Raw genomic sequence first — 70,005 nt, forward strand, 5'->3', positions numbered from 1 at the left:
ATCATTCAATCAAATAAGTTTATATATAGTTTTATTAGTGATGATATATTCTGCTTCTATTGTTAATTTTACAGTTGATATTTAATATTATAAGTATCATAATATTGAAAATTCATTAATCATAATGATGTAGTCAGATGTTGATTTATATTGAGAGTTTGCATCTGCTCAATCTGCATTATAATAAGTAACTGACTGTAGATTTCTATCATCTTTTTCATTTTTGTAAACTATTCTCAGAGCTTTTGTCTTCTTTACATAGTGAAGAATATGCTTCAGAGTCACTTAGCAGTTCTTATTCAGGTGTGAGTTGAATTTTGACAGATAATTTACAGTAAATGCCAAATCTGACCTTGTACTTAAAACAAAATATTGAAGTGATTCAAGTCTCTAATGATATTTTGTAGCTGTAAACTCATCTTTTAATTTAGTGTCTCTCTCTGAGATGAATTCAAGTTGTATATTTGCTATCATAGATATATCAGTGAGGTTAACCTTATTTATCTCAAAATTTTTAAAAATCTTTTCAATATAACAGGTTTATGAGACTACTAAGTCATTATTTGACCTATGTTTGATCTTTATCTCAAGATAAGACTTGTCTTCTTCAATATCTTTTGTGTCAAATTTCTTCTATATCTTACTCAACACTCAATTTAATTCTGTCTCTTTGCGGTTTCTAACTCTGTAATTATCAATATGCAGTGTTAGATAGATCTTGAAGATAGAATAAAATAGAAATTATAAGAGGTTGAACCCTTAGATTTGCTCTGGCTGGCTGACTCAGCCTAGCTATTGTTTGCATATGCGCATGTGATCATGCTACGCGAGCTTGCTTAAGCTTAAGTTCTCATCTCATTCTTTTCTTCCCTTTCTCAAGCAATTTATCCTTGTTATATAGGAGGACTAGCCTCTAGTTCTTAGAGCTTAATCCTTTACATTATGAATTACTTCACTTCTTTCATTGATAGGCTACTGAGAGTCTTAATCCTGTATCATGAAGCTCAGCAAACATGTTGACATATGATAGACTATTGAGAGCCTTAAATTCTGCATCATAAAGTTCAGTGATAGCACTGATATATGAATAGACTGAGTTAGCAATTGTGCTAACAAATGAACAAGCAACATTGAAAATGTCTAGCTGAATGAGATAAAGTAATAAACTTGTACAACAAATACACAAATGAATCAACATGAAGCAATGAGCAGGGATGCTTTCAGCAGTGTTGAACAACAATGGATGGCCTTTCTTCAACAGCAAGAACAGGTCCAGTGTGAGAACAGGAATTTAATAGCAGCTCAGCAAGCTGAAATAGCTAATCTACAACAAGCTTTGAACATTCTGACATTAACCCTCTCTCAATCAAATCTGCAACCACTCATTGCAGTCAGAAGATCAAAGATCAAGCTACTGGACTGCAAGAAGTATGATGATTCTAATCTGAAGTACTATCCTCAGTAAGAGCTAAAGCTTCAATCAAAACTTAAGGTCAATGGAAAAGCTTTAGATAATAATGAGGAATGTGCTTAGTATGTGTACTCAAGACTGGAAGAAATAGCAGCAGCTTGAGTTTACCTCTGAGTTGAGAATAATAAGAACAAGATCAACTTCACAGTAGAGAGCTTACTGGAGCAGACACACATGCTCTTTAGTGATTCTGCATGACAGGAAAAGGCTATGCAAAAGCTCAACAATCTATGACAGAGTAGAAGAGCTCTATTTGACTTTCTGCCTAAAATTAATCAGCTACTGCTGGAAGCTGATGGTCACAGATGAGATGATCACATTAAAAAGAGATATTTGAAATCTGCTCTAAGCATGGAGCTGAGGAAAGGCATAGTGAGTGTAAGAGAACTATCTCTCTATGAGAATTACTGCAAGGAGCTTAGATTAGTTGATCATAAACTCTCTGAGCTTAAGACTTTAAGACAGTAGTCTAAACATCACAAGGACAGATCTTCTTCAGATCATATGATGTCTAATTCATACTCTCTACTTCATCATATTGTTCTTGACTGATGAAATCAGTTTCAAGCTTCTACTGATGATCTGATGAATCTCTCTCCTGGTACTGTGACCCCAAGCACCTGCTACATCAAATTGATAAATCAGACAGAGGTTAATTGATGAAGAGAGCAAGGCCTGTGCCTGAGATGCAGAGCTGGAGATTATATGATTAAGAGCTGTCCATTCAAACCTCTCAGACACTCTGCCACCCCCATGATAGCTAAGGTGATCTCTGAGCCAGTACTGAATGATGACAATGTGAATATGAGCAAGGATTCAGGAAAAAGAGTAGCTCCAATCAAAAGACACTGGAAGGAGCAAAATAAGGAGCTTATGAGAAAGCAATGGAGAAGATTTAAATTTAAGATGATATTCAAACCCTTCACTGTTGATGCTTTAGTAGATAATGCCTTTTCAACTAGAGCAATAATAGACAGTGAATGTAATGTCTATGATCTTATTTCTCAATTCTATGTTAACAAGCATAAGCTCCTGTGCATTGAAATTTCCTCTGTTAAAATGACTGGCTTTGAAGACTCCATGAGACTCTTCATAAGCATAGTAACTGGTATTTGAATTGATATAGACAGTCATATAATTGAACAGGCCTTTCTCTACATGGTGAATGAATTACATGGTCATGATATGTATCTAAGTGACCCCTGACTGGCCCAGCAAAAGGTGACTGTGATCCCTCATCAAAGAATTGTGAGATTTGAAGAGAGTGGCATAGAGGTAGAGTCTAGTTCAAATGCAAAAGCTGATGTGATTCCCATCTCTGCCATAAGCTTCTCTAGGCTTGTGAGCACTTGAGAGAAGTGAAACATCAAGATCTTTACTGTCAGTTTGACTGACATTCAAAAAACTTTAGAAGTAAAATCAAAGATTGACTTTAAAGAAAAGCTGCCTGAATATTATCATGAGTTTTTGAACATATTTGATAAGGAAGCTGCTAATGCTCTACCCTCACTTTGTGGCCCAGGTAGAGATCATGAGATTGAACTGATTAAAAAGACTGATAGTAGCATGGAACAACCCCCTTGAGGCTCATTATATAATATATCTCAAGAGGAACTACTGGCTTTGTGAAAGACTCTTACAGATTATCTAGATAAGAGTTTTATTAAAGTGAGCAACTCCTCTACAGCTGCCTCTGTACTATTTGTGAAGAAGCCTGAGAGTGAGCTAAGATTCTGTATGGACTATCAAGCTCTTAACAAAATCACTCAAAAGAATTGATATTCTCTATCATTAATCAGTGAGACTCTACAGTGAATTAAACAGACTAAATGATTCACTAAGCTGGACATTATTGCAGCTTTTCACAAGATTTGAATCATGAAAGGTGATGAGTGGATGACAGCCTTTAGAACCAGATACAGGCTATTTGAGTGGCTGGTTACACCCTTTGGTTTGGCCAATGCTCTAAGCACATTTCAAAAATATATCAACTGGGCATTATGTGGATATCTGAATGACTTCTGCTTAGTCTATTTAGATGACATCTTGATATTTTCCTCAAGAAGCTTACAGGAGCATTGTGAGCATGTACAAAAGATGCTTATATGTCTACAGAAAGCAGGCTTGCAGGCAGATATCAGAAAGAGTGAGTTTGAGATGAACAGCACAAAATATCTTGAATTCATCATTGAAGCAGGCAAGGATATATGAATAGATCCAGAGAAGATTAAAGCTGTTTTGAAATGAGTGACATCTACTACTCTTAAGAATGTATAAGGATTTTTAAGCTTTGTCAATTTCTATAGATGATTTATCAAAGATTTCTCAAAGACTATAATCTCACTGACAATTCTTACACACAAGAATGTTTCTTTTTTATGGATGAGCAAGGCTGAGGAAGCTTTTAAGTGTCTAAAATCAATATTTATCTCTGCTTTAATCCTGCTTCAATTTGACCCTGACTGTGAGACTATATTGGAAACAAACTCCTCAGATTATGTCTCAGGAGGAGTGCTACTACAATATGATAAGCAGAGCATTTTACACTCATGTGTCTTCTTCTCTTACAAGCATTCACCTGCAGAATGCAACTATAAGATTCATGATAAGAAGTTATTAGCAATAATTGAGTGTTTAAAGAAATGAAATGCTGAGCTATGAAGTGTAAAAGAATTCAAGATCCTCACAGATCATAAGAATCTAGAATACTTCATGACTACACATAGACTAAATAAAAAATAGCTACATTAGATGGATATTCTCTATCTATTCAACTTCAGAATTGATTACTGGCTAGAGAAGTTGAATACTGGACCAGATACCCTATCACAAAGAGAGCAGAACATGTCACAGAGTGCTGATGATAAGAGAATCAAGCAGAGACAAGTTCAACTACTTAAGTTTAATGTACTGGCACCTGGAATGGAATCAAGAGTAACTGCTATCAGCATGAAACCTGAGATGTCTCTTCAAGCTCAGTGAAATAAGGCTCACAAAAATGACAAGATTCTGCAGTGTCTGAAGCAGACTCTTTGTGAGAGAAGATTCAGATTTTCTTCTGAACTTAGCATTAAGATCTCTGTTTCTAAGTGCTTTTTAAATGAGAATGAGGAACTTCTCTTTTGAGATCATAAGTGAGTACTAGACTTCAAATCTCTTTGAACCAGATTAGTACATGAGGCTCATAACTCACCTCTTACTAATTATCCTGGGTAAGAGCAAATAGCAGAAGTTCTAAAATGTGAGTTCTACTAGTCAGGCTATGCTGCTGATGTGAGAAGAATGATCAAAAACTGCCATCTTTGCAGATCAAATACTGCATGAAGAGATTGATATTAGAAACTGCTTAAGCCTCTTTCTATTCCTGAATACATGTGGCAAGAGCTTTCTATAGACTTTATTATGAACTTATCAAGCTCTAAAGAATACACAAATATCATGATTATAACAGACAGACTGACCAAGAGAGTTATATTAAAAGCAGTTAAGAAAACTAATGCAGAGACTGTAGCTAGAGTGTTCCTTCATGACATCATCTCTTGACATGGCATCTCTAAGGCAGTAGTGTCAGATTGAGAATCAGCTTTCATAAGCATGTTTTAAACTCAGATGTGTGAGAAATTAGATATTAAAAGATGACTCTTCACAGTCTATTATTCAGAGACTGACAGAGCTACAGAGTGAATGAATCAGACCCTGAAAACCTACCTACACAAGTACATTAGCTTTCAACAGGATGACTGGCATGAATAGCTCCTTCTAGCAGAGTTGACCATCAATAATAGAGATGCTGCCTCAACAGGTGTGAGCTCATTCTTTTTAACATATCTTTTTCATGTCTCCTTCATTGATATAGCTGATGCATCCTCTGTTGAAACACCACATAATCTCATTGAGTTTGCAGATGATTATATGAGAAAGATCTATGAAGTGTTGAAGTGAGCTCAAGTAAAAATGACAGATGCTCAGTAATCTCAAGAGAACTATGTGAATAGATGAAGAGACTCAGCTTCAAGCTTTCAATCTGAAGATAAGATCTGGTTGAGCTTAGAGAACATGAGAACTAATCACCTGTACAAGAAGCTGAATGCAAAATACAATCAATATACTGTACTAGAAAAGATAGAATCTCATGCTTATCAACTGAATGTCTCATCTGACATTCACAATATCTTTAATATAAAGCTTCTACATGCAGCAGCAACAGATTCCTTGCCTAGTCAGAGACAAACTGACTGACAACTACTCACTATAGAGATTCCAGAAGGATCTGAGTTTGAGATTGAGAAAATTTGAGGTAAATGAACCTATTAGAGGAAAAAGCAATATCTTGTTAAATGAGTAGATTAGGCTGAGCCTATATAGAATAACACAAGTCTCTTACAAGAAGTGAAGGCTTTGAACACTTAAAAAGCCTCTCAGCAGGCAAAATTAGATGTAAAGAGAGCTTTAAATAGTCATAAAGGCCTGCAATAAAGAGGGAGAAGAGGAGTATTATAAGGGGCTGAACTCCTAGATTCACTCTGGCTGGCTGACTCAACCTAGTCATCATTTGCATGTGCACATGTGATCATGCTATGAGAGCTTGCTTAAGCTTGTATTTTCATCTCATTCTTTTCTTTCCTTTTCTAAGTAATTCATCCTTGTTATATAGTAGGACTAGCCTTTAGTTCTTAGAGCATAACCCTTTATACTTCTAATATAGCTGCTTGAGAGCAAGTACTCTTTTAAATCAGAGAGTAATATTACAGTGCAGCTGCTTGTATATAAATTAAGATTGATCTACTTTGCTATACTATAAAAATTGATTTACTCTAATCTCAATCATATTTAGTTACTCATGTTGATTTAATTTGATTCTTAATTATATTTGCTTTAAAAGTTGATTTGATCTGATTTTCAACTACTTCTATATATTCAGTGAGTTGTTTATTTTTCATTTTAATTCTCAGTTTAGTATTCTTATCGCAGCTGCTTAGTTAGATAAATGAATTAAAGTTATTATCTTATTATTATCTTGACTTTAGTTGAGCTATAGCAGCTATTTTCTTAAGAAATATAGTGATTATCAGTGAAAGATACATTTATTTAATATAATTCTACTCTTTTTTCATATAGAATTTTAGAGATATGTAGTCAAGCTATGTGATTTCTTCTATAATGCATTCATTATAAAACTAAATATTGTGAAAAGCAATATTTCAAAGATTATTATATCAGTAAATGTAATTATATAATAAAAAAGTACTAATTATAGAAAAGATTCATATAATAATATATCAACAGCATTTAAAAAGAAAAGCTGAAAATGCAAGAAATACTCTAACATCTGATGTGATATTTACTGAAGCTTTACACACTTCAATATAGACTGCAAGACTTAGAAAGACAAGTTCTCTGAGGATAAATTCTTAATTTTAAAGTTTTCATTAAAACTTTTTTTCAAATTAAATTCTAAAGAGGTAAAAAATAAATAAAAAGTGTCATTTATATTATAATAACAACTTTTAACACACTTAAAAATCAGTAATCACTAAGTCTATTTTTTTATCTTTCTATTCAAATCTGAACACTCACAGAAGATATACTGATTTTCACTCTTATTAATTTTGAAGCTCAGATAAGTTTTATTAATTAATTTTAAGTCAAATCATATAAATTACAATTAATAGAGTATATATTATACAGAATAAAGAGATTTAATAATTATTAAATATATTTATTTGAAATTATTATAATAATCAGAGTAATCAGAATAATCAGATTGAAAAGTATATAATAAAAATAAATATGAAGAATTAAAAATTAATTACTAAATAACATATAAAAATTTTTTATAAATTTGAGAAAAAATTAATTACTAAGTTAAATAATTTTAAATTAATATACTAAAATCTTGATAAAATTAAAATATCTTTAAAGAATCTAATCAATTGTGAGCTTTAATATTATAGAGAATATGATAAAATTTAGTAATATAAACTGCTGAGAATTTGATCAAAATCTAATAAAAAAAGATTCAGATAAGACAAAATTGAATTTAAAAATTATTGATTTTAATTGTAAAGTTTCTAAATAATATTCTCAATTTCTAATGAAGAACAATAAGAGAAACTTTTATAATAAAAATAAAAATAATTATAAGAATAAAAATTAACAAAGATTTTATACACTTAGTATTATCACAATCATTAAAAAGCTTACAAAGACATAGATATAAACATAAATATGAATATAGACATAGACATAGATTTGAGCATTCAGCATGATCATAATTTGAGAAGTTCATATAAACATAGATATAAACATATAAATTTGCTACTCAATTTTTAAAGTTTTTTTAAAAAAAAAATTTAGTATTATATCATGACTCAATTAGAGTCAGAATGATGACAAAACAACAGCTTCAATTCATTTATCTAACTAGGCAGCTGTGATGAGAATACTAAACTAGGGATTAAAATGTGAAATAAATAAGCAGCTGAATATATAGAAGGGGTTGGATTGGAACGAATCAACCTTCAGAGCAGAGATGGTTGGGGATCGGGTCGGATCAACCTTTAGAGCGGGGCGGGGCGGATCAACCTTAATCCATATACAAGCAGGTGCGCCGTAACAACTGAGTGAACTTTTTATTGAGACGGAAGGTCTAGCTTGTATGAGTGGTCAATTCTTTCCAAAGTACGTTGGTCTGCTGATTGTCAAACTTGGTGGAAACATCGGCTCAATGAAATTATCTAGATGTATGCGTGGAATACTAAACCAATACACCTTCTGCACATGCTACATAGGAAATAAAGGCGTTCTCATTAGAATATAACATGTCCTAAAAATCCCTTATAAAATTTGAAACAAGAAAACAGGGAATTATTTTCTCTTCTGAGATAGCCCTCCTTTCAACCAGCATGAGATAGAAATATCAAGTAATCTGCCGAAATGCACCAAGAACCTAACACGCTGCCACCCAATGCGCCGGGTATAAAACTGCAGCTTAAAACTGGAAACTAAAAGAACAGAGAGTGACCTGCAGTAAACTCATTTAATAAAGGAGAAACCCTGCATCCTTTAATATACTCGCCAATCAATAGATCGATGACTATAGGGACATCACCCTTGTAGCTCAGGCCTGCTTAGGTCTACCTCTCTTTTTACCAGGCGGTACCTTCGCGGCTACTTCTGGGGGTTCAGAAGGCTCGACACTCTCAACAGGAATCTCCTTCTCCAAAGGCACACACCCCTGAGTAAAGAAAATGGCCGCAGATTTGTCATAATCGTTGGAAAAACTGTAATTATTTCCTGTAATCTCCAAAGAACAACTGTTATTATCACGTTCCTTATCGTAACAAAACATCCTCAACAAGGGCAGCGAGTAAACGGAGGGACTGAGAAAGGGGGAAACAAATAGTTAGAACTAACCTCGAGGAACTTGAAAAACGCATCCCTTTCCGGCGCTGAATTGAAGGCCTGACACGTCAACCCGTATTCGGCCATGATAGACGAAAAAAACCATGTGCATTTTCTTAGAGTTTTTTTGTCTCTTGACGGCGCCGGGAGGCATATCAACAAACCCAGACCCAAGGAAGAAGTTGTTGAGAATTTTGGCAAAGCGGAATGTCGAATCCTTTACTTCGTGCGTCTCAATTGCGGAAGGGGCAAAAGCAATATCTGCTTCAATAATCAGCGAAAACAGCTTCCAATTAATACCAATTGCTCAAAAGTGGAAACATACCTATCATCTCTTCTTCCTGTGTAGCACTTTGGGTTACTGGGTCCCACTTCTTAACTGGGCCGTAGAATACGCCCTGCTCTGTTTCCCACGGCTCAGCATTGTCAATATCATCGTCATCATCAGATGGGTCGTCCCTAGATCTCTTCGATTTGGATTTGGATTTGGATCCCTTCCTAGTCGATTTTTTACCCTTCTTATCCATCCTGGTGTCCATTTCTTCCGTTCTAATAATTTCTTTGATGGTTGACAAGGGAAAGCGTTGGCCCACTTCCGCAGTCCCATCTCCGTATACACATCGTTCGTTGCGCCAATACGCCAGAGGTCGGACAGATATCCGACCAGAGCGGGTATGCTGTGCAGACTGATCTGAAGGTGTTTCTCTTTTGAGAATGTATAGACTTCGGTTCTTCAAGGTCCCGCTTCGCTTGGTGATGTTCCTCACCACTGAATTTAGTTCTTCCTCCTGTTCAACCGACATCTGTAGATTTGATCGTCCGTTTGACCCAATCGTGTTCGCTCTCTTCGGCGCTCTAGAACTTTCTGCCTCCTCAGCAGAATCATGGTATACTTCCGGAGCTGTTACTTTCGGTTTTCTTCCTCGCCGCTTTGGTGCAGGTTTATCTGCAGAATCGGGGGCCGTATTTGATTCCACAGTACGTTGCCTATGTGTCTGTCCAGAAGGGTTAGCTTTGACTGGGTGGTCGGAAACATTCTTGCGCTTCCTCTCTCGACCTGTGGCTTTCGTAGCTATCGAGGACGAATTGACATTTTCTTCAAGGTCTTCATCCGAAGCGTTATTCACATTGTCATCGCTATCATCCGAACTTTGGTCCTCTGGTAAACCTCCGTCTGCTTTTTCGTAGCTTTCGTGGTAATCCCCATGAGACTCGACAAAATGCGTCTCCTCCATCTCTTCCTCATCTTCCTCCATGAGGTGATTACCATTATCAGAAAAGTCAGCAGGCTCGTCAACTTCCACGGAAGTTCCCAGGGGCGACTTGGTTAATGCTTGGGTGTGCGAAAAATCAAGCGTTCTTTTGGCAGTTGTCCGTGCAGAGAGAGGACTGGAGGACTGTGCCTGCTGTGGAACGGAGGACGAACGAATCCCGGGGGTTCTGCGCGGGGAACCAGACATTAAAGTCTTCATCGGGGATCGCGAGCGAGGCAAAACGAAGGGATTTCGGTGACTACGTCGACCTGAAAGCACGTCCGCTGGTTCTGGGATGGTACCTAGAATCGTAATGAACTTAAGCAATCATGCTTTCTCACATCCAGCATTATTGGCCGAAGCGACGGTGGTAGAAAAATCGTGTGAAGTATAAATTGAACAGAACCTACTATCGCCGGTTTCCATGTCATCCGAATTCAACGTATCATTTGCAAAGCCATTGCCATTAATTCTAACGGACGATTTCTCCGGCGAGGAGAACATCCCGTCAATCTCTTCCATGCCATGTTCATCTAGCTTTCCTTCTCTTAGGGTGATACCAGTGCGTCTAGATAAATAATATCGAATTAGTTACCATACCAAATATGTGAAATTGCGAATAACTTCAAATTTGAGAAACCACATTTATCTCTCAGATATAAAGAAATTACCTTCCAGCCTTCCCCACATTGGAATAGTCGAAATCGCGAGTCTTTGTAGGTCCTCTAGGAGCCATCGTAAGAGAGGTATAGTTTGTTGATTATTCGGGTTCACGATCAGCCCGACATGCCACATTGACGGGGGGTTCGTGGTTATTCCAAACAAGCCGTATTCACCGTATTCGACAGCGACAGCCAAAGGATGCCGTCCGCGTTGGCTATGAGAATATCTTTCCCTGAGCAGTTGACGTCTCGATGCCAGTGCTTGCAAATACCGCAATGTATCAACGCGAGCGGAACCGCGCTAAACCCAGTCTGTGCCGACGCGTCTTAGCTAAGCAACGTCACGTCTTCCTGCCAAATTGAATTGGCTAAACATCAAGATTAAAAAACCACAACAATTTGAACAATTCACACCCCAAACCACAGTTCAACCATATATATGCATACCTAGGTATATCTAGGTTACCCTCGGTTCCCAGTCTCAAACTACGCACCAAAGTAAACATCGACTATTAACTGCTCTCTCAATGCATAAACAAGAATCCTCGGATAGCAACGTACGGTTCATACCGCCATCAATTCACCCTGCTACTCTCCTTTCCGGAGACTCATATGCCCATTACTCTCCATGTCCACCAGCTATAACTCCATCAACGCTCTCGAAAGCCGTAGATGGCTCCATTGAGCGTACACCATGTGTTCTGGGTGTTGACGAAGCCGGCAGGGGTCCTGTTCTGGGTCCAATGATTTACAGCGCATTCTACCTCCCACTCTCACTCCATCACTCCCTCCTAGCCAAAGAACACCACTTTGATGACAGCAAAGTTCTCACCCCCGCTGTCCGCACAAACCTCATGCGCCTTCTATGCACCCCAGACCATTCTCTAAACACTTCTTGCGGCTGGGGGGTCAAGGTGCTGTCTGCTCGAGACATAAGTACAGGCATGCTTCGATCAGGAACGGGAAATTACAACTTAAATGCTCAAGCTATGGACGCAACTATTGAACTTATTATTTGTATCGTAGAGAAGATGGGGGTTAATGTGAAAGAGGTATACATTGATACAATTGGGAATCCAGAAACATACCAGAAGAAGTTAAAGCGGATATTCCCCGCGCTCAAAATTACCGTGACCAAAAAGGCAGACTCGCTTTATCCGTCTGTCAGCGCTGCAAGTGTATGCGCCAAAGTTACCAGGGATGTGGCTCTGGAACTTTGTTATGAAGCTTTAGTGAAGCAGCGCGGTGCGATGGAGCAAGAAGGCGCAGCAGATGGCTGGGGTAGCGGCTATCCGTCAGATTCCAAATGTGTTGGATGGTTGAAAAACGACATGGACTCGCTTTTTGGATGGGGAAATGAATGCAGATTTAGCTGGGGGACTGCAAGGGAACTTCTTGAATCGAAAAGAGGTATCAAAGTGGACTGGCCGGTTGATGAAGACAACGAAGCTCAACTATTAACGAACTTCTTCTCGTTTTCCGGGAGTGGAGCTGGATTTAATGATAAAACTGAAGAGTTACGAGATTGGTATGGTCAAAGACTTCAGGAGGTATTCTGAAATTTAAAAGACGTATATAATAGACTATTATGATCGCTGCAAATAACTATATAATGGTGATAATGAAATTGAAAGCTTCAAGGCGATCCAGCGATGCCTGCCCGTTGTTAAGCCTCATGCATCTAGCCGGCTTTTTACAATACTTCCCTATGATATACGGTTATCCCAGTCCCTCGAAACACATGTAAAATAGAAAGGTGGAAATAATATATACAATAACATAACGCTGGGAGGTTAAGAAAACAAACAGTCACAAATGAAAAAGTTTCTCTGATCAGAGAGTGGCAGTTGAGAAATAGTAGTTGTCCCAGAGGTACTCGTAATCTTCAACGATACCGCCAATTAATCCAAGTAATGGCTTGCCTTCAAGTTTTCGAATGAATCGTTGCAACCAAACCCTACACAAAAATGTTAGTTTCAATATGCCATTGGATGAAACCAACTGGATGAAAGTGCCAAACATACTTTGTAATATTCTCGTAAAATGCGCCCCTCATTGCCCACCAACCCATTGCCCAACCTCGTTTCCGCAACTCCTCTCTCTCCAAAGCGGTCAGCCCCCGCAACCCACCCGCGACTCTTTCCCGGAAGTCCTTGTTGGCCAGTTGTCTGCATCCGTATTCCATGCCAAAGCCAATAAGCCATGGCGTCCAGCTCTTCTTCTTACCTCTCCACTTCTGCAATGCCAGTGCGTAAATGAGTGGTCGAAGGATGTACAACACCTCCGCAAGCTGACCCTGCCCGGTAACCCGATGCAGGAGGCTTTTGGGAGGCTTGATGTCGTCTGCGGTAAGGACTCTGGATATTAGGTAATTCGATATGTTGCTGACATCCGGCAAAGATGGTAGTGTCAGGCCAGTTCTAGGCATCGTCCAACTTAGGTCGGCGACAGATCCTGCTTCACTAGGAGGCGCCTCTGTGTCATCCCAAGGGCTTCTTTCCCTCTCTTCTTCAGGACTCCTTGGATCGACTTCCCTTTCGGGCAGAGGAGGGCTAACCAGGGGTCTAGAATTGGTTAATCTAAGCAACATTAACCGGCATATTGTTTTGATGCCTTCGATGAACACAACTACACGCCAGCGGAATTTCTCTCCTCGTCGTCGCGCTATCATTTCCCAGAGTAACTCCGTGTATTGGACCATCTGTAAAGTTAAGGCTACCCGCCGGTAGAGTGCGGAGCGCACAGACCAATATTTGGTATATCGCGAATGGGGTGTAGGGTTAGGACGAGGGATGGCGGCAGGAAGCCGAGAAATGACACGTGAGACAAGGGAATCATGATAAAGAGAAAGAAGTTGAACTCCAGAATGGACTGCGTAAGCCTATCGTTAAATGCGCTCATAGATCGTGTGAACGTGCTCCGTAGATTGTTCGGATATTGGCAGACTTACGCGACTCGGAAGCTAATTCAGACTCTCGAAATCGTCCTGGTGAGAAGAAAACTGGTTAGCTGACGTTGGCAAAGAGTCTATTTGTATGCGCTGCGCAAGAGAAGTGATAAAGCATCCCTACCAGGAATAATATACGTCAGAGACCTCAATCCAGACTCGATCTGGCTGACGGTATTTGAGTTCTTAGTTACAAACTCCTCATACACCTCCAGCAGTTTCGCGGGTTTGGATGACGCTGATGACAACCGATTCCTAGTCTTCTTTGAAGACTCCATCTCGATATGATGAGGGGATCCCAAGGTAGACATTGTCATGTCTACCAAATAAAAGGTACACCTATATTAACAGCGGTTGTTGCGGGTTGTTGGAATGATGTAACATGGAGCGTTGGAGATTCAAACGACATCATATTCACGTGATCTGAAGTTAATTGCTTGGCTGTGCCGAGGCAATTCGGAACCTCGTGATGGTGAACGACGCCGAAGTCTATGTCAATGGTATCTCAATGCGGAATATAAACAGAAAAATGTCTCGATGGGACAACTCAACAAACATTTGGACGCTTTTTGTGATTCTATAGTTTTACCTTCTAGTAGAGTAAGCAACTGATTTCTTGAATATTTTCTGATGAAAGTTTTAGCTTCTCCACGCTGCAGATTAGACAAAAACTGGTATTTTTGCCGATGACACGGGCGTTATATGCAATTTCAAAATCCCGTCGATGAGAGCGAAGTACTGTACATAATTGGCTTTAAAATACTCCCTAATAGTATCCCATCAGCTCTAACTGGAAAGTGTATCTATAAATATATATCGAGGTCAGCTTTCGCAGGGAAATAAAATAGAAGAAACACTACCCAGCATTGAACAGAGCATTTATCTATCAATCGATAAGCAATCTCTAAGAAGATCCATCTATCTATACATCCTCCAGATCACTCATCAGCAAACCTCCACAATCCCCCAGGCCTCATGGCCTCCCTATATCGCTCTGCCAACTTCTCCTGCTCTGCTTTCCTCGCCTCCTGCCAATCGCGCTCCAATTCTTGAGTACTTGGCATATCCGTCCGCCAGAACCCAGGAGGCGAACGCGCTCGCTCATGGACATATCTATGCTTGCCAAACTGGTTGGCAAGATGCCTCGTTCGCGCATCAAGGAGTAGCTCCTGCAGCTCCTTATTGGTCATAGATTCTAAGACAACTTTTTTATCTCCCAAGTATTCATCAAGCACGTTTCTGTCCTCCCGGTCTAAATACTCCAATGACAAGTCTTCTTTTTCGTCCGCGGTTTGTTCACCGAACCTTTTCAGCTTCGCCATGGCGCGAAATCCTTTCCCACAGCATTCTGGGCGAATACAGCCTGGAAGGCATTTTCTCAGGTCTTTCCTGCGAACTACTTCGTCAAACGCATAATCGAGTCCCTGGTTTCTTTCCGGATTGAGTCTGAAGTGCTCAAATCCCAGTCGATGGAGGGGACGTGCTCGAAAGGGCTCGCTCTCGGGGGATATTTCATCGTCATCTCGGGGTTGAGGAAGTGCAGAGAGACGTAAATTTCGCCGAGGTGGCGGTGGGGGGCGTTGTCGACTTGATGAATTTCTCTTCTCCACAGTTTGCGGGCGAGAGCATCTAGGTGTAACTGAGCTAGATGACACCTTACTAGGAGTTCCAGGAGGCAATTTTTCCATTGTTTCAGGAATGCGAAACGGGGAGTTCAGAACAGGTCGAAACCATGACTGGTCCCCCAGAAAGGGATCTTCCAGGCAACTGGTAGTAGGGCAAACGGCGTTCTTAATTCTTGCATTTTCCCGCAGCTGGTCGGTAGCGGGCCTAGTTTTCGTTTTCGAATGGCTCATTTTTTCACCATCCTCTGTCACTAGATGTACTGCGTCTGCACCCTTGGGATTGTACCTGCTTCGTTTGGTTTCCTGGTCTTTAGTGTATCCATGTGATTGTCGAAGAGAGGAGATATTGCAATTCACAGGCTGAAGAGCCAAACGCCGTTTGGTCCCAATTATTTGGAGTCCATCCAGATCAATTTGCTCTACTTTGACCGCCTCTCGCTCCTCCAAAACAGCAAACTTAGTTCTTGGAGGCTTAAGTGGTGGAGGATTAATATGGTTCGTTGATCCAATGTCAATGTCATTTGTCTCGCAGGTGCTTGGATCCAGACAGTCATCATCATCATCATCAGTCGTCCCCTGCATGGTTTGAAGCGGGCTTCTTGGGGTAGGTTCACTCTTTGCGGCAACAGATCTGGTGAAACTCCCCATCTCGAGGGGTTTTGTGCCGGCACTGGGCGCTGGTTGTTCACAGTTTCGCCGAGCGCTCACCCTCACTGGCCTTTCTGAGACGAAGATGGGACTACCAGATGGAGAAGAACTAAGGAACATACATGGTTCATCAGCGTAACGTGGATCCTGAGTTTGAGTCGGAGTTATATCTGAGGAGGTAGGTCCAGAGGAATGCTGGTTTGTCAACTCTTCAGGAATTCCTCTTGCTCGAGAGTTTGAGCTAAGCAAAGGCAGTGAGCCAGGCTCTAGTGCTCCATCAGAGATTCCAATGGCTTCCCTCTCAATTCCCGTAGCCATTTCATGCGGACGAGGTTCAGGTATTTGATCCGCACGTCCAATTGTAGCTAAACCGGTCGTAGATGCCTCTTCCACCTGCCCATGATGCCGTTGGTTTTGTGGGACACGAGATGTAATTTCATCGACTCTCTGAAAAACAACTCTCTTTCCGCGAACATGAACGTCAAATGAATCACGTTCAAAGCAGGTATTCCGAAAAGAAACTTTGTCTTTACAGTTTTTCAGTTTTCTCTTGACAGTAAAAAAGGACTTGATCAGGCTGGCATTTTCTTGGAATAGCTGCTCATATCGCTTTGCAAGGCTCGCGTAATACTCGTACGAAATAGTGACAGGCTTTTCAGTTTTCCCTACTGATTCATGGAGGACCATATTCGGAGCATATTGTTGTCTGTTGTCAAGGAGTCTCTTTTCCAGACCGTCAACTGCGTCGTTGGACTCCAGATTTTCGAGATATCGTTCTAGGTCCGCATTCTCCGTTTCCAGAGCTATTATACGTGAGTCCCGGTGCTTGAGTTTTTCTTCAAGCTCTGCATTTCCTTGCTTCCACTGTCGACATTGGTTGACCAGTTGACCGACCTGTTCAGCCAAGGTGCAAAAATCGTGTTCCTCCATCAGGACTTTCTAAGACGACCTCACGATAAAAGAAATAGAAACACCAAGAATCATAGCTCCCACAAAGTCGGGAAATGTTGAAAAGTGCTTACCCCTGGGTAAATAATTAAACTAATATAATTAGTCTACTGCAAAAAGTGCATATTTTATATAGAAGCCAAGAACATCAATGGACGTTGATGTCTACAAGCCCAACACACGCCAAAACGCGTGGTCGCTGACTAGTGAGCGGTAACGTGACTCTCCACTGCCGCACTATATCCCACAGCGCAGTGCACAATTGCTGCAAAGCAATAATAATACGTGTTTCTCAAGGGACAGTTCTAATTTGATACCGAGATAACAAACCTGGCATAAAGTTTGCGATGGCCAAATTTAAACGGATTATTACGCCACTATAAGCTACTGCAGTAACCATCCATAAATGCAACGAACTTTTTTTGATCGATTGAGTTCCGGCTACGCTGGGGTCCAAGGGACATCAAAACTAAGCATCCAATTTTCTTTTTCCTGAGCTGTCTTCAATCGGACCCCTAAACGGAAGCGATAATCGTCCATCCATCGTGGGCATATAGCATCCCTGGTATCAATGTAACCTTATTAACTATTTAGAACACTACGCAAGTGGATACATAAGTGAGGGACGAAGCGTCAAACAAAGGAGGACAAAATCATTACTCCAAAGCGAACAAAAATGGAATAGGAGACAACCCATTGCCAATTCCCGGGGATATGTTATCATCAAACGGGAAAAATTGAACAGTCATCAGCAGAGGAGCTTTTGCAGGATTAGATAGCTACATTGGGGAGGAAAAGTTTCAAGAAATGCGGAAGAGCACCGTGGATAAATTAGACGCATGAAAAGATCGATGGAGGAGGTGCCGGTGAAGCGTTATTACATTATGGGATCAATGTCAGTGTTGACCGCAGCAGCGATGATGGCCTGAAGCTGACCTCATGGGTTTTCAAACATCGAGTTCGAACCATTCTTTCAAAACATCTCCGGCTGTTCTTTTAACGAAGCAAGTAAATCAAAGGCGGAACTTATTCTCTGTCCGGAAAACACAACCCAGCTGTCATGTTATCCTGCCGGCCTTTGTGGTACAGTCAGTCTACTTATTCTGTCCGGCAACTATAATTAGAGGAGTTCTATGGAGGTAATGGTCTCTTTTCGCATCGTGGAAGGGTTCCCATACAATGACAAGGGGCCAATTTTGTCACATCGAACCTACCCCGATCCGTCTTCAACATAATCAGATATTGATTCACTCAGCTGATTTAACAATGCGGTATCCACAGGCATTTTGGGGGGGGGGGGGGGGGTTCGGTATTTTCATGAAGCTATTCCCGCCTACATGAAAGAGGCGTCATGGGAGATTTAGAATAGTCTATATGATAACGTAGAGCAATGGCTCACAATAGAGTCCATTCAGTGCCAAAATTAGGCAGTGCCAAATAACTACAGAATCAGTTGCATCAAAGACGGGATCGCAATTCCAATTGTTAAATAAAGAGCACTGGATCATGCTCACAAAACCCGAAGTATGTCCCAATCATCTACCATCGTGACCAGTCGCGAGGAATCCCGCGAAGTTGCTTTGTCATTGATAAATACAGGAAGGTCCTGGGTAACGTGCAGATCACACTGCGACTGTCATGGCGCAAACGGGTATCTCTGTGCCATGGAGCCCAAAGGGCACTTTGTGTGTCGGAATATGAACTTTCACGATCCGGAAGCAGCAAGATCAAGGCTGGAGGAGCTGTACAGAAACCGTCAATTGGATGAACCGACATCATGCCTCTTGGACATTGAATGTGATGGCCACCGTTTCATCTGTGACAAAGATGGGCATTTCTGATGGGTTAGCTGTGAACTCCCTCGCACTGGAAACAGCAATGGCTGCCGATCTGAGAATGCAGCGTTAAGTTGGGAGTTTGGGAGGGTGAAGTCACGTTATCACGTGGCGATAAGCCATATCAGCAAGCCACCCCAGTGACGAATCCATCAGCAAAGGGAGCAACCGATTCTCCTCTTCCCATATATCTCAGTAATGCCCTATATCCATATACATGGCCATACGTGTTTTGTGTCGGTTTAACTACTATTTGGATTGGATCTCCTGCCTTAGAGATGTCCAAACGTGGCCCTGACGGTTTCCTAGCTGATGCGCCGCTGGCGAAACGGATGCGCCCAGATGATGCCAGCAAGCAAGATCTCCTTTCGAGATTGAGCGACGAGCTCATACTTCATATCTTGAGCTTTCTCCCCACTCAGTCACTGAGTCTTTGCCAGAGGTATTAATATTACCATTCCGCCACATACGCCATCAACCTGGCTTAACCCCGTATCAATACCTCAGTAAAATCTCACATAAAAATACAATCTAGATTATCGCGTCGATTCTATGGACTCGCGGGCGATTCAGAGCTATGGAAGGAAAAATACTATGCGCGCTGGGTGTGGCCTCGCGCCCGTCGAATTCGTCATCTCAAGGACTCTGGCCTCTCCACCAGACCCGCCGGCTATACCCCTAGGCCATCGAGGTGGATTGGCCATGAAAACTCGTCCAAAGATCTGGAGCATGCAGATTGGAAGAAACAATATCGCCTGCGACATAACTGGTCCAGGGGATCCTGTCGAGTCACGGAAGTTGAGGTCGCACAACCTTTCGTCCCGCCAGTGTTAGTTAAGCTATGTAAGGCGCTGGTATTTACGGCGGACGCGAGTAACGGGCTTCGCGCATGGACTACCAGGCATACGAAATCGTGCCTGGCTCAACAGCCACTCTTTGATACAAGAGGAGAAGAGCGATCTGGTTCCACGCCCACCTCGATTGCGGTTGCGCCGCGGGATGATGCGGAAGGCGACTTCGAAGTCACTGTTGGATTTGAAAATGGGAGCTACAGCGTCTATTTTCTGAGCTGCAATAGCACTCGGTTTGATTTTCAATTCTCACACCCTGCATCGTCGAATGGGGCCATTACCGCTCTCGCATCGTCATCCTCGTACCTCCTTACACTCTCCCAGAATCAAACCCTATCTCTCTATCGTTTCTGTTCCAAAACCCATCCAGAAGGGCAGGAGGTGCAAGCCACGAAGTCATACAAACTAATCGCGTCCCTCAAAGCCAACAACGTCTTTGCGCCACTGTCCCTCTCTATCCGGTCATTACCAACTGAAATCGTCGCATCCATAGCATTCAGTTTCTCTCGCATCGGTTGCGGGTGGTCAGTTGGGCTCCAGGAGCTTCGGCTAAATCAAGATGGCGAGAGTCTAGGCTCTCAACTTGCGACTACGGTAGATCCGCAATTTTGCGCCAACCCCTTAAGCCCGTTGATGGCAAGGATAAATGGCAAATCGCAATCGCAAAGAGTTGGCAATAATAACAAAAACGGATCCGTCATCTCTGCGTCGCCGTCACTCTCATACACCCAGGCACCAACATCACTGTCATACTGCCACCCCTATCTACTCACGTCCCATGCCGACAACACGTTAACAATGTACCTGGTTGTGTCCACCTCCAACTCTCTCACGATTAAAGCCGGCCGCAGGCTTTGGGGCCACACATCCTCCGTGTCCGGTGTACAGGTCAGTGACCGCGGCAAGGCCGTGTCTGTGAGTTCCTGTGGCGGCGAAATACGCATATGGGAGTTGGAAGATATGATCTCATCCCATGCGCATTCTTCAACTAGAATGCTGCAGCGGGATGACAGTGTTCAGATCAGCCCTGAAAACGAACTCGAGGATGAAAGCGATTCTTGGAGACGACAGCGGCGCCTACAGCCCCATCAGAAGCAGCAGCGGCAGTCAATGAATCTAGAGTTAGTTTCGGAGGCTATTGAGAGACGCGGGGATGGACTGGGGTTGGCTCTGGAAGATATGTCGACGGAATTGAAATGGGCGCGCATGCGAGGGTGGGTGGGGTTTGACGATGAGCAGGTTGTTGTCCTCCATGAGAGGGAGGCGGGGACGCAATTGCTTGGTTGTTACGATTTCACGTAGGCGTGGGAGTGTATAGATATATAACTAATATATATATTAGAATTGAGATAAATTTCTACATGTTCATCTCCAATGACGTCTTATTTTTCTAAATATAGAGATTGGTTGTTGGAATTGCCAAGACATCCCTGGTGATAGGTAACTACATGTATCTTAACTCCTTGCTGTAAGCATCACGATTAGACAAGATGTGGAGCTGAACTGAAATACGTAGACTTTGACAAGAGCATTAAAAATATACATGCTCCATCCGATATCCATTTACACCTCCCTTCGCTCAAAATATGTAACTGAACACAAGAATGGGAAGCAATACGAACCAGACTCACACAACCAGCAACATCCCACAACTCAGCATTAAAATCGCAATATTAGAATGCTAAAATGAAATCCAAATCTCACAAATGTTATCCTGTATGCATGCATGGTTCCCGAAAGGCGGGGAAGAAAAGGGACAAAACCAACTTTCAAGACAATACTACCCAATTTCGCCATCCCTTTCGTCCTTCCGGAGCACCTTCGGCTTCCCTTGCCCTGTCCCGCCATTGTGCAACAGCCCATCTCCCAGTTGTTCTAGGGCCCTTAGCTGGTGCTACTAGATGGGTCGTGCAGGTTGCAGGTAACGGATGGGATTCCCATGCGTTTAAAATAACTAGGGATAGCTTCTGGGACCTTGGAGGCAGATTGAGGATACGACAGGGACCTTGGGAGGAAGATTGCCAGCGTGGGGCTGGGTATATAAGTGTGACATAATACCCCTCGATATATTTCACTCTTTCGATATGCTTTCTTTTTTGTTTTATTTTATTTTTTTTATATTTATTTATTTTTTTTTTTTTTTCCGTTTTGCATTTTGGCGAATATCCTGCTATTTCTGAAGGGGAAATAGTCCATAATTTGACCCTCAGAAAACTCCATCTGCGATCCACAGGAAACCTCAATGGACAGCCTAATTCTGAAACCGACAGGGCAACTGACAGAAGATGAGATATATACATTGGCAATGCCGATTCTGTTCTTTTGCTTGGAATATAACCCTGATATATAAGGGGGGAAGTTCAACAAGTATGATGTTACCTTGAAACAAATACATATCCGGCAAGGCAAGCAAAGAGTCGAGAAAACATGCACGGATGGACTTGAGCCCACCACGCACAAATCAAGGCGGCAGCACCATCAAACCGGAGCACCATCGTTCATTCTATTCCATCTGTCCATCTTTCGCACTTGAGATGTTATTTAATAAGACACCTCAGTTGATCCTCAACGTTGTCGGACGCAGACCTTCAATGTCAGCCCTGAACTAACTGATTAACAGACTAACCCAAACAAAAATGCGGCTGGGTGGATGCTATTGTTTTTTTTTTTTTTTTTTTTTTTTGCCGCCCAGAACAGGTGACTTTGGCTGCGCTCATCAAACATCGAAAAATCTTCGGGCACGATTTTTCTTTTTATTTCCCTTTTTCTCTCCACCGACGTCAGCTTCTACAAATTCACACGGTCTCTTCTTCTCTTCTCTATACTCGCACTCTTTCTCTCTCCGCACCATCCATCCGCTCTGCGATTGTTGTCGTACGTATTCCGACCCTGCCTTGCTCTGTTCCTTTAATTAGCTGTGGTGGCATCACATTGGCCACTCGCTTCGAGCCACCACCGCCTTACAAAGCTTCCCCGCATCGCACTGTGCTGCAATTTTTGACATTTTCACTTTTCTCGCATTTCCAGATCTTATTAATTTTCAGTTTTCGGTTTTTTTTTTTTTTTTTTTTTTTTTTTTGATTTTTACCTCCTTTCGAAAAGTCTCTCTGCTGACTTAGCCGCTATTTTTACTTTTTCTTTCTCAGGAACACAACGAAAACGACGTATTTAAAACCCTCTTGCTCTCTTCGAACCGATTGGATTTAAATACGATCTACAAAAGATCATCACTCTGGTCCCTTCAATCATCAATTCCTCCCTTTCAGTCCTTATCCCCCAAAAAGAAGTATCCTTTTTTTTTTTCCCAGCCGCCAAGATGGATTACCAGTCAGGTGGCCGTGGATGCTTCAACTGTAAGTTTTGTTAGCCGGACAGGCTTTTTCATATGCTCGCACTGTATCTCTCTCTTTCCCCACCCGCCCCTTTGTATCCCCTCCTCTCCATTTTTACTTTGCTTTTGTTCTGGAGATATCCTTTAACGGTGCTGCGGGCGTTGGTTGAATTGCTGTTTCCTCCGTACTGTTTCTCCGGATCGGAATTTTTATAATTTGTCGCGCAAAACCGCGAATAACTGTCCACATTCTCGACCCTTGTGAATTGTTTAAATCTCGAAATAACCCCTTTGTGCTCTACGATTGCTTAACAGTCCATTTTCCATAAACCATTCTCAGTCCCGCTTTTAAAACAAACCACATGGATTCAGATTTGCTAACAAGATTTCCGTTCCAGGTGGCGATGCCTCTCATCAGGTTAATATGTTTTGCGCCCTGTGGATTCGTGGATGGCATTGATTTGTGTTTTTTATCCCCTCATTAGGCTCGCGACTGCCCCAAGAAAGGAACTCCTACCTGGTAAGTCGTGCTCATTAATTACCTTCTCCTATCCCATCTCATTTGCATATCTAACTTCCGTTTAGTTACAACTGTGGTGGTAAGTTGCCTAAATCCCCGGCTCCAGAAATCTTGATATTCTAATGCCGTTATTCTTGCGTTTTTCAGGACAGGGACACGTCAGTAAGTAAAACTTAAAACCACAATCGTCCAACCGACGATCTCTTGAACTTTCCATCTAACCTCAATCCCCCAATTCTAGGCCGTGAATGTACTGCTGCACCCAAAGAGAAGACCTGTTACCGATGCGGTCAGGGCGGACACATCTCCCGTGACTGCACTTCTGCCGGTTCCGGAGACAGCTACACCCCCAGCGGAGGTTACTCAGGTGGAGGAGGAGCTAGTAGCCAGGAATGCTATAAGTGTGGTCAGGTTGGACACATCGCCCGTAACTGCTCCCAGGGATACAGCTCCGGTGGATATGGCAGTGGTGCTGGTGGCTACGGAGGTGGCTATGGTGGCAACCGTCAACAAACTTGCTACTCTTGTGGTGGTTTCGGCCACATGGCTCGCGACTGCACTCAGGGGCAAAAGTGCTACAACTGTATGTTTGATGTCCCTCAATTTTCTCCTCCCCTCTCCCCTCACTACCTATATATCTCTCTTTCCCCCTTCCATTTAAGCATTATATCTAATCCTTTTGATTTGTTTTCGTTCGTGTTTAAAGGCGGCGAAGTTGGTCACGTCTCCCGAGACTGCCCCACCGAAGTCAAGGGCGAGCGTGTTTGCTACAAATGCAAGCAGCCCGGCCACGTCCAGGCAGCCTGCCCCAACTAAGCATCTGAAAAAAAGTTGGGTGGGAGCGTCGTGAGAAAAGAACGAGGAGTTTTTAGTGTGTGTTTTTCTTTCCTTCCAGCCAGCACGGGGCATTGAAAGAAATTCACGCTCAGTTTGGTTGGCGGAATAATGGCTTGGTCATGACTCTAAACTCAGAACATTTTATTTCCCCTTTTTCTTTTTGTCAAATCATGAGATATGCCTCCCTTTCCCTTTTGTTTATGCTACCTATTACTTCTACTTGCTACTACAACTTCACACAAACGAAACTTTTTTCTTCTACACGTATACAAAACGCACACAAACACAGAAAACCACCCTTCATGGCCTGGATTGGGCACACCAAAATGAATTCAAGGAAAGTATTGGTAGGGAAACAAGATGGAAATGGTGGTAAGAGGGATGACAGTGCAGAAAGTTAATATGTGGGATGAACATATCAAGATTGAGAGAAGGCGAGGAAATGCAAAGCAAACACATACATGGATGCATGCATACACACAGGCACGCAGACTAAGAAAAGGGGCCCAAAATTGGCATTTCTATTATATTTTTATGCCATTTTTTTTCTTTTTTCTTTTTTCTTTTTTTTTCCCCTGAAAAAATTCTTTTGTTTCTTTAAGGGTTGCATCTTGGCTTTTTTTTTTTTTTTTTTTTTAAAAAAAAATTCATTGGACTTTTATTGCCGTGTATTATTAAACCTCATCTTTATCCTGATTGATTAACCATCTGTGTTTCTTCTATCTTTTACCCCTTTCAATTTAATAACTAATATGTGTTTTCTTTAATCCTCACAGAGGAAACCTTTTTACCGATATAACTACAGGTACAAGGCCTTATCTATTATTAACTCTCTACATTGGAGAGTGCTTTTTTTTTTTTTTTTATTTTCCCTCTCATTTAGAAGTTCTTACTCTCTTTTATCTGCTTCAACGGATTTCGGACGAAGATCACCAGAAATGATTTACATATGTCATACAGTTATACGAAAGGGAAATCATTTAGCTCTTTTATCAAGACCATTCTGAGTGGCCTTTGCTCTCCCTCATAGTATTTCATCTCACTTCCCTTATACCGCGCTCGTGTCAATCGTCCACTCTCATAGCATCTGAGAGAGAAGTACTTAGCTTCCTTTTGAGTCAGTGATCTACTTTTCTCTCCTTAGTGTTTCCTGTCGCTCTTCTTGACTCTGATTCTGTTTATCTCTTCCAAAGGTGAGGAGAAGAAAGGGAATGAAAACCGTTATCAATTATCTCATATCTTGATTGCCAGCGGAGATATGTACTGCACTGTTCATGAAGCAATCAAGACGGCATCGTCGCCGAATGTCTCTGAAGTTCACAGTTACTATACATACACGAGTTCACGTCAAGTTGGGATTGATGTGTGAGATAAATTCAGCATATATATCCCTAAATATGATAGAGGGCAGCGGGCTAGAATATATTAAAGGGACAGAAGAGTATCGTTCATTTAGTTCAGCCAAAATATAAGAACATCTTGGGTCAAGCCTTGCTTCAAAAATTCCAACAATAGCAGAGGCAGGAGAAGAGACAGCTTGGCTTTAGTTGCAATGTTCAAACATCGAAATTCGGGGTCATCTTCACAACTACATACACTTATACAAACTCCGCACGTTCATCCCCCCCCAAACCATCCCTATTCCCATTTACCCTACCCAGATGTCTATTAGCTACTTTCATCGTCTCCCCCAAATCCATATCCCCAACAACCCCTCACCTTACCTCTCCAACTTCTTCACCCCCTTCCCCACCCCCTTCGAACGTCCCAGCACTAAGCCCCTGAAACACCTACCTCCTCCCCATAGGCGCCTGATAAATCTCCATCCTGCACGCCTCTTCATACGTTGGGATCCCCTGTTTGCGCTGTATAGCTTCTTCCTCCTTATTACGATATTTCCCGCCTGCAAACTCGTTTATGGCGGCTTGTAGCTCTGCATCGCTGAGTTCTTCGCCGGCTGCAGTGTAGGAGCCTGTTGAATAGGCGTCGTGTCGGCTTCAGGAGGGGAACCCATCGAGGAAGTAGGTGGTTATAGAGGAGTGGGGCATAATGAATGGTTCTGCTAAGGGTAATGTTAGTTCTGCCCACAGTTGTAGGGCGATGGCCAACTCGAGTATTCTGATCAGGACTTGCTAAGGATGCTGTTTGAAGTATTTGTTCGATATGCTGTCGATGAAGTGTTGTGCCGGTTGATGGCTGATGCGGCTGACATTCCTCTCAATGCCATGAATCCTCGGGGTCCCTGCGACATAGACAGGTTTTGACGCTGTGGTTCGACTCGATTCTCACAGTTCCGGGAGTTTCTGGTTCTCTGATTCAGTTTTGTTAGCTAAAGGTGTCCGGGACAGAATTGGGAGGTGTAAAATAAATGTATGGAAATTTGCACGTACGTTGCTCATGGATCCACATTCCCAGGGACCTCGACGGCTCACAGTGTCCGCTGAGCGTCGCGGATAATTAGAGTGGAGGCAGTCTTATTGGCATATGACCAGCCTATACACGTTCTTCCTCGTCAGGTTTCGCATGTTTTCGGCCTCTGTCTTGTAGAGTACGTTCATGATTGGTTGTTTGGAAGATAATAGATCGAGTCCCTTCTCCATTCCCACTGCTGCTCTCTCCGGTGCTCTCATCGCTTGTCTCCTCATTGCTTTCACCACAACTCTCACCACTGCCGTCTCGGTTGCCCTCTCTACTTCTTCCCACTAACTCAAACCTCAATCCTGATCCAAAAAGCCGATCCAGCCTCGCCATTTCTTCTAGCTACGCCTGTCTCCATCGATTCCTGGCCTGCATCTCCTCCGCAACGCTTCTCTCGATGATCAGCCGAATCAGCTAATCCTCCTCATTGTGCCTGGTACATTGCGCCGCCGCAGCTGCAGCGGCAGACTCACGAAGGATTCTTTCTTCAGCCCGCAGGTGGGGATACCATGGCATTTTGCAGGCTTTGCTGGTGTTTTTCGTGTAACCGGAGGCTCTCTTGTAATGCTCGGGTGAGCATATCGTTATTGTCTTCCATGGTTTTGTGATTGCTGACTGTTCAAGGAGAGACTGCGCAAATGAGGGATCAGTTTTCAGGTCCTTTTCCTTTTCGTGTGCTGGAGGAGTTAGTATATGGGTTTTCGATGTACGGCAGATTTTGTTTTGAAGATGTCGGAGCAAAGCTCTTCGAGGGAGTTAGTACTGACTGGAGCTCTCCTTATAAAAGCTCCCTTGCTTCTTGGATTGCCATAGTGAATGATGAAGTGAAGATTAAAGCCTTTAAACCTGACGATTGCGCAAGTTGTACATTCAACTTTCAATACTGTTGTGAAAACCGTGGTGCGTTTAAATGTCTGTAATAACAAAATGATGTAAAGTGACCAAAAACAGAAACGAAATGGCATCAGATTTAATCCAGATCATTACAGTGCCAAAAGAGAAAAAAAGTAGTAGGCGAAATATATAAGCTTATTACAAGAGGAAAGGGGTATATATCGCAATTAAACTTCCACGAAGTCAACTTCTTTTTCATAGAATATTTATGAACTGCAACTACACATTGTCGCTCGCTGGTACCGTGGGACATCTCCGCAGAATCGCTCTTCCTCATCCTTATTCAAGTCCCACCCATCCTGGAACGGATTAAGGGCCATATGTATGATGCGGTCGAGAATTTTTCGATCACCCTTGTTCTCGACACGCTGAATCACCTCATCAAGAACCCAGGAACGTGGGAGGAACTATATATCGATATTAGTAACTTCTATCAAATCGCACAACACTGCATGCGTCCATCTTAGATGGTGAAAATGATGAATAATACTCACCTTTGGGTTAGCAGCCTTCATGGCCTTCTGCCTCTTTTCATCCGTTACAGCAGCCCAATCTTCAGCGATACGTTCCCTCCACGAAGAAAGCCATTTAGAAATACGCTCCCTGGCCGACTCTTCAGTATTCCCTAAACCGCCAACACCTTCTTTATGGAAAAAGATACTGGCGATAGCCTTTCTCTGCTCATCAGTTTCGATATCAGCAAGAGAAATACCAGACAAATGTCTGAAAAAGTGGTTGAAATCAAGCTCGAGAGCCTCGAGGGTATCAAGCAGTTCCGAAAATAACTCCTCAAAATCGGATTCTTTGCGAGTTTTCAACCCCAAACGTGCTGACATGAGTCGTTTGTATTCGTTCATGAATACGGTTTTATATTCTTCGCAAATGTTGCCTATGAGCTTCTCTGCTCTTTGCACAAGGGTCTTGCCAAATTCCTCCGTAACTCCCTTCGTAACGAAAACCTCGTCATCCACCTGGTCTCCAGCACCCATTAGCTCACCCAGGGACTCCCCAAGTCGCACCAGGTTCCACCAAATCACACTGGGTTGGTTCTTATATGAATATCGAAGGAGATGGTCGTCATGATTCGGGGTATACTGGGGGTCAAAGTTATCCATAAAAGCGAATGGTCCGTAGTCGAGAGAGAGCCCGATAATAGAGGTATTGTCCGTGTTTAAGACACCATTCATAAAACCATAGGCCTGCCATGCGGCAACGGTCTTTGCATTACGTCGTACTATTTCTCGATAGAGGCGAGTAAAGCGGTTCTCCTCAACACCCTCCCCTCCTTGGATTGCGTCTTTTGGTACTCCCCTCAGAGGAGTGTCGACGGATGGTGGATCTTGACCATGTGCCGCTGGTAGAGACAAAGCCGCTGGGAGTGATTCCCAACCAGGAAGAACATCTTCAGCGACATAGGTTGCAAGCTTCCTGGTGAGGTTTCGATCTCCACGAGACCGAAGAAGGTCGAATGTTCCGATCCTTATCCAAGATTCTGCAAAACGTGTCACAATCGCACCAGGTTCTAGCCGTTCTCTTATCACTTTAGAATTGGGTAAAAGTACAAGTGAAAGAGCACGGGTTGTGGGGATGCCCAACGCATTCAAAGCTAGGAGCAGGGTTAGAAAAGGAGTCAAATCAGATGTATTCTATGGAATGGGAATATCCACCTTCTGAAACAATATACTCCCTGATGCTCGAACGGAGGACCGCTTTCCCATCTGCGAATCGAGAATAAGGAGTTCTGCCAGCCCCTTTTATCTGAACCTCATATCGAATTTTAGTTACCGGATTCGTAGATTCGAAGAGGCTGATTGCGCGCTAGACAGGCTGTTAAACTCATAATGGCTCATTGCCAATAGATAGATAACAAATATAAGATGTAACTAAACGTACCCCGTCTCCCAACTGTCCGGCCCATGAACCACTGTTTTTAACATGCTGTCAATATTAATTACCAAAGGTAGACATCCAAAGGTGTTTCATGCATACAATTGCCAGCCTCAAAGGGTGTTAGCACGCAAGCGATTACAACGATTTGAACAATAGCTCATTCTCGGTTGGTATAAAGGAAAGGAGCTCTCTCACCCCCGTAACACTGTGCCCACGGATATATCCCGCCATTCTCCAGAGTCCAAAATATTTTATTACCCGATACAATGTCGCGGAACTGTGCAGACTTCTCCTCGCCTTCCTTGAGACCTAGATCCCTTAGCGCCCGCGGACTAACACTTAGAAGCTCTGGTTGATCTGTTGTTTCGGGGCGGACATAGGTGAATAAAGCTCCTTTAACAAGGCGGGGTCCCAAGGCCTCGCGTGGGGCATTATGGGAAGATTCCGGGGTTTCAAAGGCGGGATCCGGAGGCAGCTTTGAGGTGAAGTTACTGGATTTTGGGATATCATCTAATGACACACCTGCGGTATGCCCATTCCCGACCCAATTCCCGGATCTTCCGTTTCCGTCTCCTGTATGTGAGCTGGAAAGGCGAGCGGCCATCTGAGCAAGGCGGAACCGAGGAATATGTAATAGGCGGATATGGCGCAACAGCATGAATGAACCTGAACTGTACGACGAGGAGAGTGCAGCTAACTAATAAAACGGAAACCTAATGCATAGGTCCTGAATGAAGGACGGGCCAGGGGGGGGAAAGAAATGAAATATATTGACATTGCCACAGAAAACTGTTAGGATTGCCAGGATTGATTAGACAAAAAAATGCCGATGAGACCCAACGGAGAATTAGCATGCGATGACATAATTCTGGCTAACCAGTTAACTAGTTAGCTACCTAACTAACTAGTAGTTTGACTTCGCAACTAATTAATAGTTAAGATGATCGTTAACTAACAGTAAACCCTCGCTATAACGAATTCTTCCATAACTAACATCGAAAAATTCGTTAAACCTCTGTAAGTGAAAGCCATTAACTATTCAATAGATTTTCTATATAATTCGTTATACCGACTCAAAAGGCCTCGCAGAACCGCGATTTCGGTCAATCAGAAAATAGCTCTACGCGCTCATTAATTGCAAAATATAACCCTCAGCAATTTAAGGCTTTAAGACATTGATTTGAGAAGCTATAAAATCAAAAGACCACTCTGTCCTCCGTCTCCGAGATCCTTTCTTCATGTTATGATCATCTTGACCAGACAGCCCCACTGTTCCTCGAAGCAGTAGCGCTACCAACAGTATACTATTGCACAATTAGACTCTGATGACGGGAGTGATGAAGATGAGGATATGAATACAGAAACCCTTTTACAGATTACTGTTGGAGCCTAGGCTTTCTATTATGGACTAGCGCACCGCACAGTAGTAGTATATAGCATCTCTTCTGAGATAGGCTAACCAATACAACCCACTTCAGACGTCCCACAATTACAGCTTCAGAGGCTTCAGATTTGGTAAAAAAGACATCACTTGTATGAGGATCAGGGAGATCAGAGTCTAATTCAACAGCTTAATTACTATGATACAGGTTAGGAGCACGGAAGCTTGCAAATCAGCAGCAGCAGGATATTCGGGCGTCCTTGAACGCTCAACCTCTATACACGAATTCCTCTACATAACAAATTGAACAGGCTTCCAAGATTAAAATTGCTATAGCGAGGGTTTACTGTAACATAGAATCAGAGCTGGATCATTGGTGAGTTAGTTACCAACGATCACTTACGCACGTTAGTTGAATGGACAACCACCAAAGTTTGTTAAATGATACCAGGAATGAAAGATAATTCGATGGATTTCGATCTATCCTCCAATCAATGTAATTAGACCTTATCAATCTGACGGTGTGAAAAAAGGTGGAACTCTCCTGGATATGATCTGAAACAATTCTACGGGTCGGCGTAATTTAAATATCCTACTCCTCCCCCCTCTTTCATTGACCTTCCAGCCTGCACCTCCTCATTGATTCAAGGGTTTCCTACTTATGGAATGAGACCAGGCTCGAACAAAACGATCGAGACCACAGATTTGTTCCCGATGGAACGCATTTGGAAGCTCTGTACCTCTTTTGTCCAACGAATCACGAATCAGGAGACAGGTGGATATCGACATCTTCTATTGCGTTCTTCAACAAGAATGATGAATGAGCCTTGGAAGAGTAGGTAATGGCACCACGGTTCAAGAGCGGGGATCCGCCCCACGATTGATCTGTGTTTTAATAATATTAACAGTTTCCCGAGAGTTACAAAACCATCGTCACTGATGCAAAGTTGATGCCAGTCATGCATACATACATTGCGGAATGAGTTTCTGTCCCCTGGCGACATTGGTTGTTGAAGTTGGCTTTTGGATGTGGCTGCGCCCAATGAGTTAAATATCGTTGCCGATTTTTGAGTGCATAGTGTTACCTAACGGCATGACTCGTAGCCCTGGGGTCTCAAAACACCCACGAAACCACAATGTGCACCCCACTGACGAGATAACTAATTAGTTAACTATGGGTCCATCTGCCGTCATCTTATCCGGCTTTACTGAATATCCCCCGTCAAACTGATCCCCATGTGTAAATTTTCGGGGACTGCAGAAGACCAGATTCTTTCTAAATCTTTGAATTCAACCAATTCAAAGTATATAGTTTCAAGATGATTGCTTTGCCAGAAATCAAGCTCAATGATGGCAACTCCATTCCAGTGGTCAGTGACTCCCTGGATTCTCAAAATGTCGAGGAAGCCGAACTGAGTTCCTAATTCCGTGTGCTTAACAGCTCGGCTACGGGACAGGAACTGCATGGTACAAGAAAGAAAATGACACGGACATCGACTGGGCGCTGGTCCAAACGATAAAGGATGCAATTAGCTTGGGGTATACTCACATCGACGGCGCAGAGGAGTATGGAACCGAGAGGGAGATTGGGCTCGCTATTAAAGAGAGCGGGATTGCGCGAGAGAAGCTCTTCGTCACAACAAAAGTTAGCAACAACATCGCCGACATCCCCAAAGCCATTGACACGAGTTTGAAAAATCTCCAGCTTGACTATGTCGATCTGTACGTGCCTCGCAGACCCGTGGTTTTTAAATAATAACCAAAATAATAGCTACCTAAAAAATCGGGGTCAAGAAAAGGGTGTGTCGAATCACAGTACATAGAGTATGAAAATGATTAACCGTTTTGGGATCTCTTTACTCCAGATACCTTATCCACAAACCATTCTACGCGAAATCCGATAAACATCTTCAAGATGCATGGATTCAGATGGAAAAGCTGAGAGAGGCAGGCAAGGCGCGATCCATCGGCGTCTCCAACTTCCGCCAATACGAACTCGAGGCAGTGCTGAAGAATGCCAAAGTCACACCCGCCATCAACCAGATCGAGTATCACCCATATCTACAGCATGGCGTCTTGGTACCTTTCCACGAGGAGAAGGGGATCAGAACCGCTGCGTACGCCCTGCTAACTCCAATAACGAGGGCCAATGGAGGTCCGCTCGACGAAATCCTGGCTGCGCTGGCGAAGAAGTATGCCGTTCGAGAGGCGGAGGTGTTGCTGCGGTGGTCCATCGATCGGGGCGCGGTAGCTATCTCGACAAGTCATAAAAAGTCTCGATTGGCGGATTATAGGCGGGCGTTGCAGTTCAAATTGACTCCGGCAGAGGTTGAGGAAATTTCCAGGGTTGGAGAGCAGAAACATTTCCGTGCATTTTTCAATGACATTATCGCTCCGGTCGATATGTCGTGAGATAACGATGAGAAAGTCGTGGGACGGTGAGGGACAAACAGTGTTTATGTTTACAGCATTTAGTGATATCGATATCTTGAATAGTTGACCATAGATTTAACTGGGTTAGAAACAATAGAACCTGCTTTGTGCGCATTACGAATTTTGTATATTGGCAATGAACTCCTTGTCACACTTTTTATCTTCATTTTCAACAAACTTCGATTATTTTTACGCAAATTGGAGAATTTGAGAGTTCACTCTCTAATTTCTGACCAACATCGCTTTGGGATGTTGCCATACTCCGGGATATTTCATGACAGGGTCAATTCACAGTCTACGATGAAGCCAAAAAGTCTCTTCGAGAATAAATAAAGAGATGGAAACAATCAATCATTAACAATAGGCAGTATCACTAGTTATTAGCCTCATAAATAACATTCTCCTGAGGTTTTTCTTCTTGTTGTTGCAGAGTTTTTAGCTATTGTCTGAGAGTTAATGCGTTAAATGAGTGAGTGACCTTGCATCACATACCTTTTTAATATAGTGTAGAAGTGAAGTATCATTCTGTAGTTATTTATTAAGCTAACGACATCTGATGATTCTTAGAATCAAACATTTTCATTGCTAGTAAAATAAATCAGCCAATAACAAAACACTGCCTCTCCCCCCTCATTGTTGACCGGATTCTAATTTTCTTCTATTTGACTGGCAGCCAACAACTGTTGGTTTGTTAGTTATAACTACCATCCCACCACCTCATCCTCACATCCCTCTCAGGGCTCGTTCACCTTTTCTCCAGACTAGTTACCTAAAACCCTCCATATCTTCTCCCTCTCCACTCCACTTCATTGTTTTCCTCCCTCCCAACACTCAACTCTTCCCGTCCTGCAACCTCCCTTCTTTCCAGGTCTTTGTTTTCCCGCTCGTTTTCCTTTCCAGCCTCCACTTCAGACTCCTCCAATCCATGGCCTCGCCCATTGGACGCTTGCCCCTCAACCCGCCAGCCCTAACTTTGTCCGCCGGCCCAATCATTGCTCTGTGCTGCTTGATGGTCGCTGTCACCCACCCCCATCGCCTCGTATAGTTCCTAAACTACCCAGTACCTCCGCTCTTTCGTCGTCAAGTTCTTATGGGAGTACGCTGGCCTCGTCCTGGGCTCTACTGTCTTGTTTATATCCCACTCTGACACAGCTCCCTCCTTTTGTTTGCGTGCCCGCGAGCGCCAGCTGTGCCAGGTTGTCAGTCTGTCAGTCTGTCAGTCTGTCTGCCGTTTGGCTTGTGGAAAGTGCATTTCGAGGGCAGCTGCTGGTCCAAATTTTCAGTGACCTACTGCTTATCCTTGGTGTGATAATACCTGCCTGTCCTTCACTACTAACTACTGCTTGTAAGTCAAATGGGCACTGTCTCTTACCACGTCTTAACGTACCCCTCCTCGTTCTACCCGAGTTCGTTCATATCTGACTGGATGGCTAAGTTACCTGATTTGAGGATTTTGCTCGTTCAGCAAACAAAGACGTCTGAATGTTCCACTCCTCGATTTGGTTGACTGCCAAATCCCTCCTCTCTCTGTGTGTCTCTCTTTCCCGGCTTCCCGCACACGATAAATCTCAGCCTACAGCGTCTGGTTTGTGAACAATTGTTGCGCTTCCTTCCTTAGCAATCTGCCATGTCCGGTGAGCTGCGAAGCTCACACCGGATCCAGAACACCACCGAACCTTCGTCTCGTGTCCCTGTGAAACGGTCCTATATAGATTACCTCAAAGGCATCAATACCCGCTTCAAGCAACTCTCCGACAACGTTCTGCCTGCCTCGCCATATCTTCTCACCGTCCCTACCGATAGGCCTTTCCATCTAGGTTCTCAGTTTGTGAGCAATTGGGCCGTGGGTGATAACAGACCCTTTGCGCCGGAGGAGGAACATCTCCAGTACATGACTTTTCTGTCCCACCAAGGCGAGGATACTTTACTCGTTGCTGTTGGGGATTGGTCTGATGAACGCGGAAACATTATGGAAGAAGATACCTCAAACCCCCCGAGCATCAACACGAGCGCCGCTACCGATACATCCAAAATCAACCTCCAAAGAAAGAAGATCAGTCTAAGTGACTACAAAAAGAAAGCAAATGAAACTCCCAGATCTTCTTTGAAAGGCGCAACGGACCGAAAAAATGGAGCTGGCCATGCGACAGCTTCAGAAGCGAAATTTAGCCGATCGCAAGAACGGCCTTCACTGGTCAAGCAGTCCGTATCCTCCTATTCCGGAAGAAAAGATACCGAATCTCCTGCGCCAGAAAATCGCTACAACGGAACTTCCCAACACAAAAATATCCCTGAAGGAAATTCCAGATCTATTCCACCGCCCTATAAATCCCCGGCACTACCTCGAGAATCTCCATCTCCCAAAAAGAAAGCACGACTCTCAACTACAAAAGAATCCACAGATAATACTTCCACGAAATCCAGAAATTGCCCACCTGTTGTTCCCGCCTTACTTTCTCCAACTCTTCCTCCTACAAGCATTGCGCCAAAGCTCCCTAGACTTCTCTCCCCAACGCTCCCCCCCGATATTGAAGAAGAGCTAGCAAAGATAGAGGATGAGGAGCCGTCCTTAAACGGAAGCGTTGATTCTAAGAAAATCACATTTTCTGCGTCTGGAGGACCCAGAACAGAAAGACCACCGTCTAAGTTGACCCAATCCAGACTCCATTCCAATTCTACGTCCAGTTCAAGTGATAAATGCTCAAAGGCTAGAATATCGTCGTCTTCTACGTCCAGGTTAAAAAATAGTAGCAGCGCACAATCTATCCCTGCTTCGAGCGATCGAACTCCCAGAGTTTCTGAAAATAAACTTTCACGTATCCCGTCAAAATCCAAGGGCCCTGCAGAACCCGCTAAACCCAAACTTATCGTGAAATTGAGATACGGAAGGGCGAATCGAAAAAGGATAGAAGCTTTGCTAAGGTTTTCTGGTAAATACAAAACCACATCCGATAGCAGGACTCCGAAACAAAAAGATGCTCTTGAAAAAAGCCCGAAGAAAGGTAAAACTCTTTCTTCGAGGTCAGCCGACATGCAGCGTCAGGAAAAACGACCGAGACAAACGGAGGACGACGACAGTCAGTGTCCAGCTCCCAAGCGCCGGAAACCCGCCGCTATTTCGAGCACGGAGCGACCAAGAACCCCTGTCACTACTACATTCAAATCTCCTTCAATCCAGCAGCAGTCAACAACATCAAAGAGCCAGTTTCTTACTCCAAATAAAGATGTAAGAGGGCACGCTATGCGCCGCCTGGGATCTGGAGATGGAGATGCGCGAACCCCAGCAGGCATGGACCGTGCAATGAATACCAGCACTCCGGGAAGCGCAGGGAAGACGATTACAAAACACTCCCCTCCAATTTCTACGGACAGTCAAACAAGCAGGGCTCGAGATTCACCAGAGTATCGCCAATGGCGTGACGAATTCCTAAAATATATCAGTCTAGGTCGCGAGCTAAAACATGCATCCCAGAGATATACAGGTCCCCAAGCGACAGACGTGGACGAAAAACTTGGAGCTGCCATTGCTGTCGAGTCCGTCCTTTGTTTTATCCTTGCGTTTATCCTAGAAGACCAAGCCAAAGCTCTGTGCCAGCGAGTCGGAGATTCGGCGGGCTGGCGATCCATCGTCGCATACTGGAATGCAGTGAAACATATCACAGCTCCTTATCCGCACCTGCACGGCCTTTGTGCCTTCCTTGGCGCAGTCTCCCACGATGCCATCCATGCCTTTGACCTCGAGCGTCTTTTGAATTTCAATATACCAAGCGAGAATAGCCCGGCTCCCACGCCCAACAGCGATGGAAACACAATCAATTCAGAAGAAAGCAAGAAGAGTCAGAGGGAGTTTAAAGAACTCAGAACGCGACTCTTCGATTCTCACAAGGAAGCTAAAAGACTCTGGCTGGAGGGGATGTGCGAATTATCCGAAGAGGTCCTCTCCCGCCAATATCCAACTACGTGGTCGAAGCGGTCGAAGAATTTCTTGGTAAGGGGCAGAGAGAAATTGCTCCCTGAAGAGTATTCGGGTGAATATTTTTTGCCACTGGGTCATGCGACGACGCCTGTTGAGGTAGTCCGGTTTGGATGGGCGTTTCTGACTGAATGGACTGAGAGAGAAGGAGTCAGGTGGAAAGGCCGACTTGGGTTATGATTTTTTTTTTTTTTTTAATATATATTTAATATCATTTCCTCTTCTCTCACTCTATACCCCTCATGTATGATGGACTTCTCTCACCAACCAATTTTATTTAGAGCTTTATCTCATTTCCCCCCCGTCCAACAACCCAGCGATGCCTGTACCAGATACTTCTCTAAACTTCTCACCATCCCTTTACCCTTTGCCCAACTTATCGTTTTTAAATTGACATCATCATCTTAGCGCACGTTCTCTTTCTTGTTTCCTTCAACTCCCATGTTTTATTTACTATGCTTTTCTGCTCGTTTTCTTCTGTCGAATTCTACTTTCGCGACCTGCTCTGCTCCATTTCTTTTGATCTAGTAATGATGATACCAACGACACGTCAAATTTATTAGGGTATTAGGGTAAAAATAGTCGGAAAATACCGCGCGCAACGTTCTCTTTTGTTTCTCTTTTCTTTTTCTTTTTCTTTTATTTCTTTCTTATTTTTCTTTTTATTTTTTTTATTTTTTTTGGTTTGTTTGTTTGTGCATTTCATTTGCGAATGACATAGGCCATGCAACACCCTTTCTGTTTCCTATTCCCTCTTTTCCTTTTTCTGCGTCCGCATGGCGTTTTGACGCTTAGAGAAGGAGTGAAATGGGAACTGGCTAGATTGGATCTGCAGAGTGTATGAATGAATGATGGGTTGATGGGGTTTGGGTGGGTAGTTGTTACAATGCCCCAGATAGGTTATGGCAGGCCTTTTTTTTGTTAGTTTTTCCTAATCGTGCTATTCTGATTGAGCGGATATGAGGATGAAGATGAGAAATGAATGTATAAATGGCATGCGATAGCGTACAATATATATGAATTGTGCTGTACATGCTACACAGCTGTGTGGTGGTTGATAGATATTTCGAACGAGATTTGGTTTAAGGCTCTGTATGCAGAAAACAATTTGTTCTGTGGTTTAAAAAGAGATAATCCCTTTTTAGCAAACTTATTTCTTCTAATGAGAAACGCTGTTAAGTTCTCTTTGAAAACAAACTTGACTATTGATTTTGTCATTTTTGTAGGAATGAAAATGGAGATGGGAATAGAGCTGGAAAACGTGGAATGAAATGCTGATTGATCGATCTCTTAATTAAAAAAAGAATTGAATGTGAGTAGGTTACTGAGACCGAAGATTCAGACATCAAAATAACCAAGAAGCTACAGATAAATACCTAGCTTGAGTTCACTGCTAGCTACGCTGTACAGCAATAGCAAATGAGGAGAAGGGAAGTTGATATTAACCCGGATATTAGAAAAAAATTACCAAACGATATTGCTAGCAAAGTAGCAACCCGAAAATAATGAGCAAGGTCGTCAATTTACGTTCGTAAAATTCAAAAGTAGACCCATATCTTCTATCCTAGTCAAATGCCAGACTGCTCACTCCACTTAAATGCAGCCACTTCTCATATAAGACGCGAAAAGAAGGGGAGAACGTGGAAAACGATGGCAATATGCAAATGCAAACGCACGCCAGAATATAAGTTAGATAAGGAAATCGAATATATGAAGAGGAGGGGGAGTGAATGGATTTATAAACTCAGCCATCCATTCAGACATCTTTAACAAAAATGGATAGCAGGATGCGCTCGCTCTAATCAACAAGAAGCAAAAGAAGAAATAAAAAGAAAAATCAAAAATCAAAATCAAAAAAGAAAACAAAGGAAATAAAATTTCCCTGGATATCAACGTATAGACTTTCTTCAATCATCACGAGAGACCATCAGATATTAAACGGGGTATTCAACCTCACCATTCCTTTCATTTGCGCCTCCCCCCTTTCTGCCCCCACCAAATAGCCATCCAGCCTCCCGACAGTACCTAGGTTCCCTCCGCGTGCTGCCTACCTCACTAGCCCAGCAGACAAGAGCGGCATCCACCACTCCCGTCAGTACACCTTCCACCGCACCAAGGACACTCCAGCCAATGGCTCCCGCAATCAATCCGACAACATACGCGTACAGACTACCTCGTATCATGGATGTTCCAACGGTTAACTGGAGATTTCGAGCTGTTGTGACCCAGCCGCCGAAACCGAGGGCAAGAGACATGATGAACCGAGTGGCGTGTAGGAGGAGCTTGGAGAGGCGGTATGGGAGCAGTGAGGAGTGGCTGGTGTAGTTGCTGCTGTCAGAGTTGGAGAAGGAGAGCGGGTGGAAGGAGGTGGCTGTCGTTGAGGGTATGAGGAACGTCATTTGGCTGAGACTGCGAGCAGAAGCTCCCAGGGGTAGTGAATGAATGGCAGCATATGTTAGAGTGAGAGGGTTCGTGAGCGTGGCGATCGGGGTAGGGATGAATGAGTATGCGACCAAGACAATAAAGGAGGAAAGCCGTCTTGGGAGGACTATTAATGGTAGACGGACTAGCAGGGCCAGAAATGTTGAGAGACAGATTGTACCAAATAGTGTACTCAGAGAGTGGAGCAATGCTGCCTGGACGATCTGACGGGATGATAACATTGGTAGGGTTAAGCGATGGAAATACCATTGACTGACGGTTGCAGCGGTGACAGTGCGCTGAACTCCAGCAATCACTCCAAGGGACCAAAGCAAGACAAAAACAAAGTAAACACCCAGCCACCAACTCCCTGCATTAATGATGAACACGTTTTTCGAGGCAGAGACATGACCACCAAGAAACACGCGAGTGAACATGAGGATCCACACCCACGTCCACGACGCGATGACGGCCAACGTGAAAAATCCAAGGATAAGCAGTGCCGGATTAGCTGCGAGGATATGACATGAGAACTCCAAGATACTGATCGCCTTGCCTGTTGCAAGACGCCCTTGAATAACCAAATACACCCAGACGGTTGCCATTATGGCTGGTACCAAGGAGCCCCAGCGCATGACCTTGTCCTGGATACTTTGGCCATGCCAAGTCCCGCTAAAGCTGGCTATGAAAGGGTAAAGAGAAAACGAGTAGAGTATCACAGGAACCGCAATTAAGATCCCATAAACCAACGGCCGGACGTAGGAACGAAGCAAGGCTAACCACAATAGAGACACCAAAATAGACACCAGAGTATAGATCGCTAAGAGGAAAAAAGACGCATGAAGGGTAGAATAAATGGTATCACCAAGGGCAAGTTTATCTTTTGGTAGGGAGGTATGTAGATAGACCAAGAAAGCGGTAGCAAACATGCCCACGAGGGAGATTAAAAAGAGACTTCCCCAAAAAGTGTCATGCTGGGGGAACACAGCGTCCGGGTGTGTCATTGAAGCTGGAAGAGATGATCCGGCGGAACTTGGTGGGCGAGGATGATCCAGAAGAGCCTGTTCATCCGTTTCTTTGGGCAAAAAAGGGGAGCTGGTTTGAAAAGCGTCTCCCACAAAGTCAGGCTGCTTCCGAAATTGCTGAATGACTGGCGGGGGGTCGTCATCGTCCACAAAACCTGGCCTACTGTCCCGTTGCAGGTTCACCATATCACTCCTCAGGGTATCTTCCAGGCCAACATCAACCATCACATCCTTCCCAAGGGAACTTGCACCTGTGCTCCGCGTATCATCCCTGTCATCTTCGTCACCCTCATTTACTTGCTCGAAAGGCTTGCCTCCAGGAACAGGTACGACATCACTCGCTCGACCGGCGCGCCACGAACTTTTTATCCCGCCGCCTCTTCCGCGGCCATTTTGATGACTACTGCCCGGCGCGACTATACTATTTTCCGAGTGTTTGCCGTCATCATCGATCTCCGATGACTCCTCCAGCTGGCTGGAGCCAAAATGGCGTCGAGATCGCTGTAGGGCGTAGAAGTCTTCGATTTCCCGTTCGTGTTCTTGCTCATCGTCTTCCTCTCTGAATTCGTCCGCAGCGCTGTAGAAGAGTGGGGCATGCTGCAGTGAAGCCCTCGAAGAGAAAGGGAAGTGGGAGATGTAAGTGGAGCTGGGTTGGTAAGGGTTCCCAATAGCTCGATGGAGATAGGATCTAGAGGAGGGGGCGCGTGAAGAAGTGCTTTGGTTGAATCTCCTATGGCGGTCTGAGGGTTGTCCGTCGTTGTTATCGGGACCGAAGGCTATTCTAGACTGAGACTGTGCTAGGAATCGGGAGGCATCTAGATCAAAGGTTACAATGTTAAGAGGTTTGTTCTAGACAGTGTAGAGAAGGAAAAGGAGGAGGGAAGGGGAGTAAGAAAACCGGAGTTCTCCATACATTCCGAAAACATGGCTAGGTGGATATCGCAGCAGCATCAGTCTCGGACATAGAGAGAGAAGATTGAATGGTAGCAGATTGGGACGGGAATATGGGAAATATGGGTAATATAAGGATAGGATACGATTGTATCACAGGCACACCCTTGCAGGTGACTGGTTGGTGGTTGATTAGTTGAAAGGTGGAGAGTGAAGCGAGTAGGTGAAGAGTAGGTTAGACATGGGAGATCAGGAATTGGTATGAAGGGAACAACACATGCAGCAGATCGAGAGAATAGCAAGGTGAGTAATACAATAGAAAGGTATAGACGAGTGTAGACAAGAGAAGAGGTCCACAGGAGAACACTGAGTAGAGCATGCAACGAAGAATGAAGAATGAAGATGAGGTTGAGGTTGAAGATGTTGGCTGTGGATGTTTTTGGGCGATGCGGGAAGGTGACCGATCCCCAAGTGCAGTCTGCCGGGGGAAGGAACGAGTCACGCCTGACGGGGATGACTAAGACTGTAACATGACATAAGCGGAGTCATGTGCCCCGCTGCACCAGACAATAGTCCAGAAGTTCACAGAAAAATCAAGAAGATAAGTCAGGTTTATTTAAAAATAAAAAAAGGAAAGAAAAAGGAAAGAAGTGAAAAGAAATGAGAAAAAAGTATTTCATAATTTCCATAAAGGAGGCTAGTTAGTAATATATGTTAGGGCAATATCTGTGCTGCGGAGTGTATTGTATTGTACCACTGAAGGCAGAAGCTTGTTCTGGCGGCATTTAGCAACCTCAGCAGCTCTTCTTTTAGCTCCAAGCATCATCAACCTCAACCTCCAACTTCTGCAGGCTTCATGCTTCATCCGTAGTCGCCTTAGGGAAATACGGGCTACAACTTTAAGCAACTCAACCCCAGAACTCCAATTCCCCATTTACACACCAGTAACCCCCTCTCTAAATAAATCTATATACTGCTCTTATTCCCCGTTCAGGCTACCATAACTTACGGAGTAACCCCAGCTGCTGTCTTAAACCGCCCAACATAAAACACCAAGAACATCAACCGTGCCTTCGAAATAAATCAAACCGCCTCTTCCTCCAACATAGTTGCGTTCATGTCGCAGCCATGGGATTACATCGCAAAACTTGTTTGTATTGGTGATTCCGGCACCGGTAAATCCAGCGTGTGCTTCCCCCGCCTTTCTCCGCGCTCAATCCATCCACAACTTGCAGATAACTCCATAACATTTTATCATCTCCAACTAACCCTGCTCCAATACAACACAGCTCACCATCCGACTCTGTGAAGGCCGCTTCTCCGCATCCCACGATGTAACAATCGGCGTCGAATTTGGCTCCCGCATCGTCCCCGTCGGTCCCCCCGCATCAGATGCGCTGGGACTAGATTTTGACTTTTCTCAACCTTCCCCAACATCCCCATCATCATCATCATCATTAGCCCACATACCCGTGCTCCCCCCTTCTTCAACGATCTCCTCGAATTCCCATGGCTCCACGACGTTAATGAACGGAAATGACCCCACCAAACGAAAACATACCCGGACCCATATCCAAACTCAACAACCCGCTGCCGCCGGCCTCCCCGCCCCACCACGCAAGCCACGGACACCCGTCGTGCAAAAGCGCATGAAGCTCTCTCTCTGGGATACAGCGGGCCAAGAAACATACAAATCCATCACACGCTCCTACTTCCGTGGCGCCTCCGGTGCCCTCCTCGTCTTCGACATCACACGCCCTGCCACCTTCGCCTCGCTCACACAGTGGCTGCAAGATCTGCGCCAGATCGCAGAGGAAGGCATAGTGGTCGTCTTAGTCGGGAACAAGAGTGACCTGGCTGCTTCAGAAGCAGTGGACGGGAATAACTGCTCCAGTGACCAACAACAACAACAACCCTACAACACGATAGTTACACGGGAGGAAGCGGAGGCCTGGTGTCGGACGAATAATGTATCCCGCTATGTGGAGACAAGCGCCAAGTCAGGGGAAGGTGTGGAGAGGGCCTTTCTGGAAGTCGCAGAGCGGATATACCGTAACATCGAGGCTGGGAGGTATGATCTGAACGATCGGCGGAGTGGTGTCAAGGGTTTTGGAGCCACTGGTGGTGCCGGTGGTGGTCCTAGGCGCGTACAGAGGACTGTCACGCTTGGCGTTAACGATGCCATGGAGAGGAGGGGGAATGGTTGTTGTTAATGTTTTTTTTATTACCTGTTATATCTATAATTCGTGCTTGGACTTACTGCCCTGTCTGTCTGCAGCGAGGTCATCCATTTTTATTCCCTCCCAAATACGTTTTCCGGGCAAAGAAAGAATCAATCACAGTTATTCCATTATCACCACCACTACGGCTTTCCCCGCTATATTTGGTTGCATCTTATTTGATTTTTAATTTATCATTGCTACTATTTCCCTTGTCTCCTACACAACATTCTGCATTTCATTCCTAAGGTAGTTGGGAGGACTATTGCTGTTACTTCTTTATGCATCCGGCACTTCCACTCATGTTCCCCCAATCACCTAACATTTCTTATTCATTGTATACTGTTATTTTCCCGTTTTAAACAGGGAATCTATCAATTCAATGCATGGTACTTTTTCAATATCCTCTATTCCAGCTTGATGAAGGCGATAACGAAGAAACATTGTTCAATCGCTTGCTGACTATATAACACATACTTCCACCTGGGGTGAGTATGGCAAACACCATTCCCAAACCCAAATCCATAACATAATGAAATAGAAAGAATTAGTATCAAAGATAGAGAAGTATATGAGCAGGGTACGGTGTGGAACATCATTGAATCTAATACGAGAGGGAAACAGTACATATATTTTTCTTTGCCCCATCTCTTCCAGAATATGCGTGCTATCATACATATCAAGAGTTGGGGAATAGGAGAAAAACAGAGAGTTAAGATTGCAGCCGATGTTATATAATTTGGTATATCAACCCTCTCCAATTTTACCATCTTAGATTCTAAAAAGGAAAAAAGAAAGAGAAAGGAGAAAATGCATGAGTAAACGAGTTAAAGGAAAGAAAGGGGGAAAAAACTCAAAAAAAAAAAAAAATTCAAAAAAAAAAGGAGAGGAAAAAAGAATTGTCAAGACATATTATAAAAATCCTCCTCGACAAGATTTCTTCCATTTGCCTTGGCCAGAAGGGGTGTGGAAATTTCGCACCCATCCTAATCCCCCAACAACCTCGGGAGGGAAAATGCAACGTTGAAAATCCCCTCGCAAAGGAGAAAATCATAGCATTTACGATAACTAGCTCTTCACATTAGTTTTTGCAGTCTGTGTATTTTAGCTCATATTGCATTACTAATCCGCCACACACTGAACCAGGACAAATGCTCCCATTTCGAGCTAGGCCCTTCCATTCCAAAGACGATGTCACGGAAATGCAAGAAGAGCCCAATGACAGCCGCGTAGAGAACTGTGTAGATGGCCCATTCAACTTTTGCGGGGAGCTTCCGCGTAAACCAGTTCACGCAGAAAGCCAGTGTTAATATGGAAAAATACAGCGCTGGGTAATAGTGGTGCACGTAGGTGACGCGAGCCATTGCAATAAAGGGGAAGTAGTGGAAGAACCATGCGATCGCTGGGTATATGCCGGAATAGTAAATGTGGTCGATCTCGGCCATATTGAGTTCGTCGTAGCCGCGCTGCCAGCGGACCAGGTACCAAAGCAGGATCATGCTGAGGACGACGAGACTGGCGGTTCCTCCCCAATAGACGATGGGGTTTCCGAGGAGGAAGTATTTGACGACGTTGTCCTCCCAGGAACACATGCGGAGACCTACGTGGAGGATTGGCCACTCCCAAAACTCGGAGGAGAGGTCATCTTGCTTATCCGGGTCAGGAACAAGGGCGTTGTTTGATGTCATCATGGCCACGTTGAGGTGGAGGAAGTCCTTTAGGAATGGCGATTTGTAGGAACCAGGGTCACCGGGTGGGACTAAAAGATATTCAGCGACCATGCTCAAGCCAAAGGACAAAGGAAGGGGGCTGCATGCTTACGCCTGTCATTAATGTGACTCTCAACATTCCAATGAGTGTAAATGTCTCGGGGATTATTTTGTTTGACGCATGTAGTTTCAATTTGCTTGAAACCCCACTGTGGAAGATTAACGTTGCCTGCGCGAAGATAGCAGCCCAGAACAGCGTGGCGAAGGCGGAAAGCAGTTGTCAAAGTCCGAATTTTCGACCTGTCCTTGGATGCGACATCGTTAACTACTTCAATGACCCAGTGATCTTTATGGTCTCCAATTGTTGTATTTCCATAACCTGATACTTCGTAGCTGCTCTTGGTCACTGGTGCAGCTATAGGATGCGAATGCAGATTACGTCCTGTCTGAGCGTGAACGAGCCGGATAACATCCTTGTCACCAATAAAATTTAAAGGAGCTTCCGGGTTGTAATCGGGCTCGTCTCGGCTCGGATAGAAAAACCAGTCATTATTGGCATCCTTGTGGTGATAGCAAGTGATCTGTTGCTGACCTGATCCTTCGGGGTAGGATTGGACATGGGAGTGGAGGAGACCGCCACCATATCCCATGTTTTTCAGGGTTGCCTGCGATCCTATTGCAATTTCAAGGGGGTTGTCTTTCCCAACGCTGGTGCCCTTTAGGTTGGCTTGGAAAAGAGAGCTCATCTGCGCATCGCCAGGTCCCGAGTTTTCGAGCACGAGGAAATGCAGGTAGAACGAAAACATGTAGACAAGAAGAGGAACAACAATCAATCCTGCTACTCGAGCCGCGAGATGTTGTGCAAGAACAACCTGTTTAAAGGAGTGGCACATCAGTTTATACACCATACCATAAAAATAATAATGGATCCTCCCCTACCTTGGGCATTTTTAGATCGCCAAACTTGTTCCACAGATCCTCAGCAGTGTATAGTCCAACCATCGCAGTAACAAAGAACCCCACCCACTTCACACTGCAGACACAGCCAATACTCAGCCCTGTCAGCATGAGCCATGTAAACCATTCCACCGTGAAACTTTTATTTTGAAGCCGGTGAAATCGCGCCCAGCACAAAACAGTCGTGAAAGTGAAGCATAACAGCATAGAATCGAGAAGAATAAATCTGGAGATGGTGGCATAGGAGTTCTCACAGAGAACCATTAGAGTCACCAACCAGACAGTCGAGCGGCGGAAGTTCATTTCGCGGGCTGTATAGTATGCTAGCGGTACGCAGACGGCTCCGAAAATGGCATTGAACGAACGCATGAAGGTATAGTTAAGATCCGGTGGGTACTTTTCTCCAGATTTGAACTCAAACGAGCCATTGTAGCCCGCAAGGTAACCCGACAGGCCCACTAGCATTTTCCCCAGCGGCGGATGGACATCGAAATAGAACTCCCTCTTCAGGTAATGGGAGCCAAACTTGCCAAAACTGGGATATGCGGGCGATTAGCCAGACGCCGCATCCAAAACAAGTATCGTACATCTCGTTTCATCTCGGGCTCCAGGACACTCACTGAGCTTCATCCCATGTAACAATATCCGACCGACCGATACGCCACATTCGTGTGAAGAAGGAGAGTGCAGTGAATATCAGGGGGGCAATGATAACTTCCCACTCGTCAAGTACATCGATGAATGAGAACTATGATTGAGAGAATAAGGGTTAGTTGAACTGAGGCCCTAAACAGACAATAAAATGGCAATTGGAGATAATATAGCTGGTAGATACAAGCTGCTAACGGTATTGGGAATTAGACCTGAAAGTTATAAAATATACCTTGTGTGGTGTTGCCTTTTTCCCGTCGATTTCAACCCGGACGTTGCTCGCCCCACTGTCTCCTTTTTGCAAGCCAAAGACATTTCTTCGACGAAGATCGGAGTTCTGTGAGGCGCCCGTTGTGATGGCAGACTCATAGGCCGCCATGACTGGGGGAGGCGGTAGGTGAACGGTGAAGACAAGAATGTGTGTATAAAAATTCAGGTCACGAAAAGAAGACTCAGATATAGGGAGATGGAATATGTTGGCAAAGTGAAACCGGTTAGTTGTTGGACAACGATAACATCCATCCAAAGATTTCTAGCAACTACCTCGAGATCTGGCCCGTCCAACAGCTCACAGATTGAACCAAGAGGGAAAGGATGAACGAAAGTCACCCGCGACCTTTGAAATAGAGAATGAAACAGATACCTAAAAAGAGATAAAATAGAGAGAGAAGACAAGGGGAAATGAGCCTCAGGGAAAGTAAACGGAAGCTAGTTAATGTACACGGGAAATTGAGGGAAAGATGAGCGTGGTGAGACAAAGCGAATTGAGCTAGCAATCCCTCGGTAGATGAGAAACGAAATACACAGAGCGAGAAAGGAAGCAAAAGGGGAGAAGAGGAATTAAAGATGCGAAAGGGAGAAGAAGTTGAAAGATGAAGTTGAAGTTGAAATTGAAATTGAAAATTAGTTAGGTAAATAGACCTAACGGCTGGGAAGTCGCAATGGCCCAGGTGGTCTTTCGGATTGGGGGGCTTTGTTTCGTCCCTAGGCACAGATTACGCTAGTATCGTATGGAAAAGGTATTGAAACTCCGTTTGGTGCCTCTCTGCCTGGCCAGGGCTGTTAAAAGTGTTTATTGTTGATGCCATCACAATTCCTTAACAAGCCTCGTCAAGTGATCCCACGCACGTCCACCAGCGCCCATGTGCGTTCTTTCTCGAAGCCATGTGGAATGCATGTATAAAGACGATCTTGACATTAAATTCTAAATTGAATTATTCATACGGAGTATACGTATATCTATTAACCAATGTTCTGGAAATCCGACTCGTCCCATCCGGGAGCATAATAATCTTCATATTATGTGAAAACGGTAAAAAAACATTAATTACCTGAAAAGTGGGTGTAACGATTTTAAAATTCGGCCGGAAAAACCTTCGGCGTGGTTGAATCAGACCAATGGCAGACCCCCCATAAAACCTACATCATACCTCACACATATCACACACATCTCTCTCGGCTCTTGATGGTGGTGATTTTAACCTATTTGCCCTAACCCTTGATTAACTAACCCTAAATCCTTTAACTCCTAATCTTAATCCTAATCCTAACTTACCCCTAACCCTGGTGTTGGGTGTTGAGTAATAAGTGTGCAGGGAACGTAGACTGTGTTTATTTTAGATGGGTGATGAGAATTTGGATCATGGTTTTAGAAAAGTGGGCTCAACTTTTAAACCACGTTCAACTGTAAGTACCCTCTGAAAATTAAATGTACCCCTGACCTCGATAATATAAAGCCTTGTATATCAACCCTGTTAATAACTTCAGAAATAAATTAGAAAGAGGTATCCAAAAGTGAATCCAACATTTGACCGTCTAAAATGTAATACGGAAATCCTAAGAAGTCATTACAAAAAATCAAGCGCCCCTCACACATAGGAATCAGGTGTGTACGTGCCATTCCTCTCCAACAGCCAATGAACAATAAAACGAGAGGATAGAGAAGAAAAAATTACAGCAATATAAAATGCGTCTCCCATGTAACCAACAATATGGAAGCGTGGACAGCGAGAAAAATTGACCAAACGTCGGAGACACGTAACTGCGTACCAAGTGTATATCCGTGAAGAGGGAAATAAAACAAAACGTAAATGAGAAATGAGAAACGAAAGAAACGAGAAGATGAGGCGGAGGTCCCATCAGTGATTATCCTCCTATGGCTCCAAGAAGAACATCCATCGCCAGACTGGAGTGACACCAGGCAAGAGATCAAATGGGGAATTCGAGGAGGGGAGATTGTATCAAATAACGCCAGAGATCTAAACAAAATTGGAACCGAGTGGCCGAAAAGAGGGAGATCAATCAGAACAGGCGAGGGACCACTGCACATCGCGGTATCGAGCAGTGACTTGGAACCAGACAGTGGCAATGAAACATATGTACCGTGGTAACTAGACCCCATGTTTGCTCCAAGCCAGAGTCAGCCAAGTAGTCTTCTTTCTATCCTTCACTTTGAAAGTCCCTCGTCTCCACATCTACCTTTCCTCATCCTGGTCAAGGCGACTATATCGCCCTTGATCACCCTTGTTTCCAGAGCTAGTCCCTCGCCCAACCATGCTGGATATCCAACCACGGATTCCTTCGCCGCGATAAGATCGCTCTACAGTGCCAGATGGAACTGGCTTACTGCTTGATTCAATCGGGTTGAGGTCCAGTTCTGGAATTCCATAATCGGCGCCGTGATGGTCATCGTGTGATCTTCGAAGATCAAGAGAGGGAATCGGCGATCCAGCGCCTATGAGCACATCCTGTTCAGCGGGGGTGGGGGGTGTTGGAGCTGAGGTTCCATCGCCGAAAACTGTATCCATATCCTCCAGACGAATACCGCTGGTTTCGGGGTATACGAAATACACTAGAAAAAGGTTGGTCAGACATTGGAAAACAGTGGCATAGCAGCAGCAGTAGCAATGCATGGCAAGGTGACAATGTGAGCTTACCTAGAACAAAACTGACCGCGCAGAAGAAAGCATGCATCAAATACAAACGCCATTTGATGGCTTCTTGCAAAACTGGGGTCAATTCTCCCACAAGCCAATTAAACGCCCAGTTCGATGCAGTGCTCAAACTCGCTCCTTTCGCTCGAATACTCAGTGGTAGAATTTCCGGTGGGTATAGCCATGGAATTGGGCCCCACGAAGCACCAAATGCAGCATTGTATATCATGACAAAGATAACGGTAAGGATCGGGGTGCTCTTAATATCAAGATAGAGCCAATAAGAGATAAATGACAAAGATATAATCATTGCCACGGCGCCGGAGAGCAGAATTGGTCGTCGTCCCCAGCAGTCGACAAGGTACCATGGCGGAATAGTCGATGCCAGGTAACTGAGTGAGTTAATACCTGTCATGAGAATTGCCTTGCGTCCCATCATGCCTGCAGATTCGAACACCAGTGGTGCATAATACGAGATGACGTTAATTCCATTAAGTTGAGCAAACGCCTGGGCCGACATTGCGATAAAAACACGTTTGCCGTAGCGGCGAAACATTTCTGCATATGACCGTTCGCCCTCTTGTCTCTGAAGTAAAACCCCCATTTTAATTTCTCGATATTCTTGGCGGGCTTTGTCATTGTGAAGGTCACCCTCAGCATAGAGGTTGGCGATTACAACCATTCCTTCTTCATCATGATCATTGTCTAGCAACCATCTATTGTTTTCAACAGTGTCAGTGACGATGTAAATATCGACGGTAAAATAAGCGGGAAGTTGGGACCTTACCGAGGAGATTCACAGATAATAAGAGACCCAACACCCAAAAAAGCACCCATAATGCATTGGAACGCCAGTGGTAACCGCCAAGCATAATTGTTTGGGATAAAACTGCAAAAATAATCTACCCACACGCTGGCAGCGTAACCACAAATGTTTCCAGTGAACTCTATACAAGCCAGCTTGCCTCGATTATGCGGAGGAGATATTTCAGACTGATAAACAGGCACAATGGTAGATAAGGCACCTACACCCAAACCCGCAATGATACGACCAACCAGCATCATAGGAATCCCTGTAGCGAATGTCTGGAGAGCGCCTCCAATGAAAAACACGATGGATCCGTAGAGGATAGTGCGAGTTCTACCGATAATATCACCAATTTTTCCGACGATGAGAGATGAAATAAACGCCCCGACTTCTAGAATAGCAACCATGGTACCAATCTCCGCCCGCGTGGGTTGGTTAAAATAGTCTTTGAAGTCGGCACCCCTAATAGAACTAGTAAGATTCTGTATTTTGGAGAAGTGCAAATGATGCCCATATATCCTCGAATTCCCGGTAGTGCTATTGGCAGAATTGGAGGGGATATAGACAGTTAAACAAGTGGGTGAAACGTACGTGATAATGCCCGACATGACTCCCTGATCATATCCAAAAAGGAAGACACCTAACGATACAAAGACACTCGTGAAATATCTAAGTAGGTCAAACAAACATCAGTACTTGAGTTATATTCGATTTCAAGTGAGGTACTCGGTTTGAATAACAAAGGCAAACATACAGCAATGGTTTGCCCACCAAACCCTTGGCCTGGACCTTGTGGATGTTTCCAGGTGACATGATGATGGTTAATATTTTTTCCGCCCTGGAAACAGTGCGAGGGGAAGGGGAAGGGATAATGATCTCCTTGAGAAGGCCAGCGCGGTTGTGGTCGAGTTCGAGGTGGTTGTGCCCGTGAGGGTGGCCAGGCGTCTGGTGGTTGATCCGTTTTGAGCGTTTCCCGCGGGAGCGGAAGCCAGTTCTACCAAAAACCTGATGATCAAGAGAGCGACGAAGCTGAATTTGAAGGGGATCTTCTTCGTTGGCGAGCTGTTCAGCCAAATCACCCGAATCGGACCAGACGGAGAAGTCGGAGTCTGTGGCAGATGGGGTTGGGGAGGGAGAGAACTTAGCGAACCGCCGGTTGCCCTCTTTCTCGCGTGAGGATTCGTGCAGCGAGGCAGGCGGATCAGGCGAGGGCCGGGAATGAGGAGATAGGGACCGGAGGGAAATCGAGTTGGAGGTATTGGGGGGAGTTGAGGATGAAATCGTGACGGTGGTGAGAGGGCCGGCCGGAGCAGCCCTACGAAAGACAAAGGAGGTTGAATAACGATAGAGGAGGTAGAGGACGAGGTGGAGTGGAATGTGAAGTGTGATGTAGGTACCAACAACGTTGGGTCGGGAGAGAGAAGCCCCAAAAGGGACGGCTTGTGGGCGTTAGGGTGTCAACCAAAGGGTGTCAACCAAGGGGTTGAGAAGAAGCCTGACATCCGACGAAAATGAGTTGACCGACAAGCATCGAAATATGCGGGGGGTTGGATTGGTTCCTGCTGATGTCTGGAGCGGAACCTCAGATGCGCTGTTAGTTTGCGTCAATCAGTGGGGGTTTTGTGATTATATCGAGCATCCATGCAGGGGCTTTGTTGCAGGCCCCTTGTATGCGGTGTATGTGTAGCTGTTGTCGTCGGCTGGCTGTTGGAGACGAAGAAGTTACCTGAGGAGAGGCTAAGGATTCGTTTGGCTGTCCCGTTATTTACAGGTGGTGTGTATTGTGCATGTATGTACTGAACCTCCCCATATGCGTGCGGTACTTGTAGTGCTGTCTCTGGCATGCAAAAAAAAAGAGCAGTGGTACCTGCCACGAGTACCTCGATTTCAAGTTCTGGTGCAAAAGACTTGCGCAAGCTCCTGGTTATTTCTGGTTTACTTCAGCTTCTCCCTGATTTGATGGGAAAGTTTTATTATCTAAGAAAAAAGTAATAATAACGGATCTGGCAATAACCACCAAACCAACTCCATCCTGCCTCTAAAACATCAGATTTCAACAGCAACATGTCTCTGGAACTAGTTAGATGGGAATTGAAAGCCAAGACCGATTCGGAGGCAGTGAAAGATACAAATACCCAACCGAATAACAGGCACCGTACCTACAGGCTACTGTCAGCCCAGGTGACTTGCGGTGATAACTGTCCCCATAAAGAAGCGCCATGGACCCGGCCAAGAATCCCAGATTTGCCCTCGGGTATTTCTGATTGTTCGCCCTGTCACTCTTTTTGCGGAATCAACTGAGCAAATATTCAGTAGCTATAGACTTGTTCAAGTAATCCAGATTATATCATTCCCACCAGACATGACCGCACCACAATAATAGGGGAAATTAAAGCATCATCTCTTTAAGGTTCTTTCTTCCCGCAAGGGTTACCCACTACAACGTTGTTTTATGGAGACTTCTATATCTTTTCCCTGGAGCCCATCCTGATACCACTCGTTCTTCTCTCCGCAAAACCAGTGAGGAGATCTCATTGATTATTATTGCTTTCTTTCGCCCCCCCCCCCCCCCCCCCCCCCAAACATTGCGCGGAGATACGGAGTAATCTTGGTCTCCACATGTTTTGTCTGAAACCGAGTCATTGAAAGCATGGTATTGAAGTGCTCGAAAAGTCTAACCATGGAGTAATTATACCCCTTTCCAGTACATACACTTATTGGATGGCATCATTTATTCATTTGACAGTTTTGCCTCCACCTGCAACAAGGAATATTAAATAAATTAAGTTCTTAAAGATGCCATGGGCTAACTAAATGTCTTCAGCCCATTATTATTATATAGAGTCTATTATAATATAAATTTTCCAGAATTCCTGATGCACCTATTGTCCGTCCATGGTTCCACCATACCTTCGTATCCGCCTTGCTGAATCATGGTTTAAAGCAGCGCTGAAGAGACTTTGATGCAAGTTGGGTGGGCAACATTGGCATCGGTTTAGCACAGCCATATGGAATAATTACCTCCTAAAGAATACCAACATCAAACGTCAAAAGACTCTGGAGACCTGGTTATCCCTGGGGGCACAATTTATTCGAGTCATATATCCCTTGCCCCATAACCAGCTGATAAGACGGCTAAGTAAGCCACCTAGTAACTGTGCGGTGGCAGTTGAATCATTGGAGTCAGTAGACCAGGAAGACGTCACTTTCCAAGCCACATATCTAGCGCTTGCGGCATTGATCCTAGTCACGAAATCATTGAAATCTCAATTACATAATCCACCACTGAGCGAATAACGTAATCAATAAGCGAGCGAACCATATAAGTGAGCGAACCACTTCTCACCCTTCATATAATGAGAAATGCTCTGCATCAAAAATGTCAATCACACAAAAAAATAAAGCCTCTACTCAGGAAGGAAGGCTTCTTTTAGTCATTCAAGTACTTAAAAATGATCAAATTTCAAGTGTATGAGCTGCAGCAAAGCTATATAAAGTCTTTTATGCAACTTTAATTCATCATATATATAGTCATATAGCATATGTTGATACACTTTCAAAGAACTGGAAACTTAGTCTTACAGAGGAAGAATCTCTTGTTCAATGAATTCTGATCATGAATGAGTGAGATCAGCCTCTCTGAGTTGCAGCTGTATAAGAAATGATTAATCTTCTTCTTGTCAGTTAAGGATTTAACTCCTCACTCACAGTGAGTGAATACTGAGTATGAAACTTTGTCAAGTATTATGATGAGTTGAAATCCAAGTTCTCACACAAGTATAATTATCAGTGAGCTCTATGTGAGGATTCTGAGATTATTCATAAGTGATTTAGACTTATATGAAATACTATTGTGAAGTATAAAATTCTGAAAGATAATATTTACAATTTTGATGAGATAGAGTTTCAAATAAATGTAATTGAGACTGTCAGGATGATGACTGAATCTGAAAGAGCTGAGAATCTCAAGTTTGAACAGCTTGAAAATCAGAAATGAGTGACTGTTATTGCTGGAGTCAATATAACTGACTGAATCTTACATATAATGATTATTCTCAAAAGAAAAATGCATCAATTCTGCTGATATAAGATAGAAGAGCTATCACATGACTGAGTGATTGAAGTCAGTGAGAATGACTGAACCACTGATTAGCTGAGCTTGTACTGACTGAAAGAGATGTTCAACAAGAAGACTCTATCATATATAAAGAGTAGATATTAACTGTTAATTCTAGACTGATATTGAAGCTATATCTCAGCTGAATTTGATCAATTTTATACTGAGAATTAGATCATTGTCCTCTATATATCATTACATTTCTCTCATCTTCTTCAGTTATTAAATATTGACTGCTTCTCATTTTTGAAAACTGTATATGAACAGCAGATGGAAAATCAAATACAGCTTGAGATTAATCATATTGACAAAGAGAAGTTTCTGAATCTCTATTCTGCAGCTCAGATGCAGGCCCTGACTGAGAGCAATATCAAGAGCAGCTTTAGAGCTGCTGAGCTGGTTCTATATAATTTTGAGCAGATTCTCTTATAACTTAATATCATGATACATACTCTTATTTTCTCAGAGATTTTTCACAGCTCTCAGGCCTTCTGGGTGACAGTCACATCATATAATATATGTCAATTAAAGCAGCAGGCTGAGAAAGTTAAAGAATATATCAAGCAATGTATGCAAAGCTTACTCAGTTTAATCAATCATGCTTTAAGTCAGCTGGTCAATGAATGTCAAATAACAATGCACAGTACTACTATTCTAGCAGCTGAAAATGGAGAGTTAAGAGCTCAAAATGTCAAACAAAAGAGAAAGTAAGAAAGAAATTATATATATATAGCTCAAAAGAGTACTTTGAGAGTTGAATAAAACTTGAATCATGTACAAAGAATCAATAAATGAGAGCAGAGAATGATTGAAACTGCTGAGTTATAATCACAAAAACATGTAACATCATAATGTAGTGTCTATGAGATTATTCAGCATACTGCTCATACGCTCTAAGTGTATATAGAAAATAATTTATAATGTAATTTGCTAGTTTTTCTTTATAGTTGAGGCTTTGAAGACATTCTCATTATATAGAGAGTAGGAAGTGGTTCACTCACTTATATGATTCACTCATTTATTGATTATATTAACTAACTAACTAATGTAATTTCACACTAAGTCAGTTATCACTCTGAAGTAGCCAGCAAATTCACTGTATTCTAACTAAATAGTTTTTAATTCAAATTATCTCAATGCAATAAAGCTCAATTAAATTAAATTAAATTATACTTGATTGAGAGTATCTTAGTCTTGTATACTCAAGCATTTCACAATTACTGCATCTTCATGATGCTTATACATATGCTACAGGCTCAGCAGCTGAAGACTCATAGAGTTGAATAACTGACTGTTCAATAAACTCTGCAGGCTCTATAGAGTCTACTAAAAGATTTTAAACTTCTTTACTAGTTAAATCTCCTACTTTCTGTTCAATTTGATACCTAGATCTCTTGCACTTTTACTTTTCTATCTCATTGATGTTGAATATATTCTGATATTACTTATTTATAATTGTGATACTGATCATCTCATATTCATAGATCTTGATAATTTGATCAAGATCTTTCACAAAGTCTTGAGGTTGACCCTTTACTAAGCTCTTGATCTTATTCACCTGCCAGTGTAATTACTGGGAATTACTAGATATTTGAAATACTCAAGATATGATTGAATTACTAGAACTATTGTATAGAGGAATAGAAGTCTATAGTTGAATATTTAACTGCTGAAGAATATAGTCAGACTGAAAGAGCACTATTTCAGCTGCCTTGAAGTCATTTTGAATAGTCTAAGGTTTGAAGGCTATAGCATGTGCTGCAGAGTAGACATCTAGAAAATCTCTCTTTCAAATAACATTAAATTCAAACTGCATCTACTGCTGAACTAGATCTCTATATACTCACTTTAAAACTGAAAAAATAGTCACATCTAGTAACTGCAGAAGGTGAAAGAAATGAGGTAGTATGCTGTAAAGGGTTAAGCTCTAAGAACTAGAGGCTAGTCCTCCTATATAACAAGGACAAATTGCTTAGAAAAGGGAAGAAAAGAATGAGATAAGAACATGAGCTTAAGCAAGCTCGTGTAGCATGATCACATGCGCATATGCAGCATGATCATATGTGCATGTGCAAATGATGGCTAGGCTGAGTCAGCCAGCCAGAGCAAATCTAAAGGTTCAGCCCCTTATAATACCTCTCTTCTTCCTCTTTGTTGTGAGTCTTTATGACTATTTAAAGCCCTCTTTATATCTAATTTTGCCTGCTGAGAGGCCTCTCAAGTGTCCAAAGCCTTCACTTCTTGTAGAAGACTCATGTCATTTCATGTAGGCTCAGCTCAACTTACTTATTTAATAAGGTATTGCTTTTTCCTCTGGTAGATTCATTCACTTCAAATTTCCTCAATCTCAAAATCAGATCTCTCCAGGGTCTCTATAGTGAGTGACTGCCAGTTGGTTTGCCTCTGACTAGGCAAGAAATCTGTTGCTGCTGCATGTAGAAGCTTTACATTAAAGACATTGTGAATGCCAGATGAGATATTCAGTCAATAAGTATGATATTCTATCTTTTCTAACATAGTATATTGATTGTATTTTGCATTCAGCTTCTTGCACAGGCAATTAGTTCTCATGTTCTCTAAGCTCAACCAGATCTTATCTCTGGGTTGAAAGCTTAGAGCTGAGTCTCTTCATCTATTCATGTAGTTCTATTGAGATTGCTGAGCATCTGTCATTTTTGCTTGAACTTACTTCAACACTTCACAGACCTTTCTTATATACTCATCTGCAAACTTAATAAGATTATATAGTGTTTCAACAGAGAGTGCATCAGCTATATCAATGAAGAAGATGTGAAAAAAATATGTAAAAAGAATAAGCTCACATCTGTTGAGACAGCATCTCTATTATTGATGATCAGCTCTGCCAGAAGAAGTTATTCATACCAGTCATCCTGTTGAAAGCTAACATACTTATGTAAGTAGATTTTCAGAGTCTGATTCATTTGCTCTATAGCTTCATCAGTCTCTGAGTGATAGACTATGGAGAGTTGTGTTTTAATGTCTAATTTCTCACACATTTGAGTTTAAAATATGCTTGTGAAAGCTGACTCTTGATCTGACACTACTGCCTTATAGATGTTATATCAAAAAATGATGTTGCAAAGGAACACTCTAGTCACTGTCTCCATATCAGTTTTCTTAACTGCTTTTAATATGACTCTCTTGGTCAGTCTGTCTGTTATAACCATAATGTTTATATATTCTTTAGAGCTTGATAAGTTCACAATAAAGTCCATGGAAAGTTTCTGCCACATGCATTCAGGAATGAAAAGAGGCTTAAGCAGTCTCTGATGTCAATCTCTTCATGTGATGTTTGATCTGCAAAAATAGCAGTTTCTGATTATTCTTCTCACATCAGCAGCATAGCCTGACCAGTAGAACTTATGTCTTAGAACTTCTGCTGTTTGCTCTCACCCAGGATGATCAGTAAGAGATGAGTCATGAGCCTTGTGCACTAATCTAGTTTGAAGAGGTTTGAAGTCTAATACTCACTTACAACTTTGAAAGAGAAGCTTTCTGTTCTCATTTAAAGAGCACTCAGAGACAGAGACTTTAATACTGAGTTCAGAAAAAAATCTGAATCTTCTTTCACAAAGAGTCTGCTCCAGATGCTGCAGAATCTTATTATTTTTGTGAGTCTCATTTCACTGAGCTTGAAGAGACATCTCAGGTTTCATACTGGCAGTGGCCACTCTTGATTTCATTCCAGGTACCAGTACATTAAACTTAAGTAGTTGAGCTTGTCTCTGCTTGATTCTCTCATTATCAGTACTCTATGACATGTTCTGCTCTCTTCATGATATGATATCTGATCCAGCATTCAACTTCTCTAGTCAGTAATCAATTCTAAAGTTGAATTGATAGAGAATATCTATTCAACATAGCTGTCTTTCATTTAGTCTATATGTAGTCATGAAGTATTCTAGATTCTTATAATCTGTAAGAATCTTAAATTTCTTTACACTTCATAGCTCAGCATCTCATTTCTTTAAACACTCAATTATTGCTAATAACTTCTTATCATGAATCTCATAGTTGCATTCTGCAGGTGAATATTTACAAGAGAAGAAGATTCTTATGTGTAAGAATTGTCAGTAAGGTTATAATCTTTAAGAAATCTCTGATGAATCATCTATAGAAATTGGCAAAGTCTAAAAATCCTTGTACACCCTTAAGAGTAGTAGATATTGCTCATTCCAAAACAGCTTTAACCTTCTCTAAATTCATTTATATATCCTTATCTACTTCAATGATGAATTCAAAATATTTTGTGCTGTTCACCTTGAACTCATTCTTTCTGATATCTGCCTGTAGACCTGCTTCCTGTAGATGCATAAGCACCTTTTGTATATACTTGTGATGCTTCTATAAGCTTCTTGAGGAAAATATCAAGATGTCATCTAAATAGACTGAGCAGAAGTCATTCAGATATCCACATAATGCTCAGTTGATATATTTTTGAAACATGCTCAGAGCATTGGCCAAACCAAAGAGTGTAACTAGCTACTCAAATAGCTCATATCTGGTTCTAAAGGTTGTCATCTACTCATCACCTTCTATGATTTGAATCTTATAAAAAGCTGCAATAATGTCCAGTTTAGTGAATCATTTAGCCTATTCAATTCACTGTAGAATCTCACTGATTAATGATAGAGAATATCAATTCTTTTGAGTGATTTTGTTAAGAGCTTGATAGTCCACACAAAATCTTAGCCCACCTCTAGACTTCTTTGCAAATAGTACAGAAGCAGCTGCAGGAGAGTTGCTCACTCTAATAAAACCCTTATCTAGATAATATGTAAGAGTCTTTTACAAAGTCAGTAGTTCCTCTTGAGACATATTATATAGTGGGCCTCAAAGAGGTTATTTCATGCTATCATCAGCCTTTTTAATCAGTTCAATCCCATGATCTCTATCTGAGTCATGAAGTAGGAGTAGAGTGTCAGTGGCTTCTTTATCAAATACATTCAAAAACTCATGATAATGTTCAAATAGCTTTTCTCTAGGGTCAATCTTTGATTTCACTTCTAGAGTCTTTTGAATATCAGTCAAACTGACAGTGAAGATCTTGATATTTCACTTCTCTCAAGTGCTCACAAGCCTAGAGAAGCTTATGACAGAGATGGGAATCACATCAACTTTTACATTTGAACTAGACTCTATCTCTATACCACTCTCTTCAAATCTCACAATTCTTTGATAAGGGATTACAGTCATATTTTGCTGGGCTAGCCAGGGGTTGCCTAGTTACATATCATGACTATGTAACTTATTCACCACATAGAGAAAGACCTGTTTAGTTACATGACCATCTATATCAATTCAAATACCAGTTACCATGCTTGTGAAGAGTACCATGGAGTCTTCAAAGCCAGTCATTTTAACAGAGAGAATTTCAATGCACAGAAGCTTATACTTGTTAATATAGAATTGAGAAATAAGATCATAGACATTACATTCACTGTCTATCATTGCTCTAGTTGAAAAGGCATTATCTACTAAAGTATTAATAGTGAAGAGTTTGAATATCATCTTAGATTTAAATCTTCTCCATTGCTTCTTCATAAGCTTCTTATTTTGCTCCTTTCAGTGTCTTTGAGTTGGAGCTACTCTTTTCCTAAATTTTCACTCATATTCACATTGTCATCATCCAGTACCAGGTTAGAGATCACTTTAGCTATCATGAAGATGACAGAGTGTCTGAGAGATTTGAATGAGCAGCTCTTAATCATATGATCTTCAGCTTCACATCTCAGGCACAGACCTTGCTCTCTTCATTGATTAATCTTTGTCTAATTTATCAATTTGACATGATGAGTGCTTGGGGTCACAGCATCAGAAGAGAGATTCATCAGATCATCAGTAGAAGCTTGAGACTAGTTTCATTGATCAAAGACAGCATGACAAAGTAGAGAGTGTGAATTAGACATTATATGATCTGAAAAAGATCTGCTCTTACAATATTTAAATCACTGTCTTAAAGTTTTAAGCTCAGAGAGTTGATGATTAACTAATCTAAGCTCTTTGCAGTAATCCTCATAGAGAGATGATTTTCTTACACCTATCATGTCTTCCCTCAGCTCTATGCTTAGTGTGGATTTCAAATATTCTTTTTTAATGCAATCATCTCATCTGTGATCACCAGCTTCCAGCAGTAGCTGATTAAATTCAGACAGAAAGTCAAAGAAAGTTCTTCTACTCTGTTATAGATTGTTGAGCTTTTGTATAGCCTTTTTCTGTTATGCAGAATCACTAAAGAGCATGTGTGTCTGCTTCAATAAGCTCTCTATTATGAAGTTGATCTTGTTCTTATTATTCTCAACTCAGGGATAAACTCAAGCTACTGTCATTTCTTTCAGTCTTAAGTACACATATCAAGCACATTCTTCATTATTATATAAAACTTTCTCATTGATTTTAAGTTTTGATTGAAGCTTTAGCTCTCACTGAGAGTAGTGCTCCAGATTAGAATCATCATACTTCTTACAGTCCAGTAGCTTGATCTTTGATCTTCTGACTGCAATAAGTGATTGCAGATTTGATTGAAAGAGAGTTAATGTTGAGATGTTCAAAGCTTGTCATAGATTAGCTATTTCAGCTTGCTGAGCTGCTATTAAATTTCTGTTCTTACACTGGACCTGTTTCTGCTATTGAAGAAAGATCATTTATTATTGTTCAAAGCTGCTGTAGGCATCTTTGCTCATTGCTTCATGTTGATTCATTTATGTATTTATTGTACAAGTCTGCTTTTTTATCTCATTCAGCTAGATGTTTTCAATGTTGCTCATTCATTTGTTAGCATGATTGCTAACCCAGTCTATTCATATATCAGTGCTATCACTGAACTTTGTGATGTAGGATTTAAGACTCTCAATAGTCTATTGTATGTCAGCATATTTGCTGAGCTTCATGATACAGAATTAAGACTCTCAGTGGTCTATTAATGAAAGAAGTGAAGCAATTCATAATGTAGAGGATTAAGCTCTAAGAACTAGAGGCTAGTCCTCCTATATAACAAGAACAAATTGCTTGGGAAAGGGAAGAAAAGAATGAGATGAGAACATGAGCTTAAGCAAGCTCACATAGCATGATCATGTGCGCATGTGCAAATGATGGCTAGGCTGAGTCAGCCAGCCAGAGCGAATCTAGGGGTTCAGCCTCTTATAGTGATTCACTCAAGAGTGGATTATATTAACTAGTTAAATTATCTTCAAATCCTTTCTTAGAAATGTCAGGTGACATCTATGAAATTCTACTAGTCCTTAGTTCAGTATAGACTTTGATGATTGAGTTTTTTTGCCAGGTGATTTAACAACTTTTAAACCTATTCACTTTAACATGCAATTATGCTATTAATTCAATAGAAATACAAGAAACTCAATATAGAAATAAAGAGAAAAATAAATCCATAATTTTCACTTTCAAAAAATAAGAAATACTTTCAATTCATAAAGCTGTTTGTTTATATAATATTTTAAACTTTACTTTTTTTCACTAAATGAAAAGTCAGTTTTTATAGCTAAATAATAATTAGTTAAGTTTAAAGAAAAATTTACTAGTTCAATAAATTCTATATTTGAATAAAAATTACTTATTTAATTTAATATTTAATTAAAAATATAATAAATTATCTTTTTAACTTATAATATTTTAATTTATTTCTTTTTTGTATTGATATAACAACTAAGTTTATTATAAGTTAATAAACACTATGTAAAGCTAGTTTATTGTAATTTCAAACGCTATAATTAATTAAAGAAATATAAAAATAAAAAATTTATTTAAAAATGATATATATGACTTTGATGAAATTCAATTTGCAATAGAACTGAATAACTATAATTATAAAAATTATTATTAATACTAAGTATTTATAATCAGATAAAGTTTTTATAACTTAAAAAGTATAAATAAATAATTATAATTAAAAATGTTAATATGTTAAAATAAGTTTTATCTTTATATATTTACTGTGAATGAGAAAGAAAAGGAAATATAAGATCTAGCTGCTGAATTCAATTGAAGGGGGTTTAACTAAGGAGAAACCCAGGATTTTATTATTCTACATGGTATGCCTGTGGAATAACCAGTTAGTCCGCACCAACTCATGAGTTTCTACCACGGTGCCGCAATTGCAATACGCTTGGACATAAAAGAATTTACTGCTCTAATCCTGTAATAATTTAATTTAATTTAGTTGTTGAGTGTAGATAATTTGAATTAAAATCTAGTTAGTTGAGCTTCAATAATGTTGATCATTAGCTCGGTAGGTGATTCACTCAGTCGTGAATTACGTTATATCCATGGGTATAAGATAGATCAAGATTAAGACGCAAAGAAGATTATACTATACAAATGGTACCCAACGTGAACCGGGAAAAATACCCGCAAATACTCATCACCTGCTAACCCTCACGACTCACTCTAGAAATTCAAGAGAGATATAAAACAAACATCCTGATGCCAGAACTATAGGGGAATCATGTTAAAATGATGTCGTACCCGTCTTGTTGAATATGGACCCTGTCTGCATCGACTCCATATTTACGACGCACCAGCTCAAAAATCACAAGACCAGCACTGGTGCTCGGCACCTGACGAACAGCGCTCAAGAAAAAACCCCCGAAGAACCACGGACGCCAACCTCCCGCACGCAACGCCCGCAGTTGACACCGTCTATACAGCTCCAGGTATGCTTCATAGTGGTACTTCATCATCTTCCTTCCAGAATGATCCAGCTTAGCCATAGCATCAATATGCTCCAAGCGTTCGTAGTAAACGTTCTGCACCAGGGTCAGGGGATGCTGTACAAGCTGCTGTGCAAGAGACGCGGTAAGACCTGCCAGCAACAAGAAACACGGCTCTAGTGCATAGTGCGGTCGGATACGTGGAATATCTACACTTTCGGTGCCCAATGATGCGGACAGTTTCTCGACTTGGTAAGGCTGAAGTGAACCGTAGCAATACGTGATGAAAGAGTAGTATCCCTGAGCCTTGATGGTTTCGAAAACGCCGAAAAACAGCGCAGATCCGAAGGCATCCTTTAGGAATGACAGGCCCCAGCCGGAGAAAATGCCCTTGACCCCGATTTCATGTAGCTTGTGCTTTCCATATTGCCATACGTTCCTGTACTGCCCGTTTACCATAACATTGGTGTCAAATCGAACCTGTAGCGCGTCTAGTGGAGCTGCAATTACAGACTGTATACCCCCAGCAGCAAACCCGGCTGTGAAGGTCAAGCTTGGCCCCGGTGGTGGGTATACGCGTTTGCTCGCTTGTAATGCGGGTTCATGTAGTCCGGCTAATATTTGAAGGTATGAAGTATACAGAACCGCCCCAACTCTGTCACAAAGATCATTGATATCAGTCAATGTACTGTCCTTGCAGTTTTCCAACAGTTAAAAAATTCAAATCGTTTAAGTGGTAACCAACCCAACGTTTGCCAGGAGTGGAGGAAGGACCTGGTCCGGAATGAAACGCCAGCCATAGGTGCGGACGGCGTGCGCAAGAAGTCCCGGGGTTGTAGAATGCCATGACCAACCGCCGGCTGCGACTCGCGGGTTAATAGCTTTGGCTAGAGCCTGCTCAAATGTTGTTATTCAGGTAATAGCAGTTGTCTATGACTCTAATGCGCGCAAGCAAAAAAAGAAGGGTAGAAAGGGAGCCTGTACCATATAGCTACACAGAACATATATTGTCAACAACCATAAAGGCGCCGAATAGTAGACAAATACAAATAGTAACACAAAAGTCTGAGATAACAATCACCTACTCCACTCGTGTACGAAAGAATGCTTTGGCAGGGGCCCTGAAATAGAAAGCCACGGCTTGCGCACTCAAGGCGCGAACACTGGCAGCCGAAGCGCCAGTTGTTGCATTGGTTCGGGGTTTTCGGCGGGCCATGTCTTCTGAATCAGGGTCGGTCGAGGGTTTCCCATCAAAACTGGTACTAGGGAAATCACCGGAAGTAATGGACATGGTTTTCGACAGGTGCGGTTGGGGACAACGGCTCCATGGGATGGCTGCGAGAGGTGCGACATAAAAAAAAATTTGGTTGGTAAGTGATTTATTTTTTCACCGACACCCACGTAGTGCCATCTCTGGAGAAAAATGACAAGATCATGACCACGTCTCTCTATATAGTGGTAGTATTATAATTAAGGAATGATTGGAGACGCCGGCAGGTCAACAGACCATAACGTGTACAGCAGACAGCCGATATCTCAAGATGGATGCAACAAAGATGTTTCTGTTCCTTCACTATTAATACGGAATATACGGAAGGTGTAACAATCCATCAATTAACTTTAGGTCACGATGGAGAGTGCAAACACAGCAAACACACCATTTAAGTCACGGGAACGCTAAGCCCAAGAGCGCCAGAGCGCCAGCGCGGCAGAATCCTCACCGACTTCGGGCTGAACACGCGTTCCTTCACGTCTTAACCTACCGAAAAGGACAGTGACTAAAGCGTCAACTTTCTCCAACGTCCGCTCTGAGATCATCCTTCTTTTTTAACTCCTCGCTTTTTTCTCAAGGCCCTCAGCTGCCCATTTCTCACTCAGCGCTACGGCCTCGTCTCTGTTTTATAGAATAAAGCACAATACTATTTTGCGCCTCACTCCTGCAGCTCATCACCTAGCTATCTTGAATCTTCCAGCCTCCAAGGGCTTTAGCCAACATGGCGGAAGAGATAAAAATCGACAAGGCGACGTTTTTCAATCGCCTCTCTGCTCTCTACTCGGCATGGAGAGCAGACAAGCGATCATCAAATCCTGTCTTTGCTGGTTCTAGCTCGATTGTGATTCTCATGGGGAAAACAGAGGAGGCAAATTCCTTTCAAAAGAATAATGCTATGCACGTAAGTGATGTGACTGCATGGTGGTGTCACTGGTGATTGCAAATTCCCGATCGATCTGACCAATTCCATCGTCTTGTCTAGTTCTGGCTGCTTGGTTACGAGTTTCCTGCAACTCTCTTCGTTTTTACAACGGAGGCAATGTATGTGGTAACGACCGCGAAAAAAGGTAGCGGCTAAACACTCTTCAATCACCTTTTTCTGCAAATTAGTTAATGGAGCGCTGACTGGAATCCATGATAGCGAAACATCTCGAGCATTTAAAAGGGGGGAAGATACCGGTTGAGATCCTGGTCACCACCAAGGATACCGACCAAAAGGCCAAGGTTTTCGAAAAATGTCTAGATGTTATAAAAAACGCTGGAGTGGGTGGCCTCTATACCTATTGGCAATATTCAGGTTAATCCTAACACACAATTTTCAGAAGAAAGTTGGTACCCTACCCAAGGATACCTCCTCTGGTCCATTTGCAGATGAGTGGAAACGAGTCTTCAGCGAGATCTCGAAAGAAGTGGAGGAAGTTGACATTGCTCCTGCATTGTCATCTGTTGCTTTCGCTGTGAAGGGTCCAGAAGAGCTAGTAAGCAGCATCTCTTATATCCGACTACGATAAAACAGCTCCTAATGAGATTTTTAGATATCGATGCGAAACGCGTCCCGCGCCTGCAGTGGCCTCATGTCCGAATATTTCGTAGATGAAATGTCCCAGCTTCTCGACGAAGAAAAGAAAATTACACATCGAGCATTGGCAGCTAAAGTGGATGCGAAAATCGATGACGCTAAATTTTTCAAAAAGCTTGCCAAACTCCCCGCTGAGTTCGATCCTCAGCAAATCGACTGGGCTTATGGCCCTGTTATCCAAAGCGGCGGTAACTACGATCTCCGGTTTACTGCAGTTCCAGATTCTAACAACCTCCATACTGGTATTATCATCGCCGGATTCGGTATTCGCTACAAGACATACAGCTCAGTAATCGCTCGCACGTTTTTGGTCGATCCCAGCAAATCCCAAGAGACCAATTATGCATTCCTACTCAGCATTCATGAGGCAGTTATGAAGGACGTTCGCGATGGAACTGTGGCCAAGGACTTGTATAATAGGGCACTTGGAATGATCAAGGCCAAAAAGCCAGAGTTGGAAAGGCATTTCCTCAAGAATATCGGCGCCGGAATTGGAATAGAATTGAGAGATTCCAACATGGTACTTAACGGAAAGAACAACAAAGTCCTCAAGAGCGGAATGACTCTTTGCGTTATGATTGGCTTTACCGATATTCAGGATCCGGATCCAAAGGACAAAAAGAATGAAACATATTCCATGGTGGTCACAGATACCGTTCGTGTTGGCGAAAGTGGGCCTTATATCTTTACGAAGGATGCAGGGGTTGACATGGATTCAGTGTCATTCTATTTCGGCGACGAAGAGGAGCCTCAGAAGCCAAAGGTCAAACATGAAGCTGCAAAGTCTAGCGCTATCGCGAGTAAGAACATCACGAAAACTAAACTGAGAGCTGAGCGACCAACACAGGTTAACGAAGGTGCGGAAGCCCGTCGACGTGAACATCAAAAGGAACTGGCCGCAAAGAAGCTCAAAGAAGGCTTGGAGCGGTTTGCTGGAACTACGGGAGATCAGAATGGAACATTACAGAAAAAATTCAAACGATTTGAATCTTACAAGCGAGACAACCAGCTCCCAGCTAGGGTTAAGGATTTGACTGTTTACGTTGATCACAAGGCTTCAACAGTGATCGTTCCCATTATGGGCCGGCCCGTCCCTTTTCATATCAACACCATCAAAAACGCAAGTAAAAGCGACGAAGGGGAGTATGCATACTTACGCATCAACTTCCTCTCTCCCGGTCAAGGAGTTGGTAGGAAGGATGACCAGCCGTTCGAAGATCCATCCGCACACTTTGTAAGGAACTTGACTCTGAGGTCAAAGGACAATGACCGCCTCGCCCAAGTTGCACAGGACATCAGTGAGCTTCGGAAAAATGCTCTGAGACGCGAACAAGAAAAGAAGGAGATGGAAGACGTGGTTGAACAGGATAAGCTTATTGAAATTAGAAGTATGAACGCTTTTCCTTGTCCATCTAGCTTGGAATTTTAGCTTGGATTTCACTGACCTAATCGTTCAGATCGCCGTCCTGCGAAACTTCCAGATGTGTATCTTCGACCGCCCTTGGATGGCAAAAGAGTACCAGGCGAAGTCGAAATTCACCAGAATGGTCTCCGATATCAATCCCCTCTGCGTAGCGAACATGTTGACGTTCTTTTCAGCAACGTCAAACATTTGTTTTTCCAACCATGTGCACACGAAATGATTGTTATAATCCATGTTCACTTGAAAACTCCCATCATGATCGGTAAACGGAAGACCAAAGACGTTCAATTTTTTCGGGAAGCTACGGAAATGCAGTTTGATGAAACCGGGAATCGCAGACGCAAACACCGCTACGGAGACGAAGAAGAATTTGAGGCTGAGCAAGAAGAAAGACGCCGTCGGCTTGCGTTGGACCGAGAGTTCAAGGCATTTGCGGAGAAGATCTCTGATGCGGGCAGGGATGAGGGTGTTGATGTTGACGTACCATTCCGAGAAATCGGCTTCAATGGCGTTCCTAATCGCTCGAACGTGCTGATACAGCCAACCACGGATGCAATTGTACAGTTGACCGAACCCCCATTCCTGGTAGTGACATTGAGCGAAATCGAGGTTGCTCATTTAGAGCGAGTCCAGGTACGTTGATACACCCATTTCGGAATTTTGAAGTCTTAGCTGACAATCCATCCACCAACTAGTTCGGTCTCAAAAATTTCGACATGGTGTTTGTTTTCAAAGACTTTCATCGACCACCAGTTCACATCAACACCATCCCTGTGGAATCATTGGAAGGTGTCAAGGACTGGCTTGACTCCGTCGATATTGCCTTCTCAGAGGGACCCCTCAACTTGAACTGGGGAGCTATCATGAAAACAGTCACCAGCGATCCGCATGGGTTCTTCGTTGATGGTGGTTGGTCATTTTTGGGCCAGGACTCTGACTCGGAGGAGGAAGAGGAGGAGGAGGAATCCGCCTTCGAGATGTCAGACTCCGAACTCGCTGCTTCTGATGAAAGCTCTGAGGATGATAGTGAGTTCGATGACGAAGCTAGCGCAGAGGCCAGCGAGGCTTTTAGTGGTGATGATGATAGTGGCGGTGAAGACTGGGACGAGCTTGAGAAGCAGGCGAAGAAGGACCGCGAAAGCGCGTTGGATGATGGCGAAAAGGGGAAGAAACGGAAACGGTAAATTCGAATCCTTCGTCTAATTTCATCGCGAGATGTTATTTTATTTCGTGAGATGCAGGTAAACGCGATCGAAGCTTCGTCTGTATATTTCATTCTTGTTCATTGTTGCTGTTGTTTTTTCAAAGTCTCTTCAACATTAGGTCCGAGGAGAGAGATCTGGGACACTGGACAGGACAAAAGTGGTTTATGGATTAACACAATCTTTTATGAATGCTCTTCTATTTTGTTCTAGGTGAAGTAATTTGTGGGTTTTAAGAAAAGCTGTGATTTCTTCTTGATTAAATCTAGTTCCCCGAGTAATAATGATGATACCTTTCATTATTGAAGTTCTGTTCACTGGGGGAATAGTAACTACCCCATTGCAGCTCTCAGTCACATGGCTGCAATTTAAGTTCTTATACAGTAACCATTGTTTTGATCGTCATTTAAAATGATTATTCCAGGTGTGTCCCTGTACGAAGTTTTTGAATATAATAAGATTTGAGCTCATGCTCCTCAGTCACTGTAAAACGCGCCTTGTAGTTAAATTACCTCTAGCTATCATGAGATACATAAGGAAAGACAAGCAAATGAATGTAAGATAATATCCACAGCTGATAACTACTATTATTTTGTAAGAGTTAATTCAGGTAGTTCCGTCCAATACAATTGACCACATTATATCACTTCCAACATTCTCACTGCATCTTCTTAATCTGTCAATTACCTAAATATCATGCTTTAATACATTTTTTCGCAACTGGTAGTGAGTTATTTTCTAAAAGAAGAGGTATATGAAGAGGGCTATGTTTATACCCCTTCTGAGTGC

The 70,005-nt window shown here is 42.8% G+C and overlaps 16 protein-coding genes across 16 annotated transcripts; 7 read left to right on the forward strand and 9 right to left on the reverse strand.

Moving 5' to 3' along the window:
• Positions 1-8,591: 8,591 nt before the first annotated feature.
• Positions 8,592-10,864, reverse strand: PAAG_08419 (cupin domain-containing protein; the record flags this gene model as incomplete). Its single annotated transcript, XM_015846504.1, has 5 exons — positions 8,592-8,767; positions 8,888-9,139; positions 9,201-10,430; positions 10,539-10,696; positions 10,800-10,864. The coding sequence occupies 5 exons, from the start codon at positions 10,862-10,864 to the stop codon at positions 8,592-8,594; spliced, it is 1,881 nt and encodes a 626-aa protein (XP_015701168.1).
• Positions 10,865-11,317: 453 nt separating this feature from the next.
• PAAG_08420 (ribonuclease H2 subunit A) lies at positions 11,318-12,349 on the forward strand (the record flags this gene model as incomplete). Its single annotated transcript, XM_002789596.1, has 1 exon — positions 11,318-12,349. One exon carries the CDS (start codon positions 11,318-11,320, stop codon positions 12,347-12,349), a length of 1,032 nt encoding a protein of 343 aa, XP_002789642.1.
• A 274-nt stretch (positions 12,350-12,623) lies between these two features.
• Positions 12,624-14,048, reverse strand: PAAG_08421 (peroxisomal membrane protein PEX16; the record flags this gene model as incomplete). The annotated part of the gene is made up of 4 exons (XM_002789597.2): positions 12,624-12,747; positions 12,815-13,661; positions 13,741-13,776; positions 13,862-14,048. 4 exons carry the CDS (start codon positions 14,046-14,048, stop codon positions 12,624-12,626), a joined length of 1,194 nt encoding a protein of 397 aa, XP_002789643.1.
• A 627-nt stretch (positions 14,049-14,675) lies between these two features.
• On the reverse strand, positions 14,676-16,940 carry PAAG_08422 (hypothetical protein; the record flags this gene model as incomplete). Its single annotated transcript, XM_002789598.2, has 1 exon — positions 14,676-16,940. The coding sequence occupies one exon, from the start codon at positions 16,938-16,940 to the stop codon at positions 14,676-14,678; it is 2,265 nt and encodes a 754-aa protein (XP_002789644.1).
• Positions 16,941-18,758: 1,818 nt separating this feature from the next.
• PAAG_08423 (F-box domain-containing protein) lies at positions 18,759-20,946 on the forward strand (the record flags this gene model as incomplete). Its single annotated transcript, XM_015846505.1, has 3 exons — positions 18,759-18,802; positions 18,861-19,235; positions 19,329-20,946. 3 exons carry the CDS (start codon positions 18,759-18,761, stop codon positions 20,944-20,946), a joined length of 2,037 nt encoding a protein of 678 aa, XP_015701169.1.
• Positions 20,947-22,960: 2,014 nt separating this feature from the next.
• PAAG_08424 (DNA-binding protein HEXBP) lies at positions 22,961-24,311 on the forward strand (the record flags this gene model as incomplete). The annotated part of the gene is made up of 7 exons (XM_002789600.2): positions 22,961-22,997; positions 23,374-23,393; positions 23,461-23,495; positions 23,561-23,574; positions 23,643-23,657; positions 23,737-24,078; positions 24,202-24,311. 7 exons carry the CDS (start codon positions 22,961-22,963, stop codon positions 24,309-24,311), a joined length of 573 nt encoding a protein of 190 aa, XP_002789646.1.
• A 1,811-nt stretch (positions 24,312-26,122) lies between these two features.
• On the reverse strand, positions 26,123-27,083 carry PAAG_08425 (hypothetical protein; the record flags this gene model as incomplete). Its single annotated transcript, XM_015846506.1, has 4 exons — positions 26,123-26,327; positions 26,462-26,643; positions 26,723-26,772; positions 26,834-27,083. The coding sequence occupies 4 exons, from the start codon at positions 27,081-27,083 to the stop codon at positions 26,123-26,125; spliced, it is 687 nt and encodes a 228-aa protein (XP_015701170.1).
• Positions 27,084-27,164: 81 nt separating this feature from the next.
• Positions 27,165-30,138, reverse strand: PAAG_08426 (hypothetical protein; the record flags this gene model as incomplete). Its single annotated transcript, XM_015846507.1, has 7 exons — positions 27,165-27,427; positions 27,868-28,051; positions 28,139-29,250; positions 29,312-29,462; positions 29,538-29,568; positions 29,634-29,643; positions 29,730-30,138. The coding sequence occupies 7 exons, from the start codon at positions 30,136-30,138 to the stop codon at positions 27,165-27,167; spliced, it is 2,160 nt and encodes a 719-aa protein (XP_015701171.1).
• Positions 30,139-32,234: 2,096 nt separating this feature from the next.
• Positions 32,235-33,327, forward strand: PAAG_08427 (aldose reductase; the record flags this gene model as incomplete). Its single annotated transcript, XM_002789603.1, has 3 exons — positions 32,235-32,285; positions 32,357-32,637; positions 32,781-33,327. 3 exons carry the CDS (start codon positions 32,235-32,237, stop codon positions 33,325-33,327), a joined length of 879 nt encoding a protein of 292 aa, XP_002789649.1.
• Positions 33,328-34,975: 1,648 nt separating this feature from the next.
• On the forward strand, positions 34,976-37,501 carry PAAG_08428 (hypothetical protein; the record flags this gene model as incomplete). The annotated part of the gene is made up of 1 exon (XM_002789604.1): positions 34,976-37,501. One exon carries the CDS (start codon positions 34,976-34,978, stop codon positions 37,499-37,501), a length of 2,526 nt encoding a protein of 841 aa, XP_002789650.1.
• A 1,754-nt stretch (positions 37,502-39,255) lies between these two features.
• Positions 39,256-41,693, reverse strand: PAAG_08429 (hypothetical protein; the record flags this gene model as incomplete). Its single annotated transcript, XM_002789605.2, has 2 exons — positions 39,256-41,582; positions 41,681-41,693. The coding sequence occupies 2 exons, from the start codon at positions 41,691-41,693 to the stop codon at positions 39,256-39,258; spliced, it is 2,340 nt and encodes a 779-aa protein (XP_002789651.1).
• A 1,082-nt stretch (positions 41,694-42,775) lies between these two features.
• Positions 42,776-43,871, forward strand: PAAG_08430 (GTP-binding protein RAB2; the record flags this gene model as incomplete). Its single annotated transcript, XM_002789606.2, has 2 exons — positions 42,776-42,844; positions 42,948-43,871. 2 exons carry the CDS (start codon positions 42,776-42,778, stop codon positions 43,869-43,871), a joined length of 993 nt encoding a protein of 330 aa, XP_002789652.1.
• A 1,115-nt stretch (positions 43,872-44,986) lies between these two features.
• PAAG_08431 (dolichyl-phosphate-mannose-protein mannosyltransferase) lies at positions 44,987-47,573 on the reverse strand (the record flags this gene model as incomplete). Its single annotated transcript, XM_002789607.1, has 5 exons — positions 44,987-45,636; positions 45,699-46,458; positions 46,526-47,078; positions 47,164-47,291; positions 47,427-47,573. The coding sequence occupies 5 exons, from the start codon at positions 47,571-47,573 to the stop codon at positions 44,987-44,989; spliced, it is 2,238 nt and encodes a 745-aa protein (XP_002789653.1).
• Positions 47,574-49,668: 2,095 nt separating this feature from the next.
• PAAG_08432 (sugar transport protein) lies at positions 49,669-52,466 on the reverse strand (the record flags this gene model as incomplete). The annotated part of the gene is made up of 6 exons (XM_015846508.1): positions 49,669-50,045; positions 50,131-50,843; positions 50,915-51,397; positions 51,527-51,604; positions 51,690-52,374; positions 52,436-52,466. The coding sequence occupies 6 exons, from the start codon at positions 52,464-52,466 to the stop codon at positions 49,669-49,671; spliced, it is 2,367 nt and encodes a 788-aa protein (XP_015701172.1).
• Positions 52,467-63,532: 11,066 nt separating this feature from the next.
• On the reverse strand, positions 63,533-65,030 carry PAAG_08433 (mitochondrial carrier protein; the record flags this gene model as incomplete). The annotated part of the gene is made up of 4 exons (XM_015846509.1): positions 63,533-64,394; positions 64,485-64,633; positions 64,724-64,730; positions 64,825-65,030. 4 exons carry the CDS (start codon positions 65,028-65,030, stop codon positions 63,533-63,535), a joined length of 1,224 nt encoding a protein of 407 aa, XP_015701173.1.
• A 703-nt stretch (positions 65,031-65,733) lies between these two features.
• PAAG_08434 (FACT complex subunit spt16) lies at positions 65,734-69,198 on the forward strand (the record flags this gene model as incomplete). The annotated part of the gene is made up of 7 exons (XM_015846510.1): positions 65,734-65,913; positions 65,995-66,079; positions 66,154-66,275; positions 66,335-66,490; positions 66,548-67,979; positions 68,049-68,647; positions 68,710-69,198. 7 exons carry the CDS (start codon positions 65,734-65,736, stop codon positions 69,196-69,198), a joined length of 3,063 nt encoding a protein of 1,020 aa, XP_015701174.1.
• Positions 69,199-70,005: the final 807 nt, after the last annotated feature.

Source organism: Paracoccidioides lutzii (assembly GCF_000150705.2).
Source record: "Paracoccidioides lutzii Pb01 unplaced genomic scaffold supercont2.34, whole genome shotgun sequence".
In the NCBI taxonomy this organism is placed as follows: Eukaryota; Fungi; Ascomycota; class Eurotiomycetes; order Onygenales; family Ajellomycetaceae; genus Paracoccidioides; species Paracoccidioides lutzii.